At 38.5% G+C, this 72,089-nt stretch overlaps 2 protein-coding genes across 2 annotated transcripts; both read left to right on the forward strand.

The window, feature by feature from the left end:
• Window positions 1–2,464: 2,464 nt before the first annotated feature.
• Window positions 2,465–12,658, forward strand: MMP8 (matrix metallopeptidase 8; the record flags this gene model as incomplete). Its single annotated transcript, XM_082659836.1, has 10 exons — window positions 2,465–2,575; window positions 4,238–4,482; window positions 5,171–5,319; window positions 5,407–5,532; window positions 8,206–8,367; window positions 9,863–9,980; window positions 10,743–10,876; window positions 11,446–11,599; window positions 12,286–12,389; window positions 12,555–12,658. 10 exons carry the CDS (start codon window positions 2,465–2,467, stop codon window positions 12,656–12,658), a joined length of 1,407 nt encoding a protein of 468 aa, XP_082515962.1.
• Window positions 12,659–17,913: 5,255 nt separating this feature from the next.
• On the forward strand, window positions 17,914–29,347 carry MMP27 (matrix metallopeptidase 27; the record flags this gene model as incomplete). The annotated part of the gene is made up of 10 exons (XM_082659835.1): window positions 17,914–18,012; window positions 18,834–19,072; window positions 20,163–20,311; window positions 20,405–20,533; window positions 24,658–24,819; window positions 24,996–25,116; window positions 26,379–26,509; window positions 27,336–27,495; window positions 28,057–28,160; window positions 29,106–29,347. The coding sequence occupies 10 exons, from the start codon at window positions 17,914–17,916 to the stop codon at window positions 29,345–29,347; spliced, it is 1,536 nt and encodes a 511-aa protein (XP_082515961.1).
• Between the last annotated feature and the right edge of the window lie 42,742 nt (window positions 29,348–72,089).

Below are 72,089 nucleotides of genomic sequence, written 5' to 3' on the forward strand. Positions count from 1 at the left end.
GCTCGTTTGTCTTTTTTTTTTCTAGTAAGAAATTGGCTTAAATGGCCCCTAAGTGCACACTAAAATGGAAATGACTGATAGCTGGTCTTTTCCCAGAAGCAGGTTTTCAGAGGAGAGAGAGCCTGAGAGAACTCTGGGTTCCAGGCACCAGAAGAAGGGAGGTGCAGACACTGTGGAGGTGAGGGGAGGTCAGGTGTAGAGAAAGAATTCAGAAAGCGGAAGGCGGAGGCCCTGAAAACAGGGTGTCTTTCTCCACCAGGTGTGTTCTGTAACACAACATTTACACAAACACTAGAAAACTGAGTTTACCAAAGTTTGGGATTCTTGTCTAAATTGTGTCCCATTATGTTCAGGAGAAAGTGCATTTATAAACCTTATAAACAAGGTAGTGAATCCAAATAACTCAACATAGGGTAGACCAATGTTAAGGCATTCTCATTTAGGAAGAAAAGGTTTTTTCACTAAAGATCTAATGCAGAGGAAGCCACATCATGACTAAGTTGTGTACCCAGGGAAGGTTAACATGATCATGACCTTGGAACTGCTTGAACAAATTGGAAAAAACTAGCACATGAGGACAAGGAATAGATCCCCAAATCTCTGCACATCCTCATTCTACTTTTTCTTTGAGGACAAGTTCACATGCTACATCCTTCATGAAGAATTCCCTGATTCTACCTAACCCAATCATTGCACTTTCCTCCAGACTCCCACAGTATTTCATCTGAACCACTATTAACTTATCTCCAGTAATCTAGTACCCATCACAGCACCTGGCATACAATAGGTGTCAGGAAATATTTCTTGAGTGAATGTAAGAATCTACCTCATAAACATTCGTCTGCTATCCGGATAGGTTCTAACCCAAGACATATTTCTTTGGATTGTCTAAAAGGCTCCTAGGAGACTCCAGGAGGGAACTGAACCATCTACCATAGCATCTCAAATAATATATTAACACATGTTATACATCATACATGTTGACATATACATTTATGCACAGGAATACCTGCCCTTACAGAATACAGTTGGCCCTTGAACAACATAGGTTTGAACTTCATGGGTCTACTTATACCTGGATTTTTTTCAATAATAAATACTACAGTACTACATGATCAGCACTGTTGAATCTGCTGATGTGGAATCATGGATACAGAGGAACTGAGTATACACAGGGCTGACTATAAACTATATGCAAATTTTCAGTTGCACAGAGGGTCAGCACCCCTAACCCTCCCCCTTGTTAAGGGTCAACTGTATATATAAATATATGTAAATGAATGTATACAAAGACTGTGTATGGTAACAATCTACATGCACATAGAGTCAGAATAAGTGAGACCAGGTGACACAATTTGAAAGCAAGCCCAAGGGCCTCTGATCAATACAGCCGCTACATAGCCGTGTTGCCTGAAAGTCCTCTCAGGGTCTTTTCCCTTGGGAGTGTACAAGGCATCTCATGCTCACTCTCCCTGTCTTCTCCATGAACACAAGCCAAGGCCTCCCAGTTGTTACAGCCCTGGAGCTACTGCTCCACCGTGGGCCAGCCGGGTGCTGGAGTGGAAGACTAGAAAACAGGGCCTGATGTGGTAGCTGCCAGCTCAGCCTCTAAACATACCCCCTACCATTGAATCCTGGCTCCTCCATAAGGTTAGCATGTGATTTATATAAACCATCTCACTTCTCTGGATTTTCTTTATATCTGCAAAATGCAGATAATAATAGCATCTACCTTCCAAGGTCTTGTGAGGATGGACTGAGGTCATATACATACAGCATGTAAGTCTGGGACATAATAAATATTTAGCAAATGATCATTATTATCATTACCATCAGTATTGGTTTCTTTGTCTTTCCCATGCAAAATCCAGCTTGCAGAAAACGCATTGACGCTAAAACCACATCCTCCAGAAACTGCTTTAGGACCCCCATATACACCCAGCTTTGTCACGACGCACACAAGCACACATGTTCCTCACCTACGACAAGGGTGGGTAAGTGCAGAGCTTCTCTAGTTAGGCTCCTTAGCCCCAAGATACCTACCACTAATCAAACAATATTCTACTGCATAAATTAATACAGCCTCAGCATCTGACATGCCCAGAAAATGTAACTGCTGTTCATTAACTTCAGAATTAGTCTCTTATTCCTTTTCCTTGACCAGACAATTTTGCAAAAGTAAATATCTAAAAACCCCCAAAACAGAGCAGCAAATTGTACTTTTTTTTCCATTGAAAGACTCCCCTATTTGGGGGTACTAGATCACATTATAACATTGCAAAACTGTCAGAGTGTAATTAACCCGTGTTGCTTCACATTCCTGATGTGGCAATTGTTTAAGACAGGGCTTTATAAAGGACCAAATGAAAGCAGTGAGTGACATGGGATGCTCTGAACTTCAGGGTACCCATCAGGAGAAGGGGCAGAGGGAAGGCCAGGAGAGGTAGTTTTTGAAGACGAGGCCATGTTCAGTCTGAAGATGCTTCCACTTCTGCTGTTACTCCACGTGCAGCTTTCCAAGGCCTTTCTAGTACATTCTGAATTCCTAGAAGAGAAAACTACAAAAATTGTGCAGGTAACTCAACTATCAATTAGGTGGGCAGTTGATTTGCTGGTGATGAGGAAATTGTTTGGGTTCTCTTCTCTTTTTAGTTAAAGCAGCCTGAAAGAATTATGTGAATGATTTGTTTGAGGTTAAACGTCTGGTTTCAATGATTTGGAGAGTTCCAAGCTGGGCCCTCTGAAAGCCAGGCATGCAAACAAGCTGGGCTCTTCAAACCCTCAGAAAATACTGCTGCCGAGCTGCTGCAGCTGGAGAAAACTTTTAGAAGGAATGGTTTTAATTATAAAATGATTTTCTTTCTTACTTACCTAAGATTTTCCCTTCTGGTGTATCTGCAACACAGTTACTACATGACTGGTGCTTTCTACATGGACTTGTTTTGCAGCCAAAAATCTCAGGTGTACATAGAGCGCGAGGATGGGAAACTCTAAGGAACTAGAAATCAGTTCATAGTGTAATCATATTTCCTAAAACCAGATTATGGGGCTGTTTATAAACTCTTGAAAGCACTGTAAAAGCAAAACTGATAACTTTTCTCCATTGTTTCACAGTATGAAAGGCCAAATTTTTAAAGGAACACAAGGGAATGCTGTCAGAAATTTGTCATGCACAATTTTCTTAGCATTACAGTTTTAGAAAAGCATTTCTTCTTGTTATTTTTCTTTCACTTAAAAAAATATATTTCTTACAATGATAACAGTAACCCATGGGCTAATAGAAGTGATTAAGTGCTTACTCTGTACAAAGCGCCCCTGCTCAGCATTTCACAAACATTGTCTCATATCATCCTACAACAATCCTATGAGGGCAGCGGATTATTATTTCCACTTTAGAGACAAATGTGAATCTGAAGTCATCTAAGTGATGTGTCCAAGGACACAAAATTAATCTGTGGCAGAGCTAAGATTTGAACCCAAATCTATCTGATCTCAAAACCTGTGTGAGCACAAAATTGCTCTGTCCTGTGTCACTTGCAAAGTGCCACTTAAGGATGCTTAAGGTGAGAGAAAGAAGTTTCATGATTAGCTTGTTAACACCCCTCAGAACCTTCTTAATGAGTTTTGGCCCCTCCCAAAGAGTTACTGTGGTGGATAAAATGCTAATGACAGTGATGCTGCTGTTGCCCCAAAACATGTTTGGAATTCTTCTCTTGAAGACGTTAATTCTCATTTGAGAAGCAACATGGTGAATTGGGACCTGATTATCTTCTTGGCAAGTTCCTTATTTCTCTGCATCTTCATGTCTTAATATGTATGATTAAACCTTCTCTACAGTAGTGAAAAGAGGATTAAAAAAGAGAATCTGCATTGCTGCAACTAATGCTTCAAGGAGTCAATAAATGCTGATGCTGTTTTGTTTTTCGTTTTTTTATTAAAAAAAGAAGGCAGTCTCCTGACTGTGTACTAGCATTTTGCTTGAGGATGTGGAACTCATCCCTTATGAAATACCTATTTTTATGCATAAATATTAACTGTAGCACTGAATGGATGGACTGTTCTTTCCAGTAGGCAATGTTCTCTCCAAGTCAACCAGAAAATTTGTGCTTTTATCTTTGTGACTATCAGGTTATTAGTTTTGGTTTGACCTCTGCAATAACTTAAAAAGGAATGCAAAATGCACAGAGAACTGAAGGAAATTTCACAGCAAATCTGTTACATGTTTGACTTTCTCCAGAATTACCTAGAAAAGTTCTACCAATTACCAAGGTACAAATATCAGTCTGAAAGGAAGAACAGCACTAGTGTGATTGTTGAGAAGCTTAAAGAAATGCAGCAATTCTTTGGGCTGAACATAACAGGGAAGCCAAATGAGGAAACCTTGGAGATCATGGGAAAGCCTCGCTGTGGAGTGCCCGATACTGGCAATTTTATGATAACTCCAGGAAACCCCAAGTGGAAACAAACTAATCTGACCTACAGGTAATATTTCTAGAGTTTGAGAATTCACTCATTCAGCCCATGTTCACTGAACACTTATGATGTGTCAGGCACTGTTCTAGGATTCGGAATACACTAGAGACAAACAAATGAATAAATATCCCTGCTCTTATAGAGTTTAGATTCTAGTGACTGAGTATGAGAATGAAAGGGTAAAGATCCCATGGGTTCTTTTCAATCCAAAGCCTGCCATTTTTGTCTTCTTTCTCTATCAATCTAAAGAGGACTATGGCAATGTTTGGCTGTCTCTCTAAGAATTCACTTTAGGACCCAAAAAAGGCTTAATCATTGCTGGAGAGAATCTAGCCCCACCATTCATGCATCTTGATGATAATAACAATAATAATGATACCCAATGTTTGTTGAATACTACTATTTGCCAAGTAGTGAACTAAATGCTTTACATACATTTAATCCCACAACAACCTTATGAGAGGGGTACTATTTTATTATCCTCATTTTATGAATAAGGAAACTGAGTTTAAAGACATGTAGTAACTGGTCCAGAACCTACGTCTGTCTTCAACCCTAAGTCCCGCATCCCTCCTTGCACCCTCTTCAGTGGTAGCACATCACATATGCACAAACTCCAAACTAGAGCAATTCAATCTACTGATGGACTGCTGTTCTAAACAATAATGAACGCTTCACACACCTTCTCATTTTGAAGGATTATTAACTATACCCCAGACTTGTCAGAGGCTGAAGTGGAAACAGCTCTTGAGAAAGCCTTTAAACTCTGGAGTCGCGTGTCACCCCTGAACTTCACCAAGACCTCACAGGAAGAAGCAGATATCAAGATTGCCTTTCTCCAAGGAGGTAGGCTCAAAGCAGTCATGCTCGATTTTGCTTTCCCTGGCTAAACTGAGACTTGGCAAATACCTAATACAAATCGTTTTATTTCAGATCATGGGGACAATTCTCCATTTGATGGACCCAATGGGATCCTTGCTCATGCCTTTCAGCCAGGCCCAGGTATTGGAGGAGATGTTCATTTTGATGCAGAAGAAACATGGACCAAAACCTCCAGAAGTAAGTTAACCAAGGTTATGTCCACATGCAGCTTCTAAATGAACTTTTCCACATTAGAATTTGCCCTCCTACATACACACACAGCCAAGTTATTGTAACATTTCACACTCACACAAACTGATCATTTAAAATTCTTGCTACCTCAAGATACTAAGTTAATTTAGGTTTAGAAAAAATCCTGAAGCTAAATTCTGACCTTGTTTCCTAAGGCAGGAATCAGAAAACAACAGATCATGGCTAAGTCCTTCCTGGTCCTATTTGTATAAATAAAGTTTTATTGGAACAGGGCCACATACTCTTTTGTTTATGTATCATCTATGGCCGCTTTCATACCACAATAACAAAGCTGAGTGGTTGACACAGAGACCATACGGCTCATAAAAATCTAAAATATTTACTATCTGAACTCTTATAGAAAAAGTTCGCTTACCACTGCCTTAGGGTATGTATTTTAATATTGTGAAATTTAATGATGTTTGAAAAAGATTCCTATTTTTGGAAATTCAGAAATAATTGGTTTATTTAGAAAACTGACCTATTTAGGAAAGAGCAGCCATCTAGTTATTCTCGTTCATCTGGTGATTTCATCTTCGTGGAGCTCTTTTTCAATGATACGTTTCCATATAGCAAACTACCCCTTTCAGGAGAAAACTCAGAGTAAGAAGAAGACCACCTGAAGGGAAGAACTGAGAATAATGAGAGGTATATTCAGACCATATGGTACTTTACAAGGCTACAGGGTAACAAGAAGCCAAAGAACACTTTTTAGAAAATAATAGGAAAGGAGCATTTTACCATTGCTTGGGACCTGTTCCTCCCACCATTTTCTCAACATAAATGTTCTGAGTGTTTATTCTACCTAAGTCCCTGTGCTAGGAGCTGTGAGTACCCAAAGATAATAAACACTCCCCATGACTTTGCATTCTTATTGCCCTCCCCACTAGTTCAGACAGTCATTACCTCTTACCTGAATTAACTGGTCCAGTTCCCACCTGGACTGTTCACCTCCGATCTCAGCTTCCTCTAATTTTCCCCAGCACTGTAAGAAGTTTTGTCCTTGGAAAGCCCATCTTTACATTTGGAAAGCCCAGTGTTTACATTTTCCAGGCCAAATATGTCCACATACCTTCACTTGACACTGAAAGCTCTTGGAGATCTTCCAAACTCATCTTTCATGGCTTGTCTTCATATTTCACACACAGCAGTCACATGGCACATTCACTGTTTCTAGATCACACCATGTGCTTTCCAACTGCCCTACATTTGCTCACATTTCTTCCTCTTCCTGAAACGCCTTTCCCCACACCCTAAGCCCCACCTTTCAAAATCCCTCTTTTCCATGCTACGTCAAATGCCACCCCCATCCTGTCTTTCAGCTGGAAATGAAGCCTTCCTCTCAGAATAACAACAGCCTTGATTTTTTCTTCTCTAACTGCCCTCCTTATTATTCTGTGCATTCTGTTTGTTTGCACACATCTCCCCTTTTAGTCTATGCATCATCACAAATCTCCCAGAGCCCCTTGCCCAGTACTCCAGACACTCAAAGATGTTTTTTATAGCATTTATGAATGCAAAATGGAAGGATGTGATGATCAAGAAAGAAAGTCTTGGAGCATGAGTAGAATATTACAAGGGTAATTATCATCAGGAAGTTGAACATGGTGATAAGAACACAGGTCTTGCCATCATACCTGGGTTCAACCCCAGCTCTACCACTTATTAGTTGCAAGGCCAATATAACAAGGTATTCAAAAATCTCTGGGCTTCAGTTCCTTTATCGTAAAAGTAATCTAACAATTCTTCATAAAAATATTGTTAAGATTAAATATTATTACAATTCCTAGCATATAATAAAGTGCTGTACAACTATGATTGTTTTTTAAGTAGACATGTAAGAAAATGCACAGTGTGTTTGTGAAATGGCACATAGACTAGCTGGAGTGAAGGATTCACATCAGAAATCTAGTCCTCAAATGTCTGCTGGAGCCAAATGGAGTAGTCTTGAACTTGGCAAAGGAGCTCAGGCTTTATTTGACAGGAAGTGCAAGCCTTGAAAGTTTTTAAGCTCCCAGTTATGAAAGGCACTATGCTCATGGAAGTTAAAAGATAAGGGTAGGAAGCAATAAGAAGCAGCGTTTGTCTCTTTCTGGTGGAAAATTCCTGAAGCTTCCTGGAGAGCTCAGAATCAAGGAAGAGCTGGTGCTGAGTGGTCAGGGAGCCAAAGTGAGTCAGCTCTGCATCTGAGGCCACTCTTGCTGCTTGGCAGACTGAGACTCTCCTCATGGGGTTGTGGGCCTGGGAGACTGGAGAGGGGTAGGGGTGGGTGCATGGGAGGAGAGGGCTTTTGAGAGTCATGAGACCTGTGATGGCCCTGCCATCACTTGCCTGAGCCCCAGGCCCATGAGATATGGGAACTGGAATAAAAGCAGCAGTCTTTCTTGGTTCTAAGATTTGGTGAGGACCTCATACTCACCTAATCTTAACCTATAGCCCCTACCTTGATTCCTTCCAATCTCCATTTCTTCAGGTACCTGAAGAGAAAAGGAAAAAGGTAGGCATGGGAAAGGCTGTTTCTCCAGGGAGTTTTGGCTCAGAAGCTGCATTCCTTGAGATCCTATTTCCACCACCCTTCAGTCTACTTGGAGCCATTCACCACACATGCTTGCATTTCAGATTACAACTTGTTTCTTGTTGCTGCCCATGAATTTGGCCATTCCTTGGGGCTGGCTCATTCCTCTGACCCTGGTGCCTTGATGTATCCCAACTACGCTTTCAGTGAGCCCAGCACCTACTCGCTCCCTCAAGATGACATCAGTGGCATTCAGGCCATCTATGGTAAGGTCATCTGAAGAGCAGCAGTACCTGGTGAGACCTGGCCATGTCAGGGACGTTCATTGCAGTCTTGGCTATGGTGATCGAAGTTAGAGGGCACCTGGGAGTCCATCAGGAGGAGAATATATGGGTAAAATGTGGTGAATGCCTGCCATAGAGTAATGTACAGCATTGAGAAGCACTGAATCAGATGTACATAGATGAGTCTTTAAAACATTGTGCTTCCTGGAAAAGAAAGAGAATGATACATGTTACTCAGTGTATAAATTACATAATACATGAATCTACACAAATTAAATATGTATATAGACAAAGCAAGGCATTTTCAAGAAACATGCTAACAAACATGTATACATATATATTGAACATATCAAGATTGTTTTCTGTGGGGGAAAGAGGGGAGTGGGGATGGAGTATGGAGAGAAAGAAACATCTTTTAAAGACAGTACTGATACTTTTCAGGGAGGGATATAGAGGCCTTTGCCTCTGTCTAAGTATTGTCTGATAAGACCATTGCCTCTCTCTTTCCTCTTGCCCTCCTGCCCCCTAGTGGCTGTAATAACAATAAACCAGAGAAGAGGTTTGTAGCTCTCTAAAAATAAAAAAATTTAAAAAATGTTTTGTTGATTGGAAGGGAGTGTCGTGGAGTCGAATTGTGTAAAACATTCTCCCTCTCTGGTTGGACAGCAGTACAAAACGAAGCATGCCAGGGTCCCACAACTACAAATTTTATTCATGACAGTAGAATTTTCAGGGATGATGAGACCTAGTCTAACTGCCTCTACTCCCCAATTCCTTTTCCCCTGAAAACACCTCCCTTTCTCACTCGCCCATATTTGAACTGTTAGCAGCCTTTCATTCTACAATGGGAAAATACATTAAAATTTAAATACTTATAGAAAAAAATATTGCTACATTTTGATTTAGATTTATGCTGTGAGGGCCTCTTTCCAGAAGGTGGATTTTAGTGAGAAAGGAGAAAGTAGATACTGAGTGACTAAAAATGCAGAAAGAGGAGGCAAGAAGGGAAAGAAGCATGGGATTCTAATTTTAAACTGCCAGAGGGGAGGGGGAAGAATTCAAATTTCTTTATTTCACAACTTAGCTTGGAACTCTCTCTAATGCTACCATTACTCTTTTATTTTTGTTTCTTTTTTTTTTAATTGGGGAATAGTTGTTTTGCAATGTTGTGTTAGTTTCTACTGTAGAGCGAAGTGGAGTTACCTGTGCTATACCTCAGGTTCTTATGAGTTATCTATTTTATACATATTAGTGTATATATGTCAATCCCAATCTCCCAATTCATCTTACCCCCTTTTTTATTTTTTAATTTTAAAAAATAAAACTTTTAAGAGGGCCTAATGTGTGATTAATGTCTTATAGGATAGTCAGCTAGCATTTCTTTTCATATGAAGACCCTTCACCAACCTGAGAAGTAACTGAAATACACCAAAATTCACCCTGGACTCATGCTTATAAAAAGTCTTTTTACTTTCAGGACCTTCGAGCAACCCTGTGCAACCTACTGGACCAACCACACCCACAGCCTGTGACCCCAGACTGACATTTGATGCTATCACTACACTCCGCGGAGAAATACTTTTCTTTAAAGACAAGTATAAGAATGAACTATTCCTTCCTTTGACTTCTTTTACTGGCATAACTTAAAACTGGATTCTAATTAAGTCACATATTACACATTACCCAGCTTTTCCTTTGAATTCTATGCATATGAATCTCGTTGGAATTGATAGTGCTTTCTGGGTAAATCAAAACATCCAGGAAAAGAAAAATAAAAGCTAAAACATCTGTAAGCATTTAGATGTTTGTGATGATGTAAACAGACATGGACTCTAGCTGATGGGAACTCTATAGCTGGGTTTACCCAACACCAAAATAGCATTCAATTCCACCCAAATTCATTCAAGTGAATGGAAACTGTCACTTAATAAGCTGCAGGGAAAATCATCTGACTGAATTTTTCAATTTTCCATTGGCATTCTGTGATTGTGCACTCACAGGCTGAGTGTACTTGTATTGCTTTTGCTAGAATATTCTAAATATTCTCTTCATATTGTAGCAACAATAATGAAAGAGACTAACAAAATAAAACTTGTCAATGTGTGAGGAGGCGGGCAATGTAAAATGTAATCAAATAAGGTCACTCCTATCAGCTCATCTGAAAACTGTAAAATACTCACCAGATGGACAGTATCACCATAAAGTGCTGGCCATATGCTGGTCACTGTGCTGGAAGCATTGCCTTCACTGTATATTATATCCTCCCAGCAATCTTATAGGATCAATACCAGCCCAAGACTCACAGAAGCTGCCTGCTTAGACTATTGTATGTGGTTTTCTCCCTTGTGTTCCATTAGGTACTTCTGGAGAAAGCATCCTCACCTACGAAGAGTCGAACTCAATTTCATTTCTCTCTTCTGGCCATCCCTGGTAAATGGTATACAGGCTGCTTATGAGGATTTTGACAAGGACCTAATTTTCATATTCAAAGGTAACTGCCTAAGGTTTTCATCTTATTTTAGTTCCTCCTGAAGGGAAGGGCAGGACTTCTTTGTGGTCCCTTCCAGTTTCAAGGAGGTGAGTCAAGGAGAGAGTGTTAGGCTAGCTGGGCTTTTGTCACGAGACCTGGGTTGGGTCGCATCTCCACCACTAAATGCTGTATGAAATTGAGCATGTTGTACCTTCTTCAGGCATCAGTTTTCTCATCTACAAAATGAGAACACTTTATTAGACCACCTTTAGCCTTCCTCCACCCTCATCCCAGATATAAATTTCTAAGATTCCCCAAGGCTCTAGTTCTCTGTATAGAAGTCACATGAGATAAGACGTTCAAGTGTGGGGCCCTGAGTGTCAGGCTAAGAAGTTGGAAATGCTTTACAGGTTCCAGGAAATCACTAGAGTTATCATAGCCCAATAGTCTTGACTTTACCACTTCTATCTTTTCAAGACTATTTTTTCCATTTTCATTTCTATGATGAATTTATGCAAAGATTAAGAATTGGTATACATTTCGTAGGAATGGAAAAACTTTATCTAATATATAACCTGAATCATTGGCAGGCAATCAGTACTGGGCTGTAAGTGGCTATGATATTCAGCAAGGTTATCCCAAGAATATAGCAAACTATGGCTTCCCAAGCAGTGTCCAAGCAATAGATGCAGCTGTTTCCTACAGGGGAAAGACATACTTCTTTGTAAACAACCAATTCTGGAGGTAAGATAAACTATTTTTTCCATTAGAAATTGAAATTTGTGTTTCTTTACCCTCTTTACAAACCATCATTGATTAGGCCACTGAAGGTTAAAAATATCTAGGTGGTCTCTGATAGGCATTCTTTTTCACAAGATGATTGATGTCACTCTGGCTTTTGAAAATTTTACAAAGTTAAGATTCCTGCACAATGGTATTGAGGATTCTATATCCTGAAACAGAGCAAACTTTAATAAAACACTAAAATGGGATGCAAAGAAAGAGTTAGGCTAATTCTCATTTATTCATTAAATTCTAAGAGTTAAATTCTACTACACTCAAGCAAATGTTATACAGAACTTGATTCCCAACTTGAAATTATTATTTATATTTATTCAGATAGAGAGACTATGAACTAATTAAGTAAAAGCCTTAGAGCATATAAGCTCTCCTTTTTTAAAATAACACTGCCCCAACAATCAGAAGCCTGTTTTCATATTAGTGATACCCATATATTTTATAAATATGTATGTACCCCTAGGTAGAGAAGTTAACCACTGTTAGTTTCCCAGTAAATAGGACATTGTGAAGAACAAATGAGAAAATATGTGTGAAGGCATTATGTAAAGTACATACAATTTAAATAAAACTATTAATCACTGTACACTGTATTGGTCTTAAATGTGGGACAATTATTTTTTTCTCATCAGATATGATGACCAAAGTCAATCCATGGAACCAGGTTATCCCAAAAGCATAGCAAGTAGCTTTCAAGGAATAGAAAGTAGAGTTGATGCCGTTTTCCAGAAGAATTGTAAGTAGAAAAAAAAATAACCTAATAAATTCAAAAAAAAATTTAAGTAGCTCATTTGCATTGCAAAGTTATATTAGGACAGGAGTGGGGTCTTTTTAATTGAAAACATCCAAGATCTGCTACAAGCTAATTCAATACATTATATCTTTTTTCTTTTTCTTATAGCCTTCTTCCTTTTCTTCAGTGGACCAAGATATTATGCATTTGATCTTAGTGCTCGTAGGATTACTAGAGTTGAAAGAAGCAATAGATGGCTTAACTGTAGATAAAGCCGAAGCAAAATCAAGTGTGTTTGTGTCCATTTTCTGAATATGGAAGGGAGATCTAATCTGCATATCTATTACATTGTGTTCTATTTATACTTTTCTCAACAATAAGTAATATTGTTTGGTCTCACTGTATTCATTGGACTGATCCTCACTGAAAATACGTTTGGAGTATTCCACTGTTTGCAGAGGCTGATTTTGTCCTATGTTCCATCTCAGGTTAGTGAATCCATCACAAGGAGAAGGAAATTAAGCCTTCTTTGCCACCTCAATATTCATTATTTCATCACTTGCTATTTGACTTATTTGACTTCTAAAATGCCCATTTATTCTTAAGTCTTTTAAATATGTCTTAAGTGTAACTGCTACATGTAATTTAGCACTGGTTTTGGTTATAGGTAAGGATTATGAACAACATAAATAGTACACATTGCCTTTTGCCAAAAATGTGATGCTATTTTCCACTCTTGGAAAGAAATGTTGTTGATACTTGTTGTGGATTGAATTGTGTCCCCCCAGAAAAGTATGTTGAAGCCCTGACTCCAGGTACCTACAGATGTACCTAATTTGGAACTAGCATCTTTGAGGATGTAATTAGTTAACATGAGGTTATACTGGGTCAGAGTATGCCTAAAAACTGATGTTCTTATAAGAGGAGAGACATAGACACACAGTGGAGAAGGCCATGTAAAGATAGAGACAGGATTGGAATGACGCATCTACATGCCAAGGATTGCTGGCAACCACCAGAAACTGGAAGAGGCAAGGAAGGATCCTCCCTAGAGCCTTCAGAGAGAAGAACATGGCCCTCCTGACACCTTGATTTTGAATTTGTAACTTCCAAATTGTGATTTTAAAAATTTCTGTTGTTTTAAGCTATGAAGTTTGTGATACTTTGTTAAGGCAGCTCTAGGAAGCTGATACAGTACACCTGAACTTATGGAAATGAATCAGTACAGAAATACAGACTTGCAACCCCAGTAAAGATTACTGGCATCTTCCCAGGGGAGCAACAAAAAGGAGGGGTACCACTTCCTCTCCCGCCTCCTGGCTTCTAGAGTTCAAGAAAATGGGCCAGTTAAATCTGTTGTTCCTTATTCCTGGGATCCTCAGGAGGACACCCTCTACAGATAACCAGGGTTTGCTGCACAAACAAAATAGTGTTCGGCACAAAATTCAATAAATCTCATTTAATTGAGTTAAACTGAGCTTAGATGCATAAATTTGCTAATGGCTCTTTTCCGTTAAGAACTTTAAGATTTGTGGTATCAAAATGACTAGTCTAGACATTAAAATCATTATAATGTCGTATCTGCAGTTGTTAGAATGTAATGCAGTGCAGCTTATTACACAATAAAATATGTGAATTGTAAAATATATTTATCACTAGCACATCCTTTTTTCTTTTCCTGTTAAAGTTTTTAAACCCCACAGATGATTGATTTAGTATACTTTGATACTTTTTTCTGGTTCAAAATTTATCTATTAAATGATTTCAAAATAAATATTTTAAATGACCAACTTGTGATCTACTATAATTTCTTAAGATACTACCACATAGTTCATCTAAAGTATAAAAAGGAAATTTCAATATATTTGCAACCATTTTCCTTTATCAGAAATATTACAACATTGATATTAAACTTTTAGATATTACTTCACAGGTTTATGAAATATTTTATCAATATTCTATGTCCTCAAAGATTCCCTCAATTATGTCAATACATTATTCTCAACTTATTTTACAAGATAAGAAAATAGAAACTAGTATATACTATAATTTCATTTATTCATTTATTCAACAATTAATCACCTACCTATTCCAGATGCTGTGCTAGGGAAAGTGAGAGAGACATATAAGCAATTCATTGTATCAATGTCAAAGGGCAAAAGGACCTGTAAGAACTGGATATTTCCTTAAGAGTCAATTCCAGACTATGGCATTTTCTAAAACTTCTTATGAAATCAGTTTTTAGAAGCACGAAGATGGGAGATTCATCTCAGAACAGCTGCTAGTTGTGCCAGTTAGTTATGATAGATTCTTGGCCCAAGCTTCATCCGTACATTTTCAAGATAAGAACTGAGTTCATGTTATTTCTTTAACCATATTTCACAGTCATAGGAAGTGAACAGCAATACAAAGTATAGTAAAGAATTTTTAAAATTAGCCCTTTTTTTGGTTTTCTTCTTGACAACATGTGGTATTTTTTGGATGTTACATTGAAGTTTTATGTGAGGACAAGAGATTTAAGACTCTAAGCTTAAAACTTTAAGAATGATATTACTTTTATCTTAGGTTGAGTTTCCTAAAAAGCAAAGACTAAGACAAAACTTCGGTGCAGTTACTTTATTCAGGACATGGTCCCAGGAAGCAAGAGTGAGGTAGCAAGCAGAGTGAAGCAGAAAGAGGGAAAGTCAATACAAGTATGTGTTACTGAGGTTTCTACTATGGGCAGCCGGGGCTCAATTCCATCAGGACCTCCTGAGAAGCTTACAGAACACCTTTCAATTGTTCATATCTCCAGTGGATCGGAGGCTGGATCCGATCCAGCCTCCAATCCCTCCTTCAATTCCCTCCTTCAACATTAATCCTTCAATTCCCTCCCCCACTGGGTAGCTCTAAGGAATTGGCCTGTAGGCTCCATGGCAGCTCAATGCCCTGGGTAGAAAGCAGAAAGACATCCAATCTGTGGTTAAGGTTGGACTTTGTCAGAGTAAGGTGAGTTACACAAGCCTGTCCACCACCATACAACTAAAATCAGAGGTACACTGAGGGGATTCTGACACGGGGCACCAGAGGCACCTCCTATAACTTTGTTGTTGGGATATTAAAATTATGGGAAATTGGAGGTGACATCTTTGGAGAAACTTACTCACCCAAGAAAAAAGACTTACAGATACCAACACTATAGAAATCTCAATGGGACAGGGACTGCTAGTTACCTATGTTAACATGATTCCCCCCTTCCTTTGCTGTAGTAAGAATCCAATTTCATTTGAGGTAGCAATGCATCCAGCTAAGAGACTACATTTTGTAGCCTTGCTTACAGCTAAATGTGGCCATGTGTTTAATTTCTTGCCAAAAAGTGTAAGCAGAATACTCTGTGGGCTTCTAGAAAGAGACTGGGTACTTACTTTCTCTACGTTCCTCCTTCTTGCTGCCTGTAATGCAGATACAATTGCAGAAGCCACCTGGACCATAAGGCACTGGCACTGAGAGAGTGGTGTAGCTAGGTGTCTGTTGCCTACATCCCTGATGATGTGGTGTTGTCATACAAGCCATGGACTGCCACATCTGGCCTTCTCTTACGTGAGGAAGAAATCAATGTTTATTAATCATCTATTATTTGGGTTTTTTCTCTTACATTTTGACCAAATCTCATTCCAGCTAATACATCACATGAAGTATCTGGAACCCGCCCCACCTCCCTGCAGTAAAGGCCATTAACTGGCAAGCCCTGTCAGTGCACACATAGTTTCCAGTCAGCTTTCCTGTCTCTCAATCTTAAACAGATTGCAGAGTACAACATATCCAAACATTTTTTTAAAAGCTTCTAATGTCAAAAACAGACGCCAAAAAAGAAACTTTGAAGAAATAGAGACAGTCCTGGGAGCAAAAGAGAATGTCAAAATAAACAACAAAAAAAAACCTTAACATTCTTTAAAAATAAGACATATTTTACATCCAAAAAACATTAACAAAATACAAAAAAGTATACTCAGAGAACTAGAAAGAGCTCTTGGAAATTAAAAATATAACTGAAATAAGAAACTCAGTAGGTGAGCTGGAAATAAAGTTGATGGAAAATAGTAAAGGATATATTGAAAACACAGAGATTTAATCCAAGAGTTCCAGTAGATATGTATTCCAGAAAGAGAAAGAGGAAACTGGGTGGAAAGAAATTATCAAAGAAATAATAGAGGAAAGCTTCCTTGAATTAAAATTTTCATAATGAAAGAGCTCTCTTACTGACAAACAATGTTAATGCAAAAAGACTCACATTAAGAGACATCATTATAAAACTTCAGAATATCTGGTTAAAGAGACTTTCAAAAGTTTTCAGAAGAAAAAAGAAAAATATCAAGAATCAAAGTCTTTTCAACAACAATACTAGATTCTAGAAAACAATGGAACAGTAACTTCAAAATTCTAAGGGAGATTTATTTCAGCCTGATATTCCATAACCAGAAACACTCTCAGTCAAGTGTGAGGATGGAATGAATGGCATTCTAGATACGAAAAGATTAGAAACATGCATTTTCCTTGCACACTTTCTTAGACCCTCCATCCCTATTTCCCATGGCTATCTACACATATATTTGCTCCAGTCAGGACAGATTTCCTACAGCTCATTTCCGCCATGGTACCTGTTTCCTGTGGCCTCCCTCCACTCATATGCCTTCTCCTTTCGGCTGTGAAAACCAAATCTCCTACACGTTCTTCAAGAGCCAGTGCAAGCTCCACTTGCTTGAAGCCTTTAGGCCACACACATCTGCAGTGATCTCTTTACCTTTTGACCCTTCTCAGTCTCTAGAATCTTCACATGCATTTTGCTACTTTTGTCATTTTATCCGGCATTAGTCTCTGTATATGTCTGAATTCTCCAACAAGATTGGAACAGTATCTTAGTGTGACAGGAAAATAGAAAGTGCTTGGTAAACATCTGATGTTTACCCAGTTAATTAGGATACTCTGATTCCTGAATCAATTGTCTTTTCATGACACCATACTTTTTTTTTTGAGAAACAGACATGGCTTGTTTATTAGAATGCAGAAAGTATCTGTATCAAGAGCAAGACAACAGATGAAATTGTATTTCTCAGAAAAAGCAACAAATTACAATTTTGCAAACATAACAGGTGATTTCAAAAAAGATAAAATTTTTTTACAAAGAAAATTATCTTTTTATACAAATATTTTGGGCTTTCATTCAAAGGAAGATTATTTCATAAACTCTCAAGAATTTATGGATAAGAAAACCTTCAACTTTGCAAGGACAAAAGTAACTTGGAGGCTGACTTTATATTATTTTGAATTCAATAATGAACAATGACTGTGTTTACCAAACAATTGTAGATCATGATTGCAAAATCAAGTTACCCTAAGAAAAAAAAAAGCATATCATGACACACCCCATGGCAAATGTCCTTTTCTGTTTTTAATCAAAGGATGATACAAGTCAACTCACGCCACGTCTCACTATTATTTTCTAAATTCTATGCAAACAGGACAAGGCTTCAACTGAAGAGAGACAAGAATGAAGAGGCTTCTTTTAGTTTTGGTCCTTGTAACATTTTCTTCTGCATTTCCCACAGACCGAAAGATGGAATATGAAGAAAATATGCAACTGGCTCAGGTACTGTCTCAATAAATGTTATTAATGACTATCAATAAAACTTTTACTTTATTGATTGTATTGGGACTTAAAAAGACAGCTAGTTCCTACCAAAGAGTCCTGAACTTTCTTGTGAGGAGCTGCTTTTCCTTTCCTTGGCTCTAAGGACATCAAGGAAATTTGAGGGGTGGAGAGTAGGGGTGGGGTGGAGGACAGGAAGGATTTGCTACAACTTTAAGCAATAGTTACAAGTGAAGAGACAGTGAGAGTAGAAAGGGTCAGCCCTGAAAGAATGGAGGTCTCCATAAAAGCATTTGAAGACCAACCAGGAGAACCCAACTATATTTTGGAGCCACTTATCCCTGTATGTATGAAAAACACATTGTTTTGGAGATTCCCTGTAAAAATCAGTCCAATTTGCCATATTTGGTGAAATTATTTACATTTGAAAAATGGATAATCACATCTCCTCTAGAATTTGATTCAAGGAAACACCAAAATGAAAGTAACAGCAACAATATGTAAGACACAAGATAATTTAACACACAGAAGAAGCTTGCTTCTCTTCTGTGGAAGTTTGGAGTCTCATGGGCTGTATGGGTTTAGCCAGTTCTGGTCACACATAGCTCAATGAGTTCTTGAAAACTGAAAACACAGGGTGACTCTTTGCTTTCTTCTTTGTTTTCTTCCTCTCTTCTTTCTTCTCTCACTCCTTCCTTTCCCTTGTTACTTATTTCCTTTTTCCCTCCTACTGCCAAAAAGGATTGCAGAAAATTTTGTTTTCTCCTGAGATGGAGATCTGCTCTCCTGTAGTCTGTGCCTTTTTTTGTCTTTTTGGTCAGGCATATCTCAACCAGTTCTACTCTCTTGAAATAGAAGGGAGTCATCTTGTTCAAAGCAAGAACAGAAGTGTCATAGACAGCAAAATTCGTGAAATGCAAGCATTTTTCGGATTGACAGTGACTGGAAAACTGGACTCAAATACTCTTGAGATCATGAAGACACCCAGGTGTGGGGTGCCTGATGTGGGTCAGTATGGCTACACTCTCCCTGGGTGGAAGAAATACAATCTCACATACAGGTAATGCTACTGCCCCTAATCTAAAGGAACATGAAAATAATCTCCAAGGAACAAAAATAATAATAGTTTATTTTACCGAGCACTTCCTGTGTGCACAGCACTTGATAGATTTTATTTATTCCATCCTCCCAAGAAATTTGTGACATAGGCATCACTGCTATTACCACCTTAAACACAGAGAAACAAAAGCTTATTTACCATAGGCCATTTTACAGACTCATCAGACTGGCTCTGGCAGATATGCTCTAATCTCTAGCCTCTGCCACCTCTATAAAAGCTCAGGACCAGGATCTGCCTTCTGATTGCAGATGCTTAAAGGTACAAATGAAGTGTGCTCAAGGGAAAATGGGAAGACCCTGGAGCACAACCAGTTCATGTCAGAGGTGTGTGAGTCAGATTGTCAAATCTAAGGTGGACCCCAGACATCTCAAGGACAGGGAGCTGGCTTATTGGCAGAAAGAAGATGAAGTGCACCTGTGACCTGAGATAGAGTCAGTGACTTTGACCACTGCTCTAGAGCCTTCCTGGCTGGCCCTAAAGAGTCTTTCTGATAGTTCTTCCTTCATCTTACTGAGCCTTAGGGATTGAGATAAAAATACGTTTATCAAGATAGGGAATATAAATTAAGGGAGATATTTTCTTGAGTAACAAACTCTTTGTGGCTTTCAAGTGAAACTCTTAATATATGACACATGCATAAGACTGATTTCTACAAGCCGTTTGAGAAAATAAATCTCAATTCTTTTTAGAAGATATTTATAATACAGTCATATACACAGCAAACACATACATGAGATTAATGATCTCCCACTTAAGATGTGATCTTAGGGAAATCATTTAACCTCTTTGAGCCTCATTTGTTAAAGTGTGATAATACAACCTGATGAATAGGGCAAATGAAAGATTGAATTATATAGCATACGTAAAAGTACCTTATTTAAATAGTAAAGTAGTGTACAAATGTAACAATAGCACCGTACCAAAAGTTACTGCCGCATATAATTGATGACATAGAAATTATTTTCTTTCCATAGTATGTGTTTACATGCATGTATAACCACGAATTGATATATTTTTGTTAATTTCTAAGAATCATAAACTACACTCCAGATATGGCACGAGCTGATGTGGATGAGGCTATCCAAAAAGGTTTAGAAGTGTGGAGCAAAGTTACTCCACTAATATTCACCAAGATTTCCAAAGGGATTGCAGACATCATGATTGCCTTTAGGACCCGAGGTAAGGTTTTCAGCAGAGAAAGCTATATGGCTATTTTCATCCCAGGAGCTTTGAAGATGCTGATCCTTTTTCCCCCCATGAATTGTATCTCAGTCCATGGTTGGTGTCCTCGTTATTTTGATGGCCCCTTGGGAGTCCTTGGCCATGCCTTTCCTCCTGGTCTGGGTCTGGGTGGAGACACTCACTTTGATGAGGATGAAAACTGGACCAAGGATGGAGCAGGTGAGCCCAATTTTCTTTATGAACAAAATTTTGTTATTCATACAAATTCCTAAAGGAATAGTTTTGCAACTAGTTGCTTTTTACTTCCTAATTTCCCTACGATTTTTCATATTCCAGATGACATTGATGAAAGTGTCCAATGTCTGTTCAAACCATTGTGCTTGTCCAGTTCAGAGCCTTATCCACACAACATCTTCATAAAGTTGCTAATCCTGTTATGATCAGAACATTCTTCCTTTACTCAGATGTTCATTCATATACCCACAATGCCTGAAGGGCCACTATGTGCCTGGAACTGTGCAAGGTGTTGTACAGACCACAAAGTTGTACTCGAAAAGTTCCAGCTCTTCAGAGGTTCATGATCTTGTGTGATGTATAAAGCCTAGACCCACTCACCACCATACAAGGCAGACTGTGCTGTCTGTTATACCCATGGCAGAAGTCATCTCTGGCTTGAGGACTGAAAGAAGACTCTGGGGAGGTGGTGATTCTAAGTTAGTGATTGAAGGATGCTGTGTGGGTTCATGGCCCATAGGAAGTCTGTTTATATGCATGAACCTCTTCTAGCTCTTGCCTGTCTGCCAAGGTATTAGACCCTGGTCTTTATATTTGACTTACTTCTTCAGACTAAGTGGGTTGATTTTATTTCTTTTCATGGGCCTCCCTGGCACTAAAATAAGAGATATTTTATTACTTTTCAAACAAAAAACAAAACTTTACAATAGTAAAAATATGTGCCTCAAATGAAGGAGCAGGTTGAGTAGACTCTCGGGTTCTCCCACTCTTTTTTTCTATCATTGACTACAGTCATCTTGGGTCTGGCATCTGGTTTCCCAGGTTCCAGGAAAGTGGAGGCTGTGTCTCTCTGGTGGATGGTACGCAAGGCCACAATTCAGTCCTGACCAAGTAACTCCAGACAGTCTGTGGGTCAGTTTTACAGTTTCTGCAAAACTGAAAGCCAGTGACTCAAAATGATGCGTGGCCACTCCTTGCTAAGTCTGATCATGTGATGTAATTGTTTTTCCAAGAGCTAGGAAACAAAGAGGGTAAAGAACTCAGTGCTGGCTGAACTTCAGGTACCGGGGAAGTCTGAGATTGGTTGCTGCCACTGCCACGTGAGTTACATCAAAGACAAGAAAATGAAAGGGGTGGGGTGACACCATGACCCAAACAACAGAATAGTTGAATGGACCATGTCTGTATCTCCTGCTGAAACATGTCCCAATATTTCTCTGGATTTGGCCTAAAGGCAGTGTGGATATGTCCAATCAGGCAGTTATAGGAAATATCTTAGTGCTCACCAAAGTCAGAATGACTCCACTTTGTCAGCCAGGATTTACTTTCATATCTAGAGGTAGATATGAAAGTTTCACTGTCATTTTATCCCTATTAATTCCAATACTTAGTAGTAAAATTACTATTACGCATACTGCAACAGGCCCCTAGCCAAAGGGGATGTGTGGGGTCGATTACAAAAAAGTCCAATTTGATCTGGGCCTCAAGTTGGCAAAACTTGCTTGAGCAAAGCAGAGGATAAATATAGCCCTCCACCAAGTTATGGGTGGATAGCCAGGCAACAATACTAAAATGGGTTATCTTCTAACTACTTTGCTACATTCCCTCAGCTTTGAAATTTTTGGCCCTGGGGGATGCCCAATCATATAACTCTTACCTCACTGATGTAGAAGGGAAAATGCCTTCCTGTTCTCTAATAAAAACATAAAATCTCAAGCATATGTGACCTCCAATCAGATTTTTTAAATAGAAAATTTGGCAATAATGTATAATATATGATTACCTTCTTTACGTATATGTAAGCTCTCTCTATGGAAAGGGCACAAAAGTCTTAGTGTAACTTCCTTAAAAGCAATAGACAACCGTCATCTGCTAATCCCACTGTTTCCTAAGGGAAGGACAGTCACTGCGTGGTGATGTCAGAGGAATTTGTGCACATAGAGAGGCTTTCCTGAGAATCTCCCAAAGTGAGGTCAGTGTCAAGCCTGTATGAATGTAAATGTTCTACGCACACATATGTACTAAACAACTGAAACAGACCTCAGAGACCGCTACAGATGCAGCGTTGGGATGGAGAAGAGCAGTGGTCTGTGGCTTGGCAGACCTTACCTGCAGGAAGATGACACATGTTATCTGTAATAAAGGTGAAAACACCTTGCAAAGCACTTGCCTTTAGCAAACATTCAGAAAGTGTTTGACACTGATGATTATGTTGGTGATTATTAGTATTAATGATAATGATGATGATTAGATAGAGTGATTTCTAGGAGAAGGAAAAACTATTCACAAAGGTACTCATGTATTATGTATCAATGTATCCATTTAGTCACATCTCCAAGAAGGCAGCAATGTTGTCTTTTTTTCTACAGTATCATACAGCCTATAATATTGTCAGCACATGAGAGACACTCTACAAATATTTGATAAATGAAGTCACGCGACAAATCTTTACTCAACATCTACTCTGACTCACGCTCTGCAATAGAAATGGAATATACAATAGTGTACAAGACATAGACCCTGCCCTCCAGGGGTTTACAGTCTAGAGGACACACTCTACCAAATGGCAATTAAAATTAGTATGATCAACCGTGGGATAAAGGGAACTATGGCAATGTAATAGGAGCACATAAGATAAACTCCAATCCATTTACAGAGGTCAGGGAGGAAGTGATGCCAAACCTGAGACCTGAAGGCTCTGCAGGAACTCTGAAGACAAAGTGGAGTAAACAGTTCTAGACAGAATAACCCAACCAACCCAAGTATTAGAATTGTGGTGGAACAGAAGGCCAAAATGGTGAATAGGATTCAGATTAGAATCCTTTATAGAAGGTCTTGAAAGCCACGATAAATGTTTGGACTTCATTCAGATGATCTGAGTTTGAATTACTTTTTTAAAGAGTCACTTGTCCCATCCCCGTCCAAAAGCACATGCAGTGATATTGCCAGCAGCAAAAGCCAGAGCAGAAAAGCATGAACGTCCATGAAATAATTTTTTGCCATTCCATGTTCGTTTTGTGCAAATATCACTGGACAAAGCGCCATAACAAAAGGCTCAGCCTTTTCCTTCATGTCCATAGGCTTAGTTGCAACTCCAAGGACAGTCTTTTATATACTTAGAAACTTACAGACTGTGGGAGAGACAGAGAAATAAAAAGGCAAGTCCAACCATGCATGGTATAACTTCTGGTGTGGTAAAGTACAGAGTACTATGGTCTTGTATAGGAGGCACAGCTAACCATTCGATCATCCACATAAAAACCTGGATATCCAGCAACCATCACTAAGCAGTTTCTCAGTCACCAGGAATAAAAGATGATTAAGACATGGTCCCTGTACCGAAAGGGTACACAGCTTGGTGAAAGAAATAGACAATGCAGTACTTATCTGCAAAGACAGAATTAAGCACTGAGTCTACAGAAGCCGAGAGAGGTGCAATTAAGTCAACCTGGATAGGAGCTGGGGAATAAGAGAAGCCTCATGAGGGAGATGGCTCTAGGGGGATTCCTGAGGAATACATAGGATAGCGGGGAGAAAGGGGGGTGAGAAAGTAATACGCTGGGCAGAAGGGATGGAGATATGGAGACACAGAGATTAGAAAGAACATGGCATAGACGAGAAATGCAAATGATTCAATATGGCTAGCTCATGGAATGTGAAAATAAAATATGAGGCTGGGAAAAAAAGCAGGGACTCGTTCATGGAAGGCCATGTTTAGGTATTTGGACTTGATCCTACAGCCAATGGAGAACCTCTGAATAATATAGGTAGGAGAAATATGATCACATTCAGCAGCCTAAAAACAACCAAAGACTGGCGGCTTCTCTCTCTCTCTCTCTCTCTCTCTCTCTTTTTTTTACTACTATCCATTTCTGAGACACCTGTTTCCTGCCATCTGTTAACTCTGGGTTATATTTCTCCATGATGTGACTAATACCAATTATCAGTCTTGAAATATTTCCCAGATAAATGATGGTGAATATGTTATAAGAATTATCTGCTGTTTGGCAAGCCTTTTCTTCATTCCCCTCAGTTACTTCCTAATCTCAGATGCAATCATTCTCCTTCTGAATGACTAATGTACTCATGTTTTCCCTGTTTTTGTTAAGGATTCAGCTTGTTTCTTGTGGCTGCTCATGAATTTGGTCATTCACTGGGGCTCTCTCACACCAATGATCAAACAGCTTTGATGTTCCCAAATTATGTCTCCCTGGATCCTAGCAAATACCCACTTTCTCAGGATGATATCAATGGAATACAATCCATCTATGGTGAGCAACGAATCTGAATATATGTGAACTGAATTGACAGCCTTACAGGAAGGAAGTTGAGAAAAATCACTTCTTGAAATATTATCATGAAGAAAATATTCTCTTGGGTAAGATCCTTCTGTAGGTATTTCTACATGCCTTCTTAATTCACTAAGGTATTTCTTTTCTCATCAAAGGAAGTCCACCTAAGACAACTGCTAAGCCAAAGGGACCCACTGTACCCCATGCCTGTGACCCCGATTTGACTTTTGATGCTATCACCACTTTCCGCAGAGAAGTAATGTTCTTTAAAGGCAGGTAAACCCATTCCCTTAAACACCTCAACTTCCTATGAAGATTTTTCTTTTCAAGAGATTTGGGGATAAGAGAGCTGTGGGGGTAGTGAGAATATGTGCCTTTACTTTTCGTTTTATAACTGCCCATATTGTTTGAATGTTTTATTCTGTGCACATATCTCTTACTTGTTTGATAAATTAATTTTTAAATGTTTTTAAGCAAATTTTTAAATTGCCATTGAAACAGAGTCTACTTTCAGTGACTTCTTAGCTAAAATAACACACCACTCCTGGTGGTGTGTTGGAGGTGGCTTATACCATTTCAGGATCCAATTGTGAAATTTTCAAGAATTTTGTAAACTGGTTCACATCACTTTGGTAGCTTGAAACTGGCCATGGTTGGAGTATTTACACCCTGGAAATCATCAAATGATAAAAATTAGGTTTTTTTCCTACCTGGAGAGCCAATTGTTAAATACGCATCGACAGACCTTTCCCTGAAGCTGAATCAACAGTGTTAGCTGTGGTAGGAAATCTCTTCTCTCACTATGTATAATTTACTGCACTTAACTTGCAACATGGTGTGTCAATTATGTATACCATGACCATATTTTCAGAACAGAGTATCAAGACATACGCCAACTGACAAGGATATAGGGGCAAAAGAAAAGAATATCTGAAATCAGACTCCTGCCACCCACAACTATGTAGCACTGTAATTACATGCTGTCACTACCATGCTCTTAATAGTCGAGGCTGAGAGACCACTTGTCAGGGATGGGTAGACAGCATGGGAAGGAAAATGGACTATATGGACTTTTCAAGTCCTCCTCATAGGCTCAGAACTTTACAGCCAGAAGGGAAATCTGAGGAAATATTTAGCTATGCAAAAATAATAACATTTCTTTATTCTAGCAAACATCAGCACCAAAAAATTCTTCTTAGATGGCTTGGTATTGGTTTAGAATGTTGGGAATTGCTGCTTTGGCAAAAATGAGGTGATTGAGCACACTGAGAACTATTTATGAGATTTCCATGGGTATTTTGCTACCCTAAGTTCCCAAAAGAGTGGGCACAAAGTCATGTCCTGACCTTGGTAGTCCAAAGGGTAGAATTGAACTCATAACCATCTAAATTTGCTGTGGAAATTTGTATTAATGCCATAAATTGTTTGAGGAAAATATCAACCAATTAGATAAGGGACAAGTGTCAGTTTGCAGCATTTTCATTGAAATAGATATATATATACACTGTGTATAAAGTATGGTTTTCTGTCTAACACAGGCATCTATGGAGGATCTACTATGATATCACTGATGTTGAATTTGAATTGATCTCTTCATTCTGGCCATCTCTGCCAGCTGATATTCAAGCTGCATATGAGAACCCCAAAGACAAGATTCTGGTTTTTAAAGGTAATTTTACCCATCATTATTCCTCTTCTCCCTCTGGATGCCTGAACTGTTCAGTGGGTATTTTAGTGCAAGGAATATAATCTTCATGAATGAGCAAAATAGACAGGGCTTCTGCCCTGACCTGAGGTTCCTATCGTAAAGAATAACTATCCAAGGATTCTCAGTGGTTGTGAAGATAAACACCATCCCAACAGCACAGGAGAAAAGAAAACTGTATAACAAAAACTAAAAAGTGTTTTTTTCTGAAAAATAAAGGTAACCCATTTCTCTTCTGTGCTCCCTTTTTACTAGGGTTGTTAGATGTGGCAAATAAAAATAAAAGATGCTTTGAATTTTGGACAAACAACAAAATAATTTTTTAGTATAAGTATGTCCTTTGCAATATTTTGGATACACTTATACCAAAAATTAGTCATTGTTTATTTGAAATTCAGATTCAATTGGTATCTAATATTCAAATTAGCAACCCTACTTTTTACATGGGTTTCACCAGATTACTTGCCTTTGAGAACACTTGGGTACTGAAATTTAGGAGAACATGTCCAAATATACTTGACTGTTTTGTCAGAGTTGGAAAGAATTAATACAATGAATTCAATTGACATGGGTATGCACACTACTAACTATAGGTATATATTACTTGTGTAATGTTAATGACATAAGTAGCTAAAGAAAGCAGTAAGAATAAATGGAGACATAAGATTACTAAATCTCTAAGCATTGAACCTGAAAGGAACTAAGCATCTAATTATTTTCAAACTTCTTAAGACAGCTATTTCTCCCTTTAGGAAATAAATCAGAAGATAATCACTTTCTCTCTTCCTAGATGAAAACTTCTGGATGATCAGAGGATATGCGGTCTTGCCAGATTATCCCAAATCCATCCATATACTTGGCTTTCCAAGACGTGTGAAGAAAATTGATGCAGCTGTCTGTGATCGAAACACAAGAAAAACCTACTTCTTTGTGGGCATTTGGTGCTGGAGGCAAGTCTACAGACAATTGACCCTTTGTTTTACTCTGGAAAAAAATATCCAGATAACTTCACTTTAACATGGGCAAAAATAAAATTAACCTACAGTGTTCCTAAAGTGTTATCTTGAAGGCAATCTCAGGTGGATGGCATTCGCCAAACAAAAGAATGTTTCAATCAGTTCAAAGATCTTTCTCCAAGCTAAAAAAATAAAGATAAAATCATAAAGCTGGTGATGCCAACCAAACCACCAATGACAAACATATCTAGTCAAAATCTTTGAAACTCCAGGATGAGCTCTTATTTTGATTTAACAGTTCCACAGAATAGCATCAATCCGGCAAATTATGTGGCTTTTCCCCCTCATAATTCCTTGCTTTCAAGACATTATAAGTGATTTAACCAAACATAATCTTTGCCATTTTTATTTTATTATTCATCCAACTCGTTTTCTTCCAGTAGGACTACTTTTTTTTTCTACATCTTTGCTTGACTCCAAGGAGGCAGTAAAAAATTAAGCCCTCCCCCTCCAAAACTAAGATCCCCTGAAAACCTTTCAAATCCATGTCTCCAGGTATGACGAAGTTACCCAAACCATGGACAAAGGGTATCCACACAGGGTGGTAAAATACTTTCCAGGAATTGGTCTCCAAGTGGATGCTGCTTTCCAACATAAAGGTAAGTGCCTGACTATAAGGATACTTGGAAGACTTTGCTGACTGTGAAATAAGACAGCATGAAATCTTAAATGTTTCAATTTTAATGTCATTTTATTACTCTAGAGTACATGTAAATAATAATAAACTTTAATCTGAGGGCCTTATCAAAAACTGAATAGTAAGTTCTGAATTATATTTTCTGTCATACTATTTCAAAACTGCAAAAAGTACCAAAATTAACTATCACTGATCCAAGATACCTTATAAAGATACCCCCGAAGAGGTTTAAGTGTGAAAAATGACTAAGCACGTGAAGTGAACAGTGATTCTCAATCTTAATGTACATAGTTTAATATACACAGCTTGGGGTTATGAAACTACAAGTCCCTTAGAGTTTCTGAGGCAGTAGGATTGTGGGTAAGATCCAGGAATCTATAGTCTTAAAAGAACCTCAAACAATTTAATGCATCAGTTCAGCTACTATATCTTCAGAGACAACAAACCAGACCATGCAGTAAGCAGGAGTCTAAACATGTTTTTGAGTAACACCATCTGTTATTCTTGTGAAATCTAACATGGAACCTCAAAAACTAAAACAGATTAACCAGAGCAACACTAGGAAAATGAGGATGTAGGGACCAAGGCCATACTCACATTTCTCCCCCTCTCTGAGACACATTTTTGAAACCTAGTTTGAGAACCTCTGGCATAAACCACAGTCTGACTAGAAAGGTAGTAAGCCCTTGAAACTCATGTTTCATACCTTGGCTTTTTTTTCAGGGAAATAAAAATAGTATTTCTCATGTGACTGAGCAGAGTAAAATGTATCTATATATGTATCTATATAGTTACACATTTCTTTTCTCTCCATATAATGTTCAGTTATTCTATATTCATAAAATTTTAAAGTGTGGAATCATTGTATAGTGGTGCAAAGTAACTAATCATGATTCTCTCTCTCTAGGATTCTTCTATTTCTTCCGTAGATCAAAGCAATTTGAATATGACCCTAAGGCAAAGAACGTTACCCGAATAATGAAAACCAATACTTGGTTTCAATGCAGAGAACCATTAAATTCATCATCTGATTTTACTATCAGTGAGGAAAATGTACATTCAGGGGGAGTGGAGATGTTTTATCATAAGAATTTAAACTTGCTTATTTTCAGTATTGTTCATGTGCTGAAAAACTACAGTTATCAATAAATTCATAGACCTAAAATAAACCTCAAGGGGTCTTTTAATCTGAACTCTGCGTCAAAGGAGAATAGAACTATTCTTTAACATCAAGTTGCCAGTCCTAGTTCTAAATATCTATCTAGTTAAGAGTCAAACAGCTTTTTGAGCTTCCTGATTCTTTTTACAGGAAGTTATGTGTAAACACAACTCTCACTGGACTTTAAACATATTTTGTGCTTTGTAGACTTGAAGAAGTAAGACGTTTGTTATAATAACAAAATACTGAAGACATTTATTAAACCAATCTTTAGCATTCTATTTTGTCTGGACCTTTGGAGTTGGAGAAGCTTGATAAACTGCATCCCTCATCCCTACCCATGTTCTGAACCCACTGAGAAATAACATACAGTTGGGAGAGTAAAATACCACCTTTATTAATGAAAGGCTTATATTGGAGAATATATCTGTGGACAAGAAAGCTTCCTAATATCAAATTCTAGAGTGAGCTATACTTACAAGTCATGGGAAGCACCATGCCTCCCCAAGAAAAAGTGAGCTGCCTACGGACTACATGGAGCCCAAAGAGAAAGAAACAAGGATGGAGCTACATGTGCCTAGTTTCTGCTCCCAAATTCACCATTCAAATAAGTTATTCCACCTACCAAAGAGAGGAGTGAGAGCCTAGAGAGATGAAGGAAGTGTTACACTAAAGATGATCCCCCAAGAATTAAGAAACTAGCAGGAGTAGGAAAGTAGTGTTCCTTCCAACCCTCCCAATCCCACCCCAAGCATAGACCAATACAATGAACCATTCCTTAGAAAGTTTAAAAGCAAGTTGTGTGCACACTGATCTCATATAAAAGAAATGTAGAGATTTCTTGTGTTTCCTGTGTATATGGGTCAACTGGGCTTAAACCTATTGGTAGAAATTTCCTGTCATCTTTATATGTATCTGTTGTATGTTTAGAAACCCAACCATGTACCTGTTGGTTAAGTTTTACCTTTACACCCTCAAAGCTAAATGCTTAGCAAAGCTCTACATTAATTTTCTGACCCAAAAGATGGGAGGTTGTCAGTTGAACTTGATTCTGATTAGGTGATGGATTGAGTAGTGTCAACTGATAGAAAATAAGCACAGAATATCTCAGGAATTCCTACAGCTAGTCCTCCAAATCACACATTTTTTTCCTTGGGTTAAGTATTACCAGATTCCTAAAAGAAAGGGATATAAGAGGAGGAAGAGTAAGAAGTGGACATCACCTTCCTCCCCACAAATACATCAGAAATACATCTATATGTGGAACAATTCCTACAGAACACCTACTGAATCCTGGCAGAAGAACTCAGACCTCCCAAAAGGCAAGAAACTCCTCACGTATCTGGGTAGGGTAAAAGAAAAAACAGAGACAAAAGACTAGGGATGGGAGTGGCATCAGTGGGAGGGAGCTGTGAAAGAGGAAATGTTTCCACACACTAGGAAACCCCTTCATTGTTGGAGATGGAGTGGGGGGAAGCTTCAGAGCCACAGAGGAGAGTGCAGCAACAGGGCTGCAGAGGGCAAAGCAGTGAGATTCCTGCACAGAGGATCGCTGTTGACCAGCGCTCACCAGCCCCAGAGGCTTGTCTGCTCACGCACCAGGGCAGGTGGGGGCTGGGAGCTGAGGATCCGGTTTCGGAGGTCAGATCCCAGGGAGAGAATTGGGGTTGGCTGCGTGAACACAGCTTGAAAGGGGCTAGTGCGCCACAGCTAGACGGGAGGGAGTCCAGGAAAAAGTCTGGAACTGCCTGAGAGGCAAGACTTTTTCTTGCCTCTTTGTTTCACGGTGTGCAAGGAGAGGGTATTAAAAGTGTCATCTAAACGAGCTCCAGAGATGGGTGTGAGCCGCGGCTATCAGCGCAGACCCCAGAGACGGGCATGAGATGCTAAGGCTGCTGCTGCACCACCAAGAAACATGTGAGCAAGTACAGATCACTATCCACACGTCCCCTCCTGGGAGCCTAGGCAGCACGCCACGTCCAGGGTCCCATAATCCAGGTACAACTTCCCCTGGAGAACAAACAGCACACCTCAGGCTGTTGCAACTTCACACTGGCCTCTGCCACTGCAAGCTCACCCCACATTACATACCCTTCCATCCCCCCAGCTTGAGTGAGCCAGAGCACCCTAATCAACTGCTACTATAACCCCATCCTGTCTGAGTGGGAACAGATGTCCTCAGGCGACCTACATGCAGAGGTGAGGCCAAATCCAAAGCTGAACACCAGGAGCTGTGTGAACAAAGAAGAGAAAGGGAAATTTCTCCCAGCAGCCTCAGGAGTAGTGGATTAAATCTCCACAATCAACTTGATGTACCCTGCATCTGTGGAATACCTGAATCAACAATGAATCATCCCAAAATGAGGTGGTGGACTTTGGGAGCAACGATATATATATATATATATATATATATATATATATATATATATATATATATATATATATATATATATATATATATATATATATATATATGTTTTCCTTTTTTTCTATCAGTGAGTGTGTATGTGTATGCTTCTGTGTGTGCTTTGTCTGTATAGCTTAGCTTTTACCATCTGTCCTAGGGTTCTGTCTGTCCGTTTTTTTGTTTTGTATTTATTTTTGTTATTGTTGTTGTTTGTTTGTTTCATTATAGTTTTTAGTGCTTGTTATCATTAGTGGATTTGGTTTTTGGATTGGTTGCTCTTTTCTTTCTTTCTTTTTTTATTACTTTTAATTTTTTTCAATTTTTAAGAATTATGTTTTATTTTTTATTTTAATAACTTCATTTTATTTTATTTTTTCTCTCTTTCTTTCTTTCTTTCTTTCTCCCTTTCATTCTGAGCCATGTGGATGACAGGGTCATGGTGCTCCAGCCAGGTGTCAGGCCTGTGCCTCTGAGGTGGAGAGCTGAGTTCAGGACATTGGTTCACCAGAGACCTCCCAGCTCCAAGTAATATCAAATGGCGAAAATCTCCCAGAGATCTCCATCTCAACGTTAAGACCCAGCTCCACTCAAAGACCAGCAAGCTACATTGCTGGACACCCTATGCCAAACAACAAGCAAGACAGGAACACAACCCCACCCACAAGCAGAAAGGCTGCCTAAAGTAAGGTCACAGACAACCCAAAACACACCACCAGATGCAGACCTGCCCACCAGAAAGACAAGATCCAGCCTCATCCAGCAGAACACCAGCACTATTCCCCTCAACCAGGAAGCCTACACAACCCACTGAAACAACCTTAGCCACTGGGGGCAGACACCAAAAACAACGGGAACTACAAACCTGCAGCCTGAAAAAAGGAGACACCAAACACAGTAAGTTAAGCAAAATGAGAAGACAGAGAAACACACAGCAAATGAAGGAGCAAGGTAAAAACCCACCAGACCAAACAAATGAAGATGAAATAGGCTGTCTACCTGAAAAAGAATTCAGAGCAATAATGGTACAGATTATACAAAATCTAGGAAATAGAATGGAGAAAATACAAGAAACGTTTAACAAGGATCTAGAAGAACTAAAGAGCAAAAAAAAAAAAAAAAAAAAAAATGAGGAACAACACAATAAATGAAATTAAAAATTCTCTAGAAGAAATCAGTAGCAGAATAACTGAGACAGAAGCACCAACATTCGAATTATAGGGGTCCCAGAAGAAGAAGAGAGAAAGAAGGGACTGAGAAAATATTTGAAGAGATTATAGTTTAAAATTTCCCTAACATGGGAAAGGAAATAGTCAATGAAGTCCAAGAAGTGCAGAGTCCCACACAGGATAAATCCAAGGAGAAACACACCAGGACACATATTAATCAAACAATCAAAATAAAATACAAAGAAAAAAAATTAAAAGCAGCAAGGGAAAAACAGAAAATAACATACAAGGGAATCCCCATAAGGTTAACAGCTGATCTTTCAGCAGAAACTCTGCAAGCCAGAAGGGAATGGCAGGACATATTTAAAGTGATGAAAGAGAAAAACCTACAACCAAGACTACTTTACCCAGCAAGGATCTCATTCAGATTTGACGGAGAAACTAAAACCTTTACAAACAAGCAAAAGCTAAGAGAATTCAGCACCACCAAACCAGCTTTACAACAAATGCTAAAGGAATTTCTCCAGGCAGGAAACACAGAGAAGGAAAAGACCTACAATAACAAACTCAAAACAATTACAAAGATGGTAATAGGAACATACATATAGAAACTTACCTTAAATGTAAATGGATTAGATGCTCCAACTAAAAGATAAAGATTGGTTGAATGGATACAAAAACAAGACCTGTATATATGCTGTCTACAAAAGACCCACTTCAGACCCAGGGACACATACAGACTGAAATTGAGGGGATGGAAAAAGATATTGCATGCAAATGGAAATCAAAATAAAGCTGGAACAGCAACTCTCATATTAGACAAAATAGACATTAAAACAAAGTCTATTACAGAGAAAAAGGACACTACATAATGATCAAGGGATCAATCCAAGAAGAAGATATAACAATTGTAAATATTTATGCATCCAGTATAGGAGCAACTCAATGCATAAGGTAAATGCTAACAGCCTTCAAAGGGGAAATTGACAGTAATAAATAGTAGAGGATTTCAACACTCAGTTTTCACCAATGGACACATCAACCAAAATGAAATAAACAAGGAAACACAAGCTTTAAATGATACATTAAACAAGATAGATTTACTTGATATTTATAGAATATTCCACCCAAAAATAAAAGAATATACTTTCTTCTCAAGTGCTCATGGAACATTCTCCAGGATAAATCATATCTTGGGTCAAAAATCAAGCCTTGGTAAATTTCAGAAAATTGAAATCATATCAAGTATCTTTTCTGACCACAACGCTATGAGGTTAGATATACATTACAGGAAAAAATCTGTAAAACATACAAACACATGGAGGTTAAACAGTACACTACTTAATAACCAAGAGATCATTGAAGAAATCAAAGAGGAAATCAAAAAATACCTAGAAACAAATGACAGTGAAAACACAACCCAAAAACCTATGGGATGCAGCAAAAGCAGTTCTAAGAGGGAAGTTTATAGCAATACAATCCTACCTTAAGATACAAGAAACATCTCAAATGAACAACCTAACTTTACAACTAAAGCAATTAGAGAAAGAAGAACAAAAATACCCCAAAGTTAGCAGAAGAAAAGAAATCATAAATATCAGTCAGAAATAAATGAAAAAGAAATGAAGGAAACGTTAACAAAGATCAATAAAACTAAAAGTTGGTTCTTTGAGAAGATAAAAAAAATTGATAAACCAGACTCATCTAGAAAAAAAGGGAGAAGACTCAAATCAATAGAATTAGAAATGAGAAAGGAGGAGTAACAACTGACACTGCAGAAATACAAAAGATCATGAGAGATTACTACAAGCAACTCTATGCCAATAAAATGGACAACCTGGAAGAAATGGACAAATTCTTAGAAAAGCACAACCATCTGAGACTGAACCAGGAAGAAATAGAACATATGAACAGACAAATCACAGACACTGAAATTGAGACTGTGATTAAAAATCTTCCAACAAACAAAAGCCCAGGACCAGATGCCTTCATAGGTGAATCCTATCAAACATTTACAGAAGAGCTGACACCTATCCTTCTCTAACTCTTCTAAGTAGCAGAGGAGCAGCACTCTCAAGCTCATTCTATGAGGCCACCATCACCCTGATACCAAAATTAGACAAAGATGTCACAAGGAAAGAAAACTACAGGCCAATATCACTGATGAACATAGATGCAAAAATTCTCAACAAAATACTTGCAAACAGAATCCAAGAGCACATTAAAAGGATCATACACCATGATCAAGTGGGGTTTAGCCCAGGAATGCAAGGATTCTTCAATATATGCAAATCAATGTGATACACCATATAAACAATTGAAGAATAAAAACCATATGATCATCTCAATAGATGTAGACAAAACTTTTTAACAAAATTCAACACCCAATTATGATAAAACCCTCCAGTAAGTAGGCATAGAGGTAACTGACCTCAACATAATAAAGGCCGTATATGACAAACCCACAGCCAACATCCTCCTCAATTGTGAAAAGCTGAAACCATTTCCACTAAGATCAGGAAAAAGACAAGGTTGCCCACTCTCACCACTATTATTCAACATTGTTTTGGAAGTTTTAGCCACAGCAATCAGAGAAGAAAAAGAAATAAAAGGAACACAAATTGGAAATGAAGACATAAAACTGTCACTGTTTGCAGATGACATGATAATATACATAGAGAATCCTACAGATGTTACCAGTAAACTACTAGAGCTAATCAATGAATTTGGTAAAGTAGCTGGATACAAAATTAATGCACAGTAATCTCTGGCATTCCTATACACTAAGGATGAAAAATCGGAAAGTGAAATGAAGGAAACACTCCCATTTACCATTGCAACAAAAAGAATAAAATACCTAGGAGTAAACCTACCTAAGGGGAAAAAAGACCTTTATGCAGAAAACTATAAGACACTGATGAAAGAAAACAGATGGAGAGATACATCATGTTCGTTGATTGGAAGAATCAATATTGTGAAAATGATTATACTACCAAAAGCAATCTACAGATTCAATGCAATCCCTATCAAACTACCAATGGCATTTTTCACAGAACTAGAACAAAAAACTTCACAATTTGCATGGAAACACAAAAGAACCCGAATAGCAAAAGCAATCTTGAGAAAGATAAACAGAGCTGGAGGAATTAGGCTCCCTGACTTTAGACTATACTACAGAGCTACAGTAATCAAGACAGTATGGTACTGGCACAAAAACAGAAATATAGATCAATGGAACAGGATAGACAGCCCAGAGATAAACCCATGTACATATGGTCACCTTATTTTTGATAAAGGAGGCCAGAAAATACAACAGAGAAAAGACAGCCTCTTCAATAAGTGGTGTTGGGAAACCTGGACAGCTACATGTAAAAGAATGAAATTAGAACACTCCCTAACACCACACACAAAAATAAACTGAAAATGGATTAAAGACCTAAACGTAAGGCCAGACACTGTCTAACTCTTAGAGGAAAACATAGGCAGAAAGCTCTATGACATAAATCACAGCAAGATCCTTTTTGACCCACCTCCTAGACAAATGGAAATAAGAACAAAAGCAGACAAATGGGACCTAATGAAACTTAAAAGGTTTTGCACAGCAAAGGAAACCATAAATAAGATGAAAAGACAACCCTTAGAATGGGAGAAAATATTTTCAAGTGAAGCAACTGACAAAGGATTAAACTCCAAAATATACAAGCAGCTCATACAGTTCAATATCAGAAAAACAAACAACCCAATCCAAAAATGGGCAGAAGACCTAAATAGACATTTCTCCAAAGAAGATATACAGATTGCCAATGAACACATGAAAGGATGCTCAACATCATTAATCATTAGAGAAATGCAAATCAAAACTACAATGTGATATCACCTCATACTGGTCAGAACGGCCATCATCAAAAAATCTTCAAACAATAAAGTCTGAAGAGGGTGTGAAGAAAAAGGAACCCTCTTACACTGTTTCTGGAAATTTAAATTGATACAGCCACTATGGAGAACAGTATGGAGGTTCCTTAAAAAACTAAAAATAGAACTACCATTCAACCCAGCAATCCCATTACTGGGCATATACCCTGAGAAGACCATAATTCAAAAAAGACATGTAGCATAATGTTCATTGCAGTACTATTTACAATAGCTAGGACATGGAAGCAACCTAAGTGTCCATCGACAGATGAATGGATAAAGAAGATGTGGCACATGTATACAATGGAATATTACTCAGCCATAAAAAGAAATGAAATTGAACTAGTTGTTGTGAGGTGGATGGACCTAGAGTCTGTCATACAGAGTGAAGTAAGTCAGAAAGAGAAAAACAAATACCATATGCTAACACATATATATGGAATCTAAAGAAAAAAAATGGTTCTGAAGAACTTAGGCACAAGACAGCAATAAAGACACAGATTTAGAGAATGGACTTGAGGACGCAGGGAAGGGGAAGCGTAAGCTGGGAAAAAAAAAAAAAACTGATAGCTAGTGGGAAGCAGCCTCATAGCACAGGGAGATCGGCTCGGTGCTTTGTGACCACCTAGAAGGGTGGGATAGGGAGGGTGGGAGGGAGGGAGACACGAGAGGGAAGAGATATGGGGATATATGTATATGTATAGCTGATTCAATTTGTTATAAAGCAGAAACTAACACACCATTGTAAAGCAGTTATACTCCAATAAAGATGTTAAAAAAAAAAAAGTGAATACCATAATAAAGTGAGTCACATGAAAAACAGAAAAAGAAAGGGATATAGAAAAGAGTGATTTCATCTTTGAAGCAGAAAGTAAATTTTAAGAAGTGCAGCTTAATACATAGCATGTAGGAGATAGTAGGTGCATCTTTCAAAAAAAAATACTGCTGGAATAATCAAATATACAAACATGTTAAAAAAAAGGAAATTTCAATTCTTAACTCACACTGTTCACAAAAACTAACTAAAAATGAGTCATAGACCTCTAAATAGAAGAATTAAAACTATAAAACTTCTAGAAGAAAATATTTTTTTAAATGTGATCTTGGATCAAGCAAAGATTTTTAGATAGGACATAAAAAGTGTGAACCATAAAAGAAAAAATTGATGAATTAAACTTCATCAACATTTAAAAGCCTTGCTTTTCAGGGCTTTCCTGGTGGTGCAGTGGTTGAGAGTCCGCCTGCCGATGCAGGGGACACGGGTTCGTGCCCCAGTCCGGGAATATCCCACATGCCGTGGAGCGGTTCTACCCGTGAGCCATGGCCGCTGAGCCTGCGCGACTGGAGCCTGTGCTCCGCAACGGGAGAAGCCACAACAGTGAGAGGCCCGCGTACCACACACACACACACAAAAACCTTGCTTTTCAAAAAAGAAGGAAAAGCCACACTTTGGGAGTAAATATTTTCAAAAAATATAAATGTGATAAAGTACTTCTATCCTGAATATATAAAGAATGCTTCTAACTTGAAAATAAGAAGACAAACAGCTCAGTTTTTTAAATGGCTAAAATATTTGCTATATGAGTGGCAAACAAACACATGAAACGATATTCAACATCTTAACCATTAGGAAAATTCTAATTAAAACCACAATGGGATACTACTACATACCCACCAGAACGTTTAAAATTTAAAAGACTGAAAATACCAAATGTTGACAAGATGTAGTAGAGTAACTGGAACTCTCTTAGAGCATTGGTGAGAATGAAAAATGATGCAGGCATTTGGGAAAATAGTCTGGCTGTTTCTTATGAAATTAAACATATACATGTCATGTGACCCAATGACCTCACTCCTAAACGTTTATCCAAGAAAAATGAAAACATAGTCACATAACTGGTTGCACATAAATGTTCATGATAGCTTTATTTATGATATATAAAACCTGGAAACAACCCAAATGTCTATGAATTAGTGAATGGAGAAACTGTGGTACATCCCATGGACAACTACTCAGCAATAAAAAGTAACAAATGAATAATACATGCAACAATATGCATGCATCTCAAAAGCATTATGTTAAATGAAAGAAGACAGACACAAAAGACCACATATCATATGATTTCATTTATATGAAAAATTATAAAGGCAAAACTATAATGATAGAAAACAGATGGCTGGTTGCCAGGGGCCTGAAGTGGAGGAAGGGACTGACTACAAAGGAACATGTGTGATGGAAATGTTCAATATCATGATTATGGTGGTGGTGACACTACTGAATATATATTTTTTAAGACTGTACACCTAAAATTAGTGAATTTTATTGTACATTAATTCTACTTCAACATTGCTTATTAGAAAAAGTAGTGCAAGTTAGTACTTAACATGAAGTAGATTTTCAAATGTTGATCAGTCTTGTTTTGTTTCCTGACATCTATTCTCAGTCTGTGGCATAAATACCTGTGATATTTGGAGAGCATCTGAAATTGCACTCAGATTTGCTTATGGGCAGTTACTGTCTCCTTGATTTTCAAGAAAAAATTTGATACAACTATAAGAATAATCCTATTTTCAACCCAGTGGAATATCTAAAAACAGTTTTCCAAGGAACCTGTGTTGACTATTAGAGCAATGTTAAAGATTTATAAGTATAACCCATAGGTCAGGTGATATCACTCATCCTTTGATATTTAAATGAACTTGACTTCAAAAACCCTATGGAGTTTTCTAAGGCCCTCCACCAAGCAGTTGGGGGAAAGTGTTCTTATTCTTAATGTCCTTTAGCCAACCCAACACTCAGACATCTCTCCAGTCACTTCTGCCCTGGACTCCACCCTCGGTCTCCCCTGTCTGACCTCCTCCGTGCTTTGCCCTCTATGAAGAACCCAAGTTCCTCCTTATTTATTTTTCTTTTTAAACATAAAGCAGTTAAGTTGTAACTTTGTTTACTGTCTCTTGAACATGCCATCAGGGCCTCCCTTTTCTTGGAAAAGCAGCTTATTTTTTCTCCCAGAGAAGAGTACCAAAATACACTTTGACCTTGCTTCATAAAGAAGACGTTTTAGTTTCCCTTTGCTAGCCTGGAGGCTGGGATGAGTATGGGCTCGGGAGCCAGACTGCTTAGGCTTGCGGCCACTTCCTCCATTTAACAGCTGTGGGACCTTGGGCAAATTACTGACCTCTCTGTGCCTTGGTTTCTCCATTTGTGAAAGGAGGCTGGTAAGAAACCCAGACACTGAACAACTGGTCACATACGGCTCATAGAATCAGCACTTAAGGCATAGTGTCAGATAAGTGTGAGCCATCATTACTGTAATTAGGTAAGTTAAACAGTTTATCCAAAAGTACAAACAGTTGGAAAAACTAGAAGCCTGCTGTACCACACACATACTGGGAACAAATTAACTGGAACAGCAAACTTTATTTTCTCAAGGACCTGTGATCAGGTCCTGAAAGAAAGAAACAGCTTTAAAAACAAGCATGAACAAGACTATGTCAACAAATATTATTCATTTTGGAGATATGAGCAGCTGAGATGGAACAAATAAATTCACACACAGAGAATGTATTGAATTCCTCTTGCCTCGGGACAAAGAGAGAAACTCATCATAACCTTTCTATTATTTACCATGGATGGACTCTCCTAAGACTCTCAACTGAATTAATCATTTGTCCCAGAGGAAAACAGGATGATTTATTGTTGTTTTGGGTTTTGGTCTTGCAGTTATTTTGAACACATGACATATATATATATATATATATATATTTATTTATTTATTTATTTATTTATTTATTTATTTATTTAGGCTGTGCTGGGTCTTCACTGTGGCACATGGGCTTCAGAGCATGTGGGCTCAGTAGTTGCAGCTCATGGGCTCTCTAGGTGTGGCATGCAGGCTTAATTGCCCCGCAGCATGTGGCATCTTAGTTCCCCAACCAGGGATCAAACCCATGTCCCCTGCATTGGAAGGCAGATTCTTAGCCACTGGACCACCAGGGAAATCCCGTGAACACATGACATATCTTTGGGCTTGAAATTCAGTCCCTTGTTTGTCTTCACATATAGAGAATCTTAAAAATGAAGATCAGCACCTAAGAAATATCTTCAACATACTTAAATTGTCATAATATCATAAATTTGGGGTCTTTATCACTATCCAATACTAATCTATCCGAAGTTTCCACATGAAAATAAAAATCCACTTTGAATCACTTAGATTTAGAATTTGATCTCCAGGAACATCAAACAAATACAAACAAGACAGTCAACAATGAATTTAAGACCTCTTTACAGTGATAAGTTTCCAGAACAGAGAAGTGTTTCTGTCTGACTACTATTTATAGTTTCATGCAGTATTTATTGCTTAATTGACAATAAGGCCAAATTTGGTTTTAATCCTGAGATTTGACAAATTAATGATTTTTTTCCATTTTTTAATAAATTACAGTGCTCAATTTTACCAGCAACAAATAGAAGCATTTATCTTCAAAGTTTGTTTTATTGTTTTGATACACTGAATTTAGAATTTCAGGTTTCCTGAACTATTTTTAAAACTTAGAAGCAAAAAGAATCAAATAGGAAGTATTTCAAATGACAAATTCATGAAGATGAAATGGAAACTAAATGAGTCTAAAAGCTTCAGGAAATATGATACTAGGAATTCGAAGGAACCACATATGAAAATGCATCATAAATTATAAGGTTCTTCATATGAATGTGTTCTTCTCAGGAGTCTTGCATTATAAAATCTGTTAAGATGGATTTCATGTAGCTTGGCACATTGTTATTTTTCACATAATAGTTACCTTGGTATTATAATTGTTAATCAGTCTCAATTATTCAATATGTGTTTAATGCCTGCTATAAGTCAGGTGCACTGTCTGTTGAGACATATTCTCTCATTCATCAAATATTTATTCACTGCCTACTATGTGCCAGGCACTGTTTTAGGAGCTGGGGGTATAACAGTGAACAAAACAGCAAAGCCCCTGCCTTCAGGGACACCATATTCCAGTCAAAGTAGAGAAACTACAAATAAACAAAAAAGTGTACATATTTCAAGGATGATAAATGCTCTGAGGAAAAGCAGAGAGCAGATTGTGCCGGTGCTGGGCCTGTTTGCCTTGTAGTTGGTTCCTCTGCTCAGAGCAAGATGGTGGGTGCTGCCCGCTGCAGGCTCAGCACAGGCCTCAGTGAGTTCATCCAATGAGAGGTACTGAGAGCCCAGAGGGCAGGAGAAGGGAGAAGCCAGCATCGGTAGTGGTGGCTGTCTCCCCATTGCTCCAGCTCTGCCACAACCACTGTGTTGCCTGCCTCCGCCAGGTGATATGGGTGGCTTTCTCCCACCTCCATGAGAGGACGGGGACTAGCGATTTCCTACTGTTTCTAACTCCTGGATTGTTTCTTTATCTCCTCTGGCTTCTCAGCCCTCACTCACAGAACTAATTTCCTGCATTAAATCCCTCCTGTTTAAAACACTCGGAGTGATTTCTGTTTTCCGGTTGACACGTGACTTAATACTTTGAGAAAGGGGATAGAGAGCGTGGCAGACGTGAGCTTGGTGAAGACCTGAGACCTATATCTGAAGTAAGTGAGCAAGCAAACCAACTTGGGGAACACAGCACCCCAAGAGGAACAGTTCGAGGCAAAGGCTCTGAGGCTTAGCTGGTGAAGAGCTAAGTGAAGAGGCACTGGTGACCCAGGGAGAATTGAGGCAGGGTTGGAGGGAGGAGATGAAACTGGAGAAATGGCAGGGACACAGATCGTGTAGAGCGATACAGGTCTTTATAAAGACCTTAGATTCTAGAGAGATTTAAGAAGAGAAACAACATAATTATTCGATTTGTATTTTAAAAGAATCACTGGCTGCTCTGAGGACGATAAACTGTAGGGGCAAAAGAGCAGAAACAGGAGGTGTATATCTGCAACAGCAGATGATGGTGGTAGCAGTGAGAAACCTGAGGATGTACTTTGAAGGTGGGAACCACAGAATTTGCTAATTGATTGGATGAATGGTGTGATATGAAGAGAGGAGTCAAGTATAACCCAACTTTGTTTCTGAACAACTGGAAGAATGGAGTGTCCATTCACTGAGGTGACCAAGTCTGTGGAAGCAACAACTCTGAGGAGAAAATCAAGATGTCTAGTCAGCAGTAGGATACACAGGTCTGAAGTTGGGAGGAAAGGCTGAGCATGGCGGGATCCATCTGGGGGTTACTGTGTAGACACAGGATCAGATTAGGTCACCTAGGTAGTGGCCCAGATAAAGACAAGAAGAAACTGAGACCTGATCCCTAGTCACTGACAGATTAAAGATAAATTGTGTTGGGCATTTTGATCCCCACAGCAGTTCTATTTATGTACGTGGGCACATTCTTCCTGTTGGGTATGCATTCATGTTCACATCAACAATGTATGTCATAGTTTTATATGTATATTTTATAGATATCTCACACATTTTTATCAATGAGGAAAAATTTACGAAATGAGAAAGCTTCCATCATGCCATTTGAGGAGAGACCTACTGTCTGTGTTTGTAGGAGGACTCTGCCTCACCTCATTGCCAAATGGTCTGCAAGCTGAGTTTCTGGCCTTGTGGGCTATTGTGATTTTATTTTAATAAGCATTATAAACATTGACATTTTTTTCTTTTTCTATAAGAATGGAACCTGTTTTAAGAAACAACAAAAAGAATCAATGCAAGAATTTAAAATTAGAGGCAACATTTCTAAGAAAACCTCACTTGATCATTTTCCACCTCAGTTATTGCATTCAAATTAGGAAAACATCCTGCTCTCAGACCTGACTCCTGGTGGCAAGAACAGCATGATATCAGAATGGAGGACCTACCCTGTTTGAAGCAGATAAAGACTTTTTCAAGTGGAAAAAGAATGCTCCATTTTTAAGCCCTTGTCTTCACTGTTAAAGATAGTTTATCTGCAGCTATTTCTATAAGGACTCTCTAAATAATCATAGTGATATTGACCATTTATTAAACACAATAATGATAATTACTTTATGGTATCTCTTTTATCCTCATAACAATCCTATAAGGGTGGGTATTGTTGCATTTTATAAATGAAGAAATGGGATTTAGAGAGATTATTTTTCTTGCCCAAGGTCACATGATAAATGTCAGAACCCAGATCCTGTCTCATATAGTCACATTTTCAATGTTCTCATAGAAATGAATGTTCTAACACTCTTATGTCCTGTACTGACCACCACTCAAAACAAAGCAAAACATTACTCCCTTGTACACATTTTCTATTTACCTATAAGAACCTGATTCTCCTGTTCACCTCACAACCAGCAGCAGCACCCAGCAGGCTCCATTGCAACATGTTTCCTGGTTCTTCTGCAATATGTTTCACCAAAGTTCTGATTTCATGATTGCTGTGGTTTATTTTCTCAATGTGTGTAAAGGAAAAGGAAAGAACACAGTATCTTCCCTGTTAAGCAATGCTACAACACACCAAGTGACCAAACACTGTAACCCAGGCTATGCTGGACCTGATGGTGCCTGCATCTTTCCATGAAAACACTCCTGTTGAATGCAATTGTGAAAGAGGCTCTGGGGAACCCAAACATCTCAACTCTTCAGCCTCTTGACAAGGGGCTCCCTTATTTTACAGTAATTCAAAAATAACTAAAAATGTTGGTTTGCAAGTTATTTGTACAGAACTGCATAAGAAAAGTATGACAATAATGATGATTAAATTTTGTATTTCACTAATTATTTTCACATCCATGATCTTACTTGGTTCTCAAGATGACCCTGGGAGGTAAGAAAGAAAATGTTGGTGGTAATAAGTCCATTTTATGCAGAAAAAAATTAAGATACACATGAGTTGCTAACAAAGATGGAATTCATATTCAGCTACCCTGGCTAATGGTTCTGTGTTCTTTTTACTACAGCACTTTCCTGTATAACATTTTTCACCTCTCCAACTTCTGTTTTGTTGTTGTTGATGTTGTTTTAGTCTTAAATGACTCCCTTCTTAAATGTAAGGACCATGCCTTAGGAATTTTAATATTTACTATAGTGTCTAATACCTAGGAGGCCTCAAGGAATATGCACTGGATTGAAAGAAATGATCTTGCAGTCATACTTTTATGATCTTGTTTAGATCTTCATTTTCCCTGCATTTATTCCATAAGACACAAGCCTGGGATCCCAGTGGTGGTTTGGGGAATATTAAAATCCAACTCACTGCCCTGCATCATCCAAAGAAGAGAAGTATTCCCAAATACTGCCTTCTCCTCTCCCCAAGCTGGGCACCTCTACCAGCTAACCTTGGCCGGGCCTCGGGCAGAGTCCAGGTGGACTCCCATCACCTCTCATGGTGAGACCTGCCCACCTTTCTCCTTGGTTGCAGCCTCTGGGCTGATGATCCTGGGCTGGCTTGGAGTTGGATCTAGGCTGCCAGGCCCTCTTTTTCTTATTCCTCATTTTGTTTTTTCATGGCCTTCACCTCACTGGTAGTAGCTAGATCTTAGTTCTTTGTTTCATTCCCTTGTGGGAACCTGAAAGTTTCATTGACTGATGTTACGCCATTTTTAACACCTGGCCTATATCCTCTGGGCCATCTTCTACTGCTGAAACTGAAACTTACCTCTCTTTGGATAAAGGTGTAATAACTGAGCTCTTCTGAGCTCCAGTAAATCTGCAAAGGAAAATCATTTACATCTTTTAATATCTGTGTGGAAGGGACCGCATTTTCTCCCAGAAAACATAAAATGCACTTAACAATTTCTTCCTTAGAGAAGTAATTCTTAATCCCAGATGCATGCCTTAGTCAGTTTGGCTGCTATAAAAAAATACCATAGATTGGGTGGCCTAAACAACAAACATTTATTTCTCACAGTTCTGGAGGCTGGAAGATCAGGGTGCCAGCACGGTGGAGTTCTTGGTGAGGGCTCTCTTCCTGGTTATGTCCTCACATGGCCTGTTCTTGGTATGTGCATGCAAGGAGAGAGAGATCTCCTGTCTACTCTTCTTTTTATAAGGACACTGATTTCACCATCAGGCTCCCACCCTCATGACTTAATCTAACCCTGATTACCTCCCAAAGGCCCCACCTCCAAACATTGGGTATTAGGATTTCAACATGAATTTGGAGGGGACACAAACATTCAATCCATAACAATTCACAATTGGAATCATTTGAGAAGCTTTTAAAATTACTGATAATTAGGCTCCTTTATCCCAGACCAATTACATTAGAATCTCAGGAGAGTGGGACCTGAGAGTCTGCATTTCTAAGAAGCTCCCAAAGACACTGGTCCATAGACTTCCTTTTAGTAGCACGGACTTTCTAAAACAGTGGTTCTCAAATGATAGTGTGCATCAAAATTACCTAGAGGGCTTGTTAAAATACCTATTGTTGGGCCCCACTTTAGACTTTGGGATTCAGTAGGTGATCTTATAGCTGGTCTGGAGACCACACTCTGAAAATCACTACAGTCTGCACTGCCCCCACCACCACACCTCCTGCCTTTTTTGTCCTCCTAACAGCATTGTGGCTACAATGGTGAAGGCCTGAGAGCAGAGAAAGTAAAACCAAGAAAGATAGGTAGAGAGCCCACATCCCTTGACTGTCCTTTGGTCTGTCTCTATAGAGTCAACTACAGAACTTGGATCAAGGAAGCTGGCAGTCACTTCTGTCCACAGTCCCCATTTGTGTGCCACACTTTTACTAAACAGAAGCCAGCCTCACATTCACTTGGGCTTCCTGATAAGCAGGCACTCAATTCCCAAAAAAAATAGGCAACTCCCCTGGCTGGCCCTAAGTGTTTGGAACACTATAGTGAGTGATTAAAGGCAGTTGTGAAATATCTGTCCCCAAAAAAGACCAGCATCCTGAACTCTGAATGTTCAGGAATCTGTTGACTCATCAAGACCTCATTAAATCAATTGTACATATTTTGAAAGGGTACTTGCTCACAAAAATAGTCTGAGGACAAAGACAGCATTTTCCCTCTATAGTGTTATGTGACTAGCTGATGAGGGGAAAGGGAAGTGCCTGACTCGGAGATAATTCCTGATTTATTCTTCTTGCTGGAGGAGGGCTGCCACTAATCACTTCCCCTATTTTTGCCCCTTAGGCTCTGAGTGAGAAAAGGAGGGGACAAAGTAAATACAACGGTAGTGTTTGTGACAGTCCAGGGTAGTCCAGGCAGCATGAGCCAACCGCCAGCGCTAGGTGGGTTTTGGATTGGTCATTACTAAGGAGGGTGATTCCATCACAGAAAGTCAAAAACCCCATTTCTGGAAGTTGATAGCAACCAGTCAGATTCCACAAACCTCTGTAGAGTTATTAGGAAGAAACCATCAGGTTCAGCCAGTGAGAGAACTTTCAAACCAATGACCAGAAGAGAATAAAACCAGATCACAGAACAAGGCACAGACCTGGATTACCTCTCTCTTAACTTCTGTCTTAACCTCTTTCAACACTCTGAATGGTCCCAATAGGTCAAGTCTGCTTTTCACAATTCGCTGAATTCACAATCTTTTAATCTTAACTATTATTTAAAATTCTCCATGCGCCACCTAGTGAAAACTTTTTGAGCTGAAAATGTGCTCTTTCATCTATTTTGCAGGGTCTGACCACTGTTTAATAAAGGGAAAAATGCAAACATATACAACCTACACCAATGCTTCTCTAATGTTAAAGTGCATATGAACCATCAAGGGGTCTTGGTAAAGTGCAGATGCAAGGTGGCCTTGAGTAGGGCCTGAGATTCTTCAAAAAACACTTGGACCATAAAAGGTTTATTCCACCTAAACTGGTGTTATAGATTACATCATATGTTTTAAAACATTTTTTCCTTTCTACATAAGTTACAAATCCAGAAATCACAGTAGAAAAACTGAAGAATTTGACCAAAAAGATTTAAAATTTTTCCATGGCAAAAATACTATAAACAGGGTAAAACAGGAAATATATTTGCATATGGAAAGGGGCTGTTTCCTTTTTTAATGTTGAAAGCTCTTCACTGAGAAATAACTACCAACTCAACAGAAAAACTGTCAAATGACAGGAACAGTTCATGGACAATAGAAGGAAGGCTTACATATGAATCTATGCTCAATATCACTTGTAATTGAAGAAATAAGATAAAAAGTCATTGATATATATATACTTTTTTTTACCTATCAGATCATCAAAGTTTTTCGTCTGATTTTTAATGTGAAGCATATAATGTTAATGAGAGTATAGGATAAAAAGCATTCTCACACCCTGCTAGTAAAGATGTAAACTGTTGCATTGTAGTTGATGGGAAATTAAAATACACACACCTTATGATCCAGTCAATACCACATCCAGGAATTTATCCTAAGGATATATTTGCACACATACACAAAGTTGAGTATCCCCAGAAAATCATTGTGGCACTGTTTTTAGTTGTAAATTATTGAAAATAATTAAATATGCATAGATAAAGGACCAATCAAGTAAATTATTATATATCATTACAACTGAATACAATGCAATCACTAAAAGAAAAATATAACATATTACTGATATTAAAAAAATCTAAGAACTTCATCAAAATTAAAAACTTTTGCTCCATGAAATGCCCTATGAAGATGATAAAGAAACAAGCCATGTTCAGGATGCCCCCGACCGCACAGCCAGCCATAAAAAGAACCAGCCCCCACCCACCATCAGGTATGACATCAATTCCAGGATTCCCAGGGCCCTGCAGCCAGAGACCCAGCCCTGCCCACCAGTGGGCCATCACTAGCACTGGAAACCCCAGGGTTCCACAGCCAGTGCCTCATGACCTGACCCCACTCACCACCAGCCAACAGCTTCCACAGACCAGTGGCCAGCCATGCCTACCAGACTTCCCATAGTAGTCAGCCCACTACAACAGAAGGACTCACACAGCTTTCATAGGGGGCACCACTAGAGCATACAGCTCTGGTGACCAGAGAGTAGTACACTGTTGGGATGCACAGGATGTCTCATACAAAAGGCCACTTCTCCAAGGGCAGGAAATGTAACCAACCTACCAAAGACACAGAAATAAAAATAGCAAATTAGACAAAATGAGGTGACAGAGGAACATGTTCCAAATGAAGGAACAAGATAAAACCCCAGAAGAACTAAGTGAAGTGAAGATAAGCAATCTACCCAATAAAGAGCTCAAGGTAATGATCATAAAGATGATCAAAGAACTTGGGAGAAGGGTGGATGAACAGAACAGAGTGAGAAGTTATAAGAAGAACCAAAGAGAGATGCAAAATACAATAACTGAAACAAAAATTACACTAACAGAATGAACAGTAGATTAAATTATACAGAGGAGCGAATTAGTGAGCTGGAAGACAGAATAGTGGAAATCACTGATGCTGAACAGAAAAAAAAAAGATAAAAAGAAATGAGGATAATTTAAAAGACCTGTGAGACAACAAAGAGTGTACTAACATTTGCATTATAGGTGTCCCAGAAGAGAAAGAGTGAGAAAGAGGCATAAAACATATTTGAAGACATAATGGCTGAAAATTTGCCTGACCTGGAAAAGGAAACAGACATCAAGGTTCAGGAAGAACAGAGTTTCAAAGAGGATCAACCCAAAGAGGAGCACCAAGACACACTATAATTAAAATAGCAAAAATTGGGACTTCCCTGGTGGTGCAGTTGTTAAGACTCCATGCTCCCAATACAGGGGGCCTGGGTTCGACCCCTGGTCAGGGAACTAGATCCCACACACAGGCCACAACTAAGAGTTCACACGCCACAACTAAAGAGTGGGTGAGCTGCAACTAAGGAGCTGGCAAGCCGCAACTAAGGACCCAGCAAGCCACAACAAAGGAGCCCTCCTGCCGCAACTAAGACCCAGTGTAACCAAATAAAAATAATAAATAAATAAATAAACAAATATTTTAAAATATAAAATAGCAAAAATTACAGATAAAGAGAGAACATTAAAGCAGTAAGGGAAAAGCAACAAGTTATCAACAAGGGAACTTTCACAATGATAAGTGCTGACTTTCCAGCAGAAATACCACAGGGCAGAAAAAAGTGGCACAATATATTTAAAGTGATGAAAGGGAAAAACCTACAACCAAGATTATTGTCTCCAACAAGTCTTTCATTCAGGTTTGATGGAGAGATCAAAAGTTTTACAGATAAGCAATAGCTAAAAGAGTTCAGCACCACGAGAGGGGCTTTGAAGGAAATGTTAAACAAACTTCTCTAAGTGAAAAAGAAAAGGTCACAACTATAAATATGAAAATGGCAAAAGGAAAAAGCTCATTGATATAGGCAAATATACAGTAAAGATAGTAAATCAACCATGAACAAAAGCTAGTATGAACATTAAAAGACAAAAGCAGTAAAATTGGGGGACCTTCAAGATGGCAGAGCAGTAAGATGCGGAAATCAACTTCCTCCTCACAGATACATCAAAAGTACATTGAATGTGGAACAACTCCTACAGAACACCTACTGCACACTGGCAGAAGACCTCAGACTTCCCAAAAGGCAAGAAACTCCCCACATACCTGGGTAGAGTGAAGGAAAAAAGAAGAAACAGAGACAAAAGGATAGGGATGGGACCTGCACCTCTGGGAGGGAGCTGTGAAGCAGGAAAAGTTTCCACACACTAGGAAGCCCCTTCACTGGTGGAGACGGTGGGTGGTCGGGTGGGGGGGAAGTTTGAAGCATGGAGGAGAGCACAGCAACAGGTGTGCAGAGGGCAAAGTGGAGATATTCTCACACGGGGGAAAAGTGCCAACCAGCACTCACCAGCCTGGGGGGCTTGTCTGCTCATCCGCCAGGGTGGGTGGGGGCTGGGAGCTGAGGCTAGGGCTTCAGAGGTCAGATCCCAGGGAGAGAACTGGGGTTGGCTGCATGAAGACAGCCTGAGAGAGCTAGTGCACCACAGCTAACCAGGAGGGAGTCTGGGGAAAAGTCTGGATGCCTAAGAGGCAAGAGACCATTGTTTCGGGGTGCACGAGGAAAGGGGATTCCCACCCTATGTGTCCACAGAAGGCAGAGCACCACTAAAGGGAGCTCCAGAGACGGGCACGAGCCGCGGCTGTCAGCTCAGACCCCAGAGACGGGCATGAAACGCTAAAGCTGCTGTCGCCACCACCAAGAAGCCTATGTGCAAGCACAGGTCACTAACCACACCACACCCTGGGAGCCTGTGCAGCCCCCCACTGCCAGGGTCCCATGATCCAGGGACAACATCTCCAGGAGAACACACGGGGCACCTCAGGCTGTTGTAACGTCACAGTGGTCTCTGCCACCACAGGCTCACCCTGCATTCCGTACCCTCCCTCTCCTGAGCCAGAGTGAGGCAGAGCCCCCTAAGCAGCTGCTACTTTAACCCCGTCCTGTCTGGGCAGGGAACAGACACCCCAGGCGAGCATGCAGAGGTGGGGCCAAATCCAAAGCTGAAGCACAGGAGCTGGGCGAACAAAGAAGAGAAAGGGAAACCTCTCCCAGCAGCCTCAAAAGCAGTGGATTAAATCTCCACAATCAACTACATGTACCCTGTATCTCTGGAATACCTGAATAGAAAAAAAATCACCCAAAAATTGAGGTGGTGGACTTTGGGAGCAACTGTAGACTTGGGATTTGCTTTTTGCATCTAATTTCTTTCTGCTTTTATGTTTATCTTAGTTTACTATTTAGAGATTATTGTCATTGGTACATTTGGTTATGCATTTGGATGCTCTCAACCTTTATATATATATATATATATATATATATATATATTTGTTTGTTTGTTTACTTTTTCTCTTTTTGGGAGTGCGTCTGTGTGCACTGCTTTGTGTGATTTTTTTCTGTATAACTTTGCTTTTACCATTTGTCCTAGGGTTCTGTCTGTGCATTTATTTTATTTTATTGTTTTTTTGGTTTTTTTGTTTGTTTGTCTGTTTTAGTATAGCTTTTAGCCCCTGTTTTCACAGGTGGATTTGTTTTTGGTTTGGTTGCTCCCTTCATTCTTTCTTTCTTTTTTTATTATTTTATATATTTTTTAATATTAATAATTTTTTATTTTTTATTTTAATAACTTTATTTTATGTTATTTATCATTCTTTCTTTCTTTCTTTTTCTAAATTTTCTTCTGAGCCATGTGGCTGACAGAGTCTTAGTGTTCTGGCAGGTGTCAGGCCTGAGAATCTGAGGTGGGAGAGTGGAGTTCAGGACATGGGACCACCAGAGAACTCCTGGCCACACATAATATCAAACTGAAGGAGCTCTCCCATAGATCTCCATCTCAATGCTAAGACCCAACTCCACTCAACAACCAGCAAGCTACAGTGTTGGTCACCCTATGCCAAACAACGAGGAAGACAGGAACACAACCACACCCACTAACAGAAAGGTTGCCTAAAATCATAATAAAGTCAGAGACACCTCAGAACACACCACTGGACACAGACCTGCCCACCAGAAAGACAAGATCCAGCCTCATCCACCAGAACACAGGTACTAGTCCCCTCAACCAGGAAGCCTACACAACCCACTGAACCAACCTTAGCCACTGGGGACAGTCACCAAAAACAATGGGAACTACGAACCTGCAGCCTGCAAAAAGGAGATCCCAAACACAGTAAGTTAAGCAAAATGAGAAGACAGAGAAACACACAGCAGATGAAGGAGCAAGGCAAAAACCCACCAGACCAAACAGATGAAGAAGAAATAGGCAATCTACCTGAAAAAGAAATCAGAGTAATTATAGTAAAGACGATCCAAAATCTTGGAAATAAAATGGAGAAAATACAAGAAACATTTAACAAGGACCTAGAAGAACTAAAGAGCAAATAAACAATGATGAACAACACAATAAATGACATTAAAAATTCTCTGGAAGGAATCAATAGCAGAATAACGGAGTCAGAAGAACGGATAAGTGACCTAGAAGATTAGCTAGTGGAAATAACTACTGCAGAGCAGAATAAAGAAAAAAGAATGAAAAGAATTGAGTACAGACTCACAGACGTCTGGAACAACATTAAACACACCAAATTCGAATTATAGGAATAACAGAAGAAGAAGAGAAAAAGAAAGGGACTGAGAAAATATCTGAAGAGATTATAGTGGAAAACTTCCCTACTATGGAAAGGAAATGATTAATCAAGTCCAGGAAGGGCAGAGAGTCCTGTACAGGATAAATCCAAGGAGAAACACAGCAAGACACATATTAATCAAACTATCAAAAATTAAATACAAAGAAAAAATATTAAAAGCAGCAAGGGAAAAACAACAAATAACATACAAGGGAATCCCCATAAGGTTAACAGCTTATCTTTCAGCAGAAGTTCTGCAAGTGAGAAGAGAGTGTCAGGACATATTTAGAGTGATGAAAGGGAAAAACCTACAACCAAGACTACTCTACCCAGCAAGGATCTCCTTCAGATTCGATGAAGAAATTAAAACCTGTGGCACAAATATACAATGGAATATTACTCAGCCATAAAAAGAAACGAAATTGAGCTATTTGTAATGAGGTGGGTGGACCTAGAGTCTGTCATACAGAGTGAAGTAAGTCAGAAAGAGAAAGACAAATACCGTATGCTAACACATATATATGGAATTTAAGGAAAAAAATGTCATGAAGAACCTAGGGGTAAGACAGGAATAAAGACACAGACCTACTAGAGAATGAACTTGAGGAAATGGGGAGGGGGAAGGGTAAGCTGTGACAAAGCGAGAGAGAGGCATGGACATATACACACTACCAAACATAAAATAGATAGCTAGTGGGAAGCAGCCACATAGCACAGGGAGATCAGCTCAGTGCTTTGTGACCACCTAGAGGGGTGGGATAGGGACGGGGGGAGGGAGGGAGACGCAAGAGGGAAGAGATATGGGAACATATGTATATGTATAACTGATTCACTTTGTCATAAAGCAGAAAGTAACACACCATTGTAAAGCAATTATACTCCAATAAAGATGTAAAAAAAAAAAAAAAAACTTTACAGACAAGCAAAGGTTAAGAGAATTCAGCCCCACCAAACCAGCATTACAACAAATGCTAAAAGAACTTCTCTAGGCAGGAAACACAAGACAAGGGAAAGGCCTACAATAACAATCCCAAAACAATGAAGAAAATGGTAATAGAAACATACATATCGATAATTACCTTAAATTTAAATGGATTAAACGTTCCAACCAAAAGACATAGACTGGTTGAAAGAATACAAACACAAGACCTGTATGTGTACTGTCTACAAGAGACCCACTTCAAACCTAGGGACACATATAGACTGAAAGTGAGAGGATGGAAAAAGATATTCCATGCAAATGGAAATGAAAAGAAAGCTGGAGTAGCAATTCTCATATCAGACAAAATAGACTTTAAAACAAAGACTATTACAGGAGACAAAGAAGGACACTACAAAATGATCAAGGGATCAATCCAGGAAGAAGATATAACAATTGTAAGTATTTATGCATCCAGTACAGAAGCACCGCAATACATAAGGCAAATGCTAACAGCCATAAAAGGGGAAATCGACAGTAACAAAATCATAATAGGGGACTTTAACACCTCACTTTCACCAATGGACAGATCATCCAAAATGAAAATAAATAAGGAAACACAAGCTTTAAATGACACATTCCTCTTCAAGGAATTCATGGAAAAGACTCTGACAAGTACAGGTTTTGGTAACTGACTATACTGCTGAACTGAATGAAAAGCATTTTCAGAACTCTAATGGAAAACTGATGAATTCATAAAAGTGCTAACAACAGATCAAGATGAAAAAAAATTAATTACATGGGACTGTGTGAACTGATGAGGATGATTATAATTTTTGTGACTTTCTGTTTGAATTAAAAAAAAAATCCCAAAAAGACTCAGAGGCAAAAAATATACAAATCAATTTTCACTGCAAAGTAAAGGAGCTGTTACAGTGGAGGATTACTGGACTGAATGTCAATATTATGACATAGTATGAGTGTGTTTCATGTTTGGTAATTGCAATCATTGTTGTTTTTGTTGTATTCATCCATTTACAATGCTTGGTGTCAGTTTATTTATCTCTGGAAAAAATAAAATAAAGTGTGTGTGTGTGAAAAAAGAAATGACACAATAAACAAGACGGACTTAATTGATATTTATAGGACATTCCATCCAAAAACAGCAGTATACACTTTCTTCTCAAGTGCTCATGGAACTTTCTCCAGGATAGATCATATCTTGGGTGACAAATCAAGCCTTGGTAAATTTAAGAAAATTGAAATTGTATCAAGTGTCTTTTCCGACCACAACGCTATGAAACTAGATATCCATTACAGGAAAAAATCTGTCAAAAATACAAACACACTGAGGCTAAACAATACACTACTTAATAACCAAGAGATCACTGAAGAAATCAAAGAGGAAATCAAAAAATACCTAGAAACAGATGACAATGAAAACACGACAAACCAAAACCTATAGGATGCAGCAAAAGCAGTTCTAAGAGGGGAAGTTATAGCAATACAATACTCTCTCAAGAAACAAGAAACATTTCAAATAAACAACCAAACCTTACACTTAAAGCAATTAGAGAAAGTAGAACTAAAAAACCCAAAGTTAGCAGAAGAAATCATAAAGATCAGATCAGGAATAAATGAGAAAGAAATGAAGGAAACGATAGCAAAGATCAACAAAATTAAAAGCTGGTTCTCTTAGAAGATAAAAAAAAAATTGATAACCCACTACCCAGACTCATCAAGAAAAAAAAAGGGAGAAGACTCAAATCAATAGTATTAGAAATGAAAAAGAAGAAGTAACAACTGACACTGCAGAAATACACAGGATCTTGAGAGATTACTACAAGCAACTATATGCCAATACAATGGAAAACCTGGAAGAAATGGACAAATTCTTAGAAAAGCACAACCGTCTGAGACTGAACCAGGAAGAAATAGAAAATATAAACAGACCTATCACAAGCATTGAAATTGAAACTGTGATTAAAAATCTTCCAACAAACAAAAGTCCAGGACCAGATGGCTTCACAGGCAAATTCTATCAAACATTTAGAAAAGAGCTAACACCTATCCATCTCAAACTCTTCCAAAATATAGCAGAGGGAAGAACACTCCCAAACTCATTCTACAAGGCCACCATCACCCTGATACCAAAACCAGACTAAGATGCCACAAAAAAGAAAACTACAGGCCAATATCACTGATGAACATAGATGCAGAAGTCCTCAACAAAATGCTAGCAAACAGAATCCAGGAGCACATTAAAAGGATCATACATCATGATCAAGTGGGGTTTATCCCAGGAATGCAAGGATTCTTCAATATACGCAAATCAATCAATGTGATACACCATATTAACTAACTGAAGGAGAACCATATGATCATCTCAGTAGATGCAGAAAAAGCTTTTGATAAAATTCAACACCCATTTATGAGAAAACCCTCCAGAAGGTAGGCATAGAGGGAACTCAACATAACAGAGGCCATATATGACAAACCCACGGCCAACTTCGTCCTCAATGTTGAAAAACTGAAACTATTTCCACTAAGATCAGGAACACGACAAGGTTGCCCACTCTCACCACTATTATTCAACATAGTTTTGGAAGTTTTAGCCACAGCAATCAGAGATGAAAAAGAAATAAAAGGAATACAAATCAGAAAAGAAGAAGTAAAACTGTCAGTGTTTGCAGATGACATGACACTATACATAGAGAATCCTAAAGAAGCTACCAGAAAACTACTAGAGCTAATCAATGAATCTGGTAAACTAGCAGGATACAAAATTAATGCACAGAAATCTCTTGCATTCCTATACAATAACAACAGAAGATCAGAAAGAGAAATTAGGAGAACAATCCCATTTACCATTGCAACAAAAACACTAAAATACCTAAGAATAAACCTACCTAAGGAGACAAAAGACCTGTATGCAGAAAACTGTAAGACACTGATGAAAGAAATTAAAGATGAAATAAACAGATGGAGAGATATACCATGTTCATGAATTGGAAGAATCAACATTGTGAAAATGACTATACTACCCAAAGCAATCTACAGATTCAATGTAATCCTTATCATACTACCACTGGCATTTTTCACAGAACTAGAACAAAAAATTTCACAATTTGTATGGAAACACAAAAGATCAGGAATAGCCAAAGCAGTCTTGAGAATGAAAAACGGAGCTGGAGGAATCAGGCTCCTGGACTTCAGACTATACTACAAAGCTACAGTAATCAAGACAGTATGGTACTGGCACAAAAACAGAAAGATAGATCAATGGAACAGGATAGAAAGCCCAGAGATAAACCCAGGCACATCTGGTCACCTTATCTTTGATAAAGGAAGCAAGAATATACGATGGAGAAAAGATAGCCTCTTCAATAAGTGGTTCTGGGAAAACTGGACAGCTACATCTAAAAGAATGAAATTAGAACACTCTCTAACACCATACACAAAAATAAACTCAAAATGGATTAAAGACCTAAATGTAAGGTCAGACACTATCAAACTCTTAGAGGAAAACATAGGCAGAACACTCTATGACATAAATCACAGCAAGATCCTTTTTGACCCACCTCCTAGAGACATGGAAATAAAAACAAAAATGAACAAATGGGACCTAATGAAACTTCAAAGCTTTTGCATAGCAAAGGAAACCATAAACAAGATGAAAAGACAACCCTCAGAATGAGAGAAAATATTTGGCAATGTAGCAACTGACAAAGGATTAATCTCCAAAATCAGAAAAACAAACAACCCAATGCAAAAATGAGCAGAAGGCCTAAATAGACATTTCTCCAAAGATATACAGACTGCCAACAAACACATGAAAGAATGCTCAACATCACTAATCATTAGAGAAATGCAAATCAAAACTACAATGAGGTATCACCTCACACCAGTCAGAATGGCCATCATCAAAAGATCTACAAACAATTAATGCTGAAGAGAGTGTGGGGAAAAGGGAACCCTCTTGCTTTGTTGGTGGGAATGTAAACTGATACAGCCACTATGGAGAACAGTATGGAGGTTCCTTAAGAAACTAAAAATAGAACTACGATATGACCCACCAATCCCACTACTGGACATATACCCTGAGAAAACCATAATTCAAAAAGCGTCACGTACCACAATATTCATTGCAGAATTATTTACAATAGCCAGGACATGGAAACAATCTAAGTGTCGATGGACAGATGAATGGATAAAGAAGATGTGGCATATATATACAATGGAGCATTACTCAGCCAGAAAAAGAATCGAAACTGAGTTATTTGTAGTGAGGTGAATGGACCTATAGTCTCTCATACAGAGTGAAGTAAGTCAGAAAGAGAAAAACAAATACCGTATGCTAACACATATATATGGCATCTAAAAAAAAAAAGGTTCTGATGAACGTAGTTTAAGGACAGGAATAAAGAAGCAGAAGCAGAGAATGGAATTGAGGACACAGGTAGGGGGAAGGGTAAGCTAGGACGAAGTGAGAGAGTGGCATCGAAATATATACACTACCAAATGTATAATAGTTAGTGGGAAGCAGCCGCATAGTACAGGGAGTCAACTCAGTGCTTTGTGACCACCTAGAGGGGTGGGATAGGGAGAGACGGAGGGAGACACAAGTGGGACGGGATATGGGGATACATGTATACATATAGCTGATTCACTTTGTTATACAGCAGAAACTAACACAACATTGTAAACAATTATACTCCAACAAAGAGGTTTAAAAATTTTTTTAAAAGACCATAATGAGATATCACTACATCTATTAGGACAGATAAAATGAAAAATAGTGACAATAACAAATGCTGACATAATGGAGAATCTGATCTCTCATATATTGCTAGTGAGAATGTAAAATGGTAAACTTGGGAAATCAGTTTGGCAGTGTTTTTAAATAATGAAACATACATTTATACAACCCAACAATTTCACTCCTTGGTATTTATACCAAAGAAACAAAAACCTATGTTTACACAAAACCAGTAAATGATTGTTATAGCAGCTTTAAAAAATTTTAAATCGAAGTATAATTGACATACAACATCATATTAGTTTCAGATGTACAACGTAATTGTTTGATATTTGCATATGTTGCAAGATGATCTCCACAATATGTCTAGTTAACATCTGTCACCATTCATGGATACATTTTTTTTTCTTGTGATAACTTTTAATACCTACTCTCCTATCAACTTTCAAATATACAATACGGTTTTATTAACTATAGTCACCATGCTATACGTTACATCCCTAGGACTTATTTTATAACTGAAAATTTGTACCTTTTGACCCCCTTCACTCATTTCATCCACTCCCCACTCCCTTGCCTCTGGAAACAACCCATCTGTTCTCTGTATCTATGAGCTCAGTTTTTTTTGTTTTGTTTTGTTTTGTTTTAGATTCTACATATGAGTGCTACAGCAGCTTTATTTGTAACAGCCAGAAACTGAAACAAACAAAATGTTCATCAATAGGTGAATCGCTAAACAAACTGTAGTATACCCATACTATGAAATTAAAAGGAAATAATTAACTCAGCAGTTAAAAGGAATGAACTATTAATACACAACAATTTGGATGGATCTCAAAAATACATTATGCTAACTAAAAAAAAGCGAATCTCAATGTCACACACTATAAGGTGCCATGTTCATCAGCAGTCCCCAACATTTTTGGCACCAGGGACCAGTTTCGTGGAAGACAATTTTTCCACAGCCAGGGGTTGAGGGTGTGGTGGGATGGTTCAGGCAGTAATGCGAGCAATGGGGAGCAATGCGGAGCAATGGGGAGCGATGGGGAGCGATGGGGAGCGGCACATAAATCTTCACTTGGCCTGCTGCTCACCTCCAGCTGTGTGGCCCGGTTCTTAACAGGCTGCAGACCAGTATCAGTCTGTGGCCTGGGGATTGGGGACCCTTGATGTACATAATATTCTCCAAATGACAAAATTATAGAGATGGAAATCATACTAGTGGTTGCCAGGGTTATGGGATGGTAGGAGGTTGGGCAAAGGGGGCAGCTATAAGAGAGTATAGCACAAGGGAGATCTTCTTGATGATGGACCAGTTCCCTATCTTGACGGCAGTGGTTGCTACATGAGTCATGTGACAAAATGACATAGAACAATATACAATCATTGCACCAATGTCAATTTCCTGGCTTTGATATTGTACTATAACTGTGTAAGATGTAACCACTGGGGGAAACTGGGAGAAACGTTCATGGTCCTCTTTCTCTCTATAGTACAGAGTGAATCTATAGTCTATATTTATTTTATGAATCTATAACCATTTTTAAATAAAAGGTTTAAAAAACACATATTCATGTTAAATTTAACATTTTATTTATGTATTGAAAAAAAGTCTTTAAGACACACTAAGTGAGATAAAAGCAAGGCTACGAATGATGTATTAAAGTGGTGTGCTCCTATTTATTTTTTCTTTTGGAAGGGCCATATATGCATGTATATATGCTTATATAGTCATAGAAATTTCCTAAGTGATATTCAGGAAAATAATAGTAGAGGCTGCCCCTGGGCAGGAGAGAGATTGGGGTAAGAGACACTTTGAAAAGTGAAAAGGGGCCATATTAATAATTGTACAGTGACAACAGGCACTGACAGGACAAAAATGGGAAAATCAGAGTTTATGGTCACTGATAGTATGCACTCAACAAATGTCAATAATTGTTATTTTCTTTTCTCTTCCGTATATTTTAATCTATTTTGTACAAGAAAATATTTATGGTAACAAAGGACTAAGTTATTTGTATTAACCCTTCTACTGAAAAAAAGTTAGTTTTAAAATGTTGTTAAGCCCATACAATATATGATAGGACATCACTTAAAACACCTCTAATTTCCTCAGTGGTCAACAATCCAAATGCCTAGTGGGCCAGTCAGGTAAGGTAGATGTGTGAATTGAGCCATGTGTAGTATTTAGGAAATGGCTGAGACTGTGACAAACTTGAAAGAACTCCAAGACAAAGCACTCAAATGCAAATGTTTATAAGACTCAGCCTGGGCCAAAAAAACCCAGCAATGTCCTGCCAGTGCCCAGTAGTGACCCCATCCATGGCTGCTTGCTAAGGCATCCTGTTCCACTGCAGACAAGTCTAATTACTAGAAAGTTCTTTATGCTGAAATGACATTTACCTGTGGTGATTTTCCCCTATTAATCCTAGTTCTGAGCATTTCCTTCATAATGAGAATTGTAGACCTGGTTTCATAGTAAGTTAATTGGACTTGCTGGCATCCAATTAAGAACCATTTCCTTTACTAAGTGCTCAGAGCTGCCTACAGGTAGACAATGTAGCTCAAGTTTGTCCTCACACAAACCAGGGTAAATGCAAACTCTGTCACTTAACAGATCTAATACATTGAAAAAGTGATTCAATCTTTACTTACCTTCCTATTCAAAATGAGGATAATAAAAATGGCCAATTTGCAGAGTTGCTGTGAAGATTAAATATGGAAACGTTAAAATGCCAAGTAGATGTCAAAGAAAATGACTCCTGTCAGAAAACAATTGTGATAGAGGTTACTTTGGGGCTTACTGTTCAGCTCACGTGGATTTTGTGAGAGCGGAAAATATGCAGATTTTCAGAGTAATTTCATAGCCAGGGATCCAAGATTGAGCTTTCTCTCTTCCCAATCTACCAGGCATGTTTCCTCATTTTGCCACTAGATGGCAGTTGCTTCCCAGAGCATTTGAGCTCCAAGGAAGTAAAATCTCCAAAGCTTATCCAAGGCTCTCATTCATGTTACAGATCAGGCCTAGAGCCACACCAAGTAACAGGGTGTCTGTCCTCTCAAGGAGAATTTGTTTCACTCAGTAACCAAGAAATTCAGAGCCCATTCCTGAAATTCAGCGGGGGAAGGGGTGATGGTCCAGAAGAACAATTTATTACTCACTCACTCAGCTAACCTGGATTTGCTCCTGCCACAGGGCCTTTGCACTTGGCTGTCCCACCTTCCTGGATCCTCTTCCCCTATCATTTGTATAGCATACTCCTTTATGTATTTACTTACTAGCTCACAGCACCCATAAAGTAAGTCCCAGGACTGCTGGGGCTGTGTTTCGTTCCTTACAACATCCCCAACCTCAATAACTGTGCCTACTACATAATAATAAACATTTGCCCAATAAATATCTGTCAAATGAAAGTTAAATGAATACCTCAGTTCTCCACTAGCTAAAATAACACTCTTTCTCTTTTCCTTAAGAAAGCAAATCCAGGTGCCAGAGAAGGAGAGAGACTCTGTCTAACCAGCCCAGGACTGAATGTGGCCATGGTCCCCACCCCTCACCGGTGGAAATCACATCTCATCTCCTACATTGCTTGAGCCTCCGGTGACAATGGCGAGGCTAATAAACTGACCTGAGGTAATGGGGGAAAGCCAGGAATGATCCTTTTCTTTCCTTATCAGTAACATGGCTTTTAATAGTCATTCTGGAGAAAAAGCTATTGCCAAAACCCAATACTCCTTTGTTTTGTCTTTTATCCACACCTCTATTTTATAGGTGCCTCAAACTCAAATAAATTCATTCTCTTCTTCCACAAACTGTCCCTGATAATGGCACCCCAGTCATAGGACTTCAGCTCATTGCTCTCCTTGGACACCACATGTAACTGTCACCCCCTAATAATCCTACCTCAAGCCTCTACACTCCTCTTTCCCATTCTTACTGCCATCACCCAGGGCCCTCATTTCCCTGGGCTGTCACAAAAGGCTATTTGACAAAATGCACAGCTCTGACTATGACCTGCTCAAAACTTTCTATGGACCCTTTAAGATAAGCTTATTTCATCTCCTTTGCGAAGCCTTCTCTCTCCCTGCCTCTCTGAGTAGAATTGACCCTCTGTTCCATGTGTCTCCACTTGTTTCATGTAGATTTCTCTCATGGTATCTATCCCTCTTTATTGCAAAGAATTTTTACCAGCTGTTTCTCACTAGAGTAACATGAGGGCTGGGCCATATTTTATTCATTTGTTTGTTATTGTTTTTTTACGCCCAGCACCTAAAAATGGATCTGCAACATACTGATGCCCATAATTGGTTCCCACTACCTGCCAAATAAATCCCAACCTCTTGTCCTATCATTCAAGGGCACCAGTATGTCTCTTAATTGCTTCCCCACATCCACTCCCAGGCATTGCTGGCCACCCTGGGAGTCCCTGTAGCACATATCAGGGACGACCTAGTGCCCGTGGAGAAAGACCTCTGAATAATAAACTTTAGTACATGATGGTAGATCATACTGTCATCTAGTTGAGTCTAGAGCCTGGTTACCTGGGTTCCAATCTCCCTTCCACAATTTACTGGTTGTGTGACTTGGAAAAGTATTACTTTAACCTCTATGGGCCTCATTGGCAAAAAGGTGGTAATAATAGTACCTTTCCCATAAATTGTTTTCTTTCTCTTTTTTTTTGGAGGATTGGGTTAATATATGTAAAGCTCTGGAACAATCTTGACAAATAGTAAGCATTCAATTAATTCTAATTATTATTAAGCATATGTTATATATCAACTGTGATGCCAGAAACTTGACATATATTACATCTAATCCTTATGACAACACCAGAAGGAGGCAAATTTTCCTCCTTCAACTGTTAAGAGGGCTAAAGCCCATAAAAGTTGAGTATCTTTCTCAAATTCACATGGTCAGGAAGTGCTGGGACAAGGATTTGAACCCAAAGTTGTCTCTCTCCTCTCTGCTCTTTCCAAACTTCAGTCAACTGCATACCACTTATGAGACTTTTGCCATATATGTACTATTGTTTACTAAGTATTCTTTAATTTGGCTCTTTTTCCTTTAAATAAATATAGTGTAAACTTCATTTCATTTTCATAAATGAGATTGATGTGTTGGCCACTTATCCTAATTCACATTAAAATAAATACAAAATTCTTAAATGTTTGTCCACCTTTCACCTAAAAATATCAAATATTCCACAGTACTTGGTCAATGCAGTACTGGACCATGATGCTGAGCCTGTTTTGATTTACATGAGTTGATCTTCTGTACAACAATGTGCATATAGTTAACAATACTGTACTGTACACTTAAAAATTTAAGAAGGCAGATTTCATGTTATGAGTTTTTTACCACAAAAGAGAGAGAGAAAGCAAAAAAAAAAAAAAATTTACAAAAGAATAATAGTGAAAGAGAGAGCCAGAAATGTGTAGTTAAAGTAATACAGGACTTCAATTCTAGACTTCAGTCTACTGCTTAAATAGCTTTGGTACAGTTGGCAATTCTCTCAACAGTTACTTTCTCTTATCTATTTCATATGGATAACACTGCAGGCTACAGCTCTTTGAGGTGCTATAGGAAAAATAAAATTAGAAACTGATGGGATAATATTGTGAGAAATATAAAGTACCCCATAAATCAATATTTTAATTATTCCTTGTGCAAAATAGTAATAACTTGTACTCATACCAGAATCAAATTATAATAATACAGGACCATAATGATAAGCTCTTGTCAGTTATCCAGTAGGAATTGTTATTAGATTACAATCCAATCAGCCCTCTCAAGGGAAAGAAACTGTGCTTCCTCATAAAAATGGAATTTTCCTGACTAAGTTATTCTCCATGTGGGCAAAGTTTTCTCTTTATTATGGGCATATAATACAGTGAAGAGGCAGTTCAAAAATTTTTATTCTGGCAACAAAAGATTGAAAATTTACTTCTGTTCAGACCAGAGAAAGTGAGAAGTGGAACCTTCACTGCAAATTACAAAATCCCGTATTCTGAGAATTTTGAGTGTGTTCCCAAGTCTCATCCCGGTCCTGCACAAAGGGCGTCACTTTTTAGACACAGCTTAACCTGGATTTCACGTATGATAAATGTACCTTCTATATACAAACACAAACAACCCAATACTGCAGGTGATAATTATTTTCCCATAAATTCAAGTACTTATTCATGTCCATAGTGTCCCTTTGCTAGAGAAGTGTCTGGTACCATTTTTATTTTACTGCATTTTCTTTTCACTTTTCTTTTCTTTTTTTTTTTTTTTTTGTGCTACGTGGGCCTCTCACTGTTGTGGCCTCTCCCTTTGTGGAGCACAGGCTCCGGACGCGCAGGCTCAGCGGCCATGGCTCACGGGCCCAGCTGCTCCACGGCATGTGGGATCTTCCCGGACCGGGGCACGAACCCGTGTCCCCTGCATCGTCAGGTGGACTCTCAACCACTACGCCACCAGGGAAGTCCTGCTTTTCACTTTGCTTAACAAACATAATCTGGGGATGTTCCTAATACAGTTAAAACATAAGTACTGTTGGTTTTATAATTTCTGTCAGCATCAGTGAAAATCAAGCACATTAAAATTTTTTATATTAAAGAAAGAATTACTTATTTTATAAATAAAAAAGAGTATAATGGCTATTTATTCCTGGTAGAAGTAAGCTTCAATTTATATGCCAATTTTGAGGAACTGGCAATGACTGCCATAGTGCTCTCTGACTGCCAAGGGCCCAGGTGGCAGGGGTGAGGGGACTGGTCACCTATTTGCCATTCTTCATCTGGTCCAATCCATTCAACTTTCCAGAGGTTATTCCCCCACCGACTTCTCTTTCTCCCACCACCGTTCCCTTACTGGATAACCAGTAGAGCCAGGTTTTCCCAAGGGACAGTATTAAGTAAGGGAGGAAGGAAATGCTGGCAACTCTCTTGATCCTGGAGTGAGGGTGCCTTAGGAGATACACTGGGGACCCAGAGCCATCAGGAAGGAATTGAAAGGGCTATGAGATGATGTGCTAGATGGGGCATTCCAGTGAGGAGAGCAAAGAACCTCAAGAAGTTGCACCAGCCAGACACAATAGGATCCTGGCAGGTAAACATTTTTTAATGTGATGACTGTGTATTAAACCTGAAATCAGCATTTAGCCCCTGTCAGTAAGTCAGCAGGATGCCTCTAAGTGTTTACTGTGGCTCTTGCACGTGTATATTTTCCTGCTCCAACACATACTTAAGGCAGACACTGGGCTGTGGTGAGGGATCTCATTCATTATTATTTACCTGAGCCAAGCTGTGATGTTCATTTGGACAAGTCTCTACTTATTTGGTCCCATTTGAAGGATTAAAAAAAAGTCCTCCTTCTGATTCTCCTACTGTAGTTCTTCCTGTTCTTTCTGGTTCTTAGAAAAGAAGGAAAGTTTGTAGAGTGGTTATGCTCACTCCAAAAACTACAAAAGAAAAGCCAGAGGTCCTTTCTTTGTTAGCAAGACTAGAACTCTTTTTCAGAAAGTGTTAAAGGACCACTGTGTGGAAAAGAACATAGCAGGTCTGAGCTGCTATCCTTAGAAAGCTCTGCTTACAAAGTTGGCCTTTGGCTGGCTTCAAGTAACATGGATTTTAGAAGGGTTCCCACCATTAACAGATTGAGTGGTTCACTGTGCCTAAACTGCTTATGCAAACAGTATGGTCTATGCAGAACACCTGCTTTCTTTCTGGGAGTTGGCAATTCGGATTCATGCCTGGCAAAGGCAGGAAGAGGGGTCATGTCAACTGCACCCAATAAAAACCCTGGGGATTGAGTCTCTAGTGAGGTTCCCTGGTTGACAACACTTCAGACATGTTGTCACAACTTGTTGCTAGGAGACTTAAGCACGCCCTATGTGACTCCACTGGGAAAGAACCCTTGCAAACTTGCACCTGGCTTCCCCTAGACGTGGTCCTTCTGCTTTTGCCTTTGCTGATTTTTCTCTGTATCACTTCACTATAATAAATCATAGCCATGAGTATGACTATATGCTGAGTCCTGTCCATTCTCCTAGCAATCGTGGAACCTAGGGGTGAACATGGGGAATCCACCGACACAACCACTTTTGCTTTACCATACCCTAGGGATATAAGATGGGTCATGGCCAGAAAACCAAATAAACTTGAGCTAAGAATCTGAAACTTAAATATAAGGTGTGAACTCCATAATCATCAACTAGAGAATCACTCTATGTCTTGGACATGTGGGGAAACATGATGAACTTTCTGTGGCAATTGCAGAAGGGGTATTTTGCCCTTGAAAAGCATCATTTAGTTTATGACCTGATCTTGTATGGAAGAAAAGAAAATTGCTGTATAAGTAAATGCTAGTTAACACAAATGATCTTCTTTGCAGTAGATCTCAAAACTAGAAATCTAAGATTCCTCTTGACTTGTTTTAGGCCCTGTCTTCTTTTTTAAAGGCATTTGGAGGACTTTAAATGTAGGGACCTAAGAGGTCATCGTCCCTTCTCCTATCAGTATAGAAATCCTCTTTAGAACATTCCTATCAGTTATTGCTTGAGCACTTCCCTTACACTTAGGGCTTCTCAAATTTTTCCTCCAAAGTGCCCTAAGGACATAATACTTTTTGGCAAAGAAGTAGTTATAGATGTAGTACAAATTAGATTTGCAAATATAAATATCTCTAAACATACCCGTTTTCACTTAAAAAGTCATCTGAATTTTGCATTCTATTTCATTGTATGTGTGTTTACTTAACATAAAAATATTATAGATTGAGGCATAACCTGGCACATGTGTGTTTCTATGGAGAGTTGATCACCATTCTAAAAAGCACAATCTGAAATAAAATATATTTTATGTAATTTTTTCCTAATTACAAAATACGTAAAAGCACAAAGGAAAAGGGACAACAGTCATACATAAACTACCTCTGCCCCCAAGATAACGGCTTCTAATCTTTAAGTGCATGTCTTAGAAAAATTTTTTCAAGGAAAAAAAGAACAGATATAATATATTGTGATAGATTCTACTTGCATAAAATAATAAGAAAGAAAGAAAAAAAGAAATTGAGTACTACAATTTCAATAGAAGGAAGTGACTGCAAATTAACTTTGACTAGAAGATCTAGTGGTGAGAGACAGAAAATTAGATATAATAACAATGTTTCCATTTTAAATATACCTTTCCAGCAAGGATCCAAATGCTTTCGTTACAATATGGCAAAGACAGAGTCCAGAAAATTGAAGAAAGTCTGTCTGCACGTTTATTTGCCTTGATTCTTTGTTAATATAAGGCTAGGCATCTATGTACCCTTTAGTTATACTCACTCAGCTGCTGTCAGCAGAATCATTGCACAGGTTAAGAGCAGTGTTGGGAATTTACTTTTCGGTTATGTATACAGGTCTTTCTAGGAGGTAGAGAACTGAGTCTCATAAGAAAAATGATTGTGTTTGCAAGACTATTAATCTTTGTGTTTGGCCAGATAGGAGACCTAGTAAGGTTTCAAGGGCCTAAAATAAGTGGACATTGCATACGTGTGCACTTGTGCACACACGTGAATGCACACACACATGCACACAGGGAAGATGGGGGTAGAAGTGTGAGGAGGGGCAACACTCCCACTGAACAGCAGCAGCATTCCATCAGGCATCTGGCTAAAAAGGCTGGATTTACTCCAGTGTTTGGAAACTCGATGTAGCTACAGTGTTTGAAAGAAACTGAGAACTTGCCCTGTAAGAGGTCCAAGTTCTACTTCTGGTTCTGCTATTTACCAGTTGGTGGGCTTCTGCAAGCCATTTCACTTCTCTGAGCCTGTTTTCCCATCAATAAAATGGGAATCACAATACCCACCTAGAAGGATTAAAGTTGGTATATTTTAGACTGTCTGGCATGTAATAGATACTTAATACATGAGAGCTCAGAGGGTTGTTATCACTGATAAAATAAAACAATTTACATGAAAGCACTTTGTAATCTATATAGTTATCTGAGAGTGGGAGGAAGCCAAGCCTTAGTGGAATGCAAATATTTAGAACTAAGGATTACAATTTTTAAAGGCCTCATTGACTAAGGAAGGCAAATAGATTTCACCTGGAGGGACAGCCCCATTCAATGAGTGGCTGCTGAAAGAAGTGCTGCATTGTGAAAGAAAAAAAAAATCCTGAAGCCATGTCCAGACTCAAAAAGAGTTTTGTGAGAAATTAGTTATGTCTTCCATGAGTACAGAAGGGAAACGAATTCCAGCACTCATGCCTGGCATTGCAGACTCAGGTCATGGAAAGGACTCTGTTAGACCTCAAGCCCACCTCCAGCATTTATGGAAAGGCTCCTGCCTGCACCCTGGCTCCTGATCTGTAGCTGCTCCACTTAAGGTTATAGGAAAAGATTTCATGAACAGAAAATGGCAATCATAAACATCAGACTCATACAATGGACACATGGATGAGACCCACAATATCCCAATCTTCGCAAGTTCATCCAAGTGCATAATCTCAAATCACTGAGTAACAGCAAAAAAGAGTAGGGAATCTTCCCACCCACAATCCAAGGACAAAATTGGACATCAGTTTGTACTAAACATGAGGGTAGTTATAGTGCTACTTTTAGGGTTTTATGAGGAATAAATTAGATGAATATGTTAAATGCCTAGAATAGGACTTGGCACATGACAAACTTTCAATAATATTTAACAGTTATTACAATGAAAAAGATTTATTATCTTTTGTTTCAATAATTTATGATATGATTTGAGATTAAGTTATAAAATTAATAATTAATGCAAAACTCAAGCTAAATCAAAATTACTTTTGGGTAATCCCTAAATTATCAACACCTAAAGATCTGAAAGCCCAAAGGCAAAGAATAAATGAGTTTTTACCTCTCTTTGTTTTTCAGGTGAGAGCTCTGTTTATGGAGGGCAAAGGGAGGTCCTCATTGGGAGGAAGGGTGAGAGGAAGAAGAGAGCTGAAGCTGGGGTGCATTTAAGTTAACAGTGTATGTGATGCAAATCCATTTACAATTAACCTTAAGAGTTAAATCAAATAGTATTAAAAGACTTAAAATAAAGCTATCTCTGCTATGCCCCAGTCTGACAACTCAGAGGCAACCACGGCTGCATACTGAATTGTGTCTTCCAGTGTTCAACTTTATTTCTCTAAATAATATGCTTATGCATTTATTTCTTTATTATCTGTTTTATACATAATCAACTGACTTCTGTTAAGACAGGATTTAGCTCTATCACACTCCCAACCCTCTGTCCCTTTTCTTTGCTTACACTCCTTCTTTACTCATATCACATTTAAATTAAATCAATAGTTTACATTTTTGATTATGTAAATATTGTTTACTTCTAAGTTGTGATAGTTTACTATGATTAAATTTCCATTTACATAAACTTTCTGTTCTTCCTAAAGAGGTTTTTTTCCTAAAAGTTAGTTATTGCTTTATTGTTTTCATTGCTTAGTTTTCTGTGTGTCCATTCCAAGTTTTTTTCAAATGTTCCAGCTGAGTTGATGTGTGCCTATTACCCAACTCAAATACTACCCAACCATTTAACTTAGTTCTATTTTTCCTGAGATTTAAGCTGTCCATCCTGAACAGGTAGGTCTCTAACCTTGATGCTGAGTTGTTTATCCTGAAACTTCCCTTCATTTCCTTCCATACTGCCTTCCTCAACCCCTAAGTATCATGTCTTTTTCTTTATTTTTTACCCTATCAAGTTTCTGAACCATATTCTCCAGTGACTTTCTGAGAAAAGATACATGGAAAATTGGTTTTTTTTTTTTACTTATTGATTTTTATCTTGCTTGATGGATTGGTTGGGTATAAAAACCTAAGTTAAAGTCATTTTCCCTTAGAATCTGAAGACATTTCTCCACCATCTTGTAGTATTCTGGCCATTTTAATTCCTAAATTTTGTGATCTGGTTTTTTTACTTTATCTATTTTGTTTTGTTTTGTTTTCTGAATTTCAAGGTAATATGCCTTGATATAAGCCTTTTTGTATTTGTTGATCTGGGTAATTGGTAGACCCTTTCAGTCTAGAAATTCTCAGCCTTCAAAGGAAGGAAACTTTCCTATGTTATTTCTTTGATAATTTCTTCCTCTCTGTTTCCTCAGTTCTGTCTTTCTGGAAATTTTCTCCTTTGGATGTCAATTGTCCTGGTTCGATCTCCAGTTTTATCTTTTTCTCCAATTTTTTACCTCTTCATATTTTCATTCTATTTTCTGGACAAGATTCTTCACTTTATCTATACTTTTATTTTTAATAAGATTAACCAATTTACTAAGTATCAGTCAGGGTACTTAGTTGAAAGCATGAGAAGCAAATTATGGCTAATTAAACAGAAAGCGAATGTACTTAAAACATTGGGAGTAGTTTATGGAATATTTTGAGACTAAGGAACAAGCTTGGAGGATACAACAGCCGAGAAACCCAAATACCTTACAGAACTTTTTCTATAAAGATGCTGCTTCACCATCACTGGGCATAGTCACCACAGCTCGCACTGCCAATGTCACCAACACTCAGTTCTGCATGTTATCACTAGAATCTTTTCCAATTTACCCCTGGAAGCTAAAAGTAGCTGCAACCACAACTGCCAGACTCACCAGAACAGATCTGTGTAGCACTTGAGTCTTCCTGCCACTAGATGCTAATTCAAAGTATGGAGAAGCTGACCATGCCCTAGTTGAAAGCAAATGCTTGGTATATTCAGTTTCAAAATTGGAGGCTGCTTTGGCCTCATAAATAGGGAATCTTCTAAATATAGGATGAGAGCTCAGATACTACTAGGTAATCACAAAGGATGAAAATGTTCAGTGAAGTCCATCCCTTTATCTGTCCTACACTAATATTCACCATTCTTCTATACTTACACTTCTAAAACAAATGCTCCTACATACCATAATGTAACCAACCATTCCCTGTTCCACTGAAAACATGCTCATCTTTTGTCCTAGTATTAAAAAAAATAGTCAGTCAAAGTCTTGTTATCATTTGTTGCTTCCATTCCAAGGCCAGGTTCTCTGTTGATGTCCCTTCTCTTCTGGTCATGTCATAATTCCATCTTCTATTCAATATCCTATAACCTATGGATTAATTTGTAAAGATAACCATAAAAAACAAATATAAAATAGTGGAAAAGGGAAGAATTGGAAAGAAGACATTAGTTCAATGGTTGAGAATACATAATAAAAGAAAATATTGGTAGATGCTACCATCTTATGTCTGCAAATGATCGTGAAACTTTGTGGTAGGCTGAAAAAACACTCCCCAGAGATATGTCCACACACTAATCCCTGAAACCTATAAACGTTACCTTATTTAGAAAGACGGTCTTTGTAGATGCAATTAAATTAAGGATTTTGAGATGAGGACATTATCCTAGATTATCAATGTGAGCACCAAATCCAGTCACAATTGTCCGTATAAGAGAGAATCTGAGGAAAACTTGACACAGACAGAAGAGGAAAAGTCAGTGTGACCATGAAGGCAGATTGGAGTGATGCTGCCCCAAGACACGGAGTATCAGCAGCCACCCG

Source organism: Grampus griseus (genome assembly GCF_964374135.1).
Source record: "Grampus griseus genome assembly, chromosome: 8".
NCBI classification, from domain to species: Eukaryota; Metazoa; Chordata; class Mammalia; order Artiodactyla; family Delphinidae; genus Grampus; species Grampus griseus.